At 42.4% G+C, this 72,089-nt stretch overlaps 1 protein-coding gene across 1 annotated transcript; it reads left to right on the top strand.

The window, feature by feature from the left end:
• The first annotated feature begins 28,094 nt into the window (after positions 1 to 28,094).
• Positions 28,095 to 61,472, top strand: LOC115171201 (protein shisa-9B). Its single transcript, XM_029727788.1, has 4 exons — positions 28,095 to 29,003; positions 30,708 to 30,823; positions 51,453 to 51,611; positions 59,456 to 61,472. Exons 1-4 carry the CDS (start codon positions 28,483 to 28,485, stop codon positions 59,872 to 59,874), a joined length of 1,215 nt encoding a protein of 404 aa, XP_029583648.1. The 5' UTR covers positions 28,095 to 28,482; the 3' UTR covers positions 59,875 to 61,472.
• Positions 61,473 to 72,089: the final 10,617 nt, after the last annotated feature.

Here is a 72,089-nt window from a genome sequence, read left to right as displayed (position 1 = left end):
ACTGTGATTTGATTGAGACCTCTATAGTCAATGCACGGGCGTAAACCTCCATCCTTCTTCTTCACAAAAAAGAAACTCGAGGAGGCGGGTAAAGTGGAGGACCGAATGTATCCCTGATGCAGGGATTCGAAGACATATGCTTCCATAGCCTCCATCTCTGCATGTGAGAGGGGATACACGTGACTCCTGGGAAGTGCAGCGCCTACCAGGAGATCTATCGCACAATCGCCCCGTTGATGAGGTGGTAATTGAGTCGCCTTCTTTTTACAGAAGGCGAAAGCTAAATCGGCATATTCAGGGGGAATGCGCACGGTTGAAACCTGGTCTGGACTCTCCACCGTAGTAGCACCAACAGAAACCCCTAAACACTTACCTGAGCACTCTCGCGACCACCCCATGAGAGCCCTCTGTGGCCAAGAAACAGTGGGGTTGTGACAGACTAACCAGGGTAGGCCCAGCACCACGGGAAACACAGGAGAATCAATAATGAAGAGATTAATTCTCTCCGTATGACCCCCTGCGTCACTATGTCCAAAGGAGCGGTGACCTCCCTAATCAACCCTGACCATAATGGTCGACTATCTAAGGCGTGAACGGGGAAAGGTACATCCACGGGAATGATGGGGATCCCTAAACTATGTGCAAATGATCTGTCAATAAAATTCCCAGGCGCGCCTGAATCGACAAGCGCCTTATGCTGGGAATGCGGGGAAAACTCGGGAAAAGTGACAAACAAAAACATGTGTGCAACAGAGGGCTCTGAGTGAGAATGGTGCCTTCTCACCTGGGGTGACGTCAAAGTGCCCTGCCTGCTGCCTCGAACCCTAGAGGAACCAACACGGCACCGACCAGCAGTGTGACCTCTGCGGCCACAAATGGTACACGTGAGAGCCCCTCCTCTGGTCTCCCTGTGCGCAGTACCTCCTAACTCCATAGGCACCGGAGCGGTGGTGCTGGGAAAAGGAATCGACAGAGCCCTCTCTGGATGTCCGCGTGTCATCTAGCTGAATGGACATGTCCACCAGCTGGTCGAAGGTAAGCATGGTATCCCTGCAGGCCAACTCCCGACGGACATCCTCGCGCAGGCTGCAATGGTAATGGTCGATGAGAGCCCTGTCGTTCCATCCCGCTCTAGAAGCCAATGTCCGAAATTCCAGTGAGAACTCGTGGGCGCTCCTCGTCTCCTGCCTTAGGTGGAACAAACGTTCACACGCTGCTCTACCTTCGGGAGGGTGGTCGAAAACTGCCCTGAAGTCATCCAACGCCGCATCTCCCTCTCCCCATGCGGCGTTGGTCCACTCCAGAGCTTTCCCTGAGAGGCACAAGACGAGGTCAGCCACTCTTTCCTTTCCCGAGGGAGCTGGATAGACAGTGCTCAGGTAGAGGTCCAGCTGTAGCAGGAAGCCCTGGCACCGTGCCACCGTTCCATCATACTCTCCGGGAAGGGCGAGACGCATCCCACCGGAACCGGATACAGGAGGGACGGTTAGTGAGGACTCCTGTTGTACTGGAGGAGGTACTGGAAGACCTCCTTGTCTCTCCCAGTGATCCATCATCTGAACTATGCGGTCCATAGCAATGCCGAGATGATGAATCAAAGCCGTGTGCTCCTGGACACGCTCCTCGACTCCGCTACTATAAGTACCTGCCCCTGCTGACTCCATAGGTGGTGTGGTATTCTGTCAGGTATGCGTAAGTGGCTGCAAGGGAGTCAGGTGCAGGAGAGCAGGTATTTGGTAGCACACGGAGCCTTTTATTCAGGCGAACCAAAAGCACACGGCACTATGAACACGAAATACAAAACAGGTAAACATAACCCAGCGCAACCAGACTAACGTGCGCATACATCAACATAGATAAACAATACCACACAAAGACATGGGGGAAACAGAGGGTTAAATACACAACACATAATGAGGGACAATGAGAACCAGGTGTGTGGAAAAAGGAGACAAAACAAATGGAAAATGAAAAATGGATCTGCGGTGGCTAGAAGGCCGGTGACGTCGACCGCCGAACACCGCCCGAACAAGGAGAGGCATCGACTTCGGCAGAAGTTGTGACACTCACCATGAAGAGAATGACATTTATATCCATAATTATGCATTTCTGTGTAGTACTGATCAAAGACGCATGATGAAATTAATTTAGTGCAATTCTGTTACCGGGTGTAAAAACTTAGCATCTGCACAGTTCTCCCAGTAAATATGTTTTTGTAAAATGTTTGGAGTAAATTCTTAAAGCTGCTATTTTTTTGGGCGACCCGACCAAATTCACATAGAAATTAGAGTTATAGATCTGTCATTCTCATTGAAAGCAAGTCTATGAAGCGGTAGATGTGTTCTCTCTCCATTATTTCTATGCTTTCCGTTCTTAAGTTTGTTTTTGTGTATTTTACTTTCGGTTTTATACACCAGCTTCAAAAAGCAATAAACAGCAATAATCAATATTTTGGTTATGTAAAATATATTTCACAGCGTTTTAGATGGTACAATGATTCTCTACACTATACCTGCTTGTTTTGTCACAGGAACTATTAGACTATTTCTGCATAGTGCATCTTTAAAAGTAGTTATTGTGCATAGTGTTGTATGGTTTGTTAAACTTTGAAATCAATGGTTTTTGTTTGGCAAACATTTTAAGTGAGAAATCTGAGTCTCAGCGCAATTCCGTCACCGTGGAATTGCCCATTCACAACAAACTCCCAGTGTGACCTATTTCACACTGTCTTTGAACCTGTATGCATAATGGGTTCTCTCCCTGAGTGTGTGATGGTGTGCTTCTACAGGATTCTACCTCAAGTAACATCCACACAGGGAATATCCTGATATATTTATTAGTTCTGGACTAGTCAATAGTGAGCCCCATCAGGTGGACTCCTTGCAGACCACGAATCACATTTCATTTCCTTTTTCAATTACCCAGCAGGCAGCAGTCAGGCAGGCAGGTCAGCCCTGGTGAGTGGAGGGCCAGTTCTGATGATGTGGTTTCCAGCTCAATCACAGCCTGTTTGGAGGAGGGGAGGGAGCTCAGGCTGCCCGCATGCCAGATTAACACACCGTAATGGCTGCCCTAATGTTATCTGTGGTTATGCTGGGGGAATGGAAAGCAAACAAAATAACTATCCTTGGTAACAGAGTAGAGGAAGAGAGAGAGAGAGAGAGAGAGAGAGAGAGAGAGAGAGAGAGAGAGAGAGAGAGAGAGAGAGAGAGAGAGAGAAAGAGAGAGACAGAGGTGAGATAATGTGACACATGGAAGTCCCTCTTCCTGATTCATATGGGGAGCACCTGAAAACGTCTGAATTGTCATCACTTCAAATGTATTGTGCTTGCTAATCACCCATTGCTGTACAACAAGTACTGGGAAAGCATTCACACCAAGCGAGGTTAGGTATTACTAACATACAGCATTTATAACATGCATTGTTATTGTTAATTGGTGCATTGTCTTAGGGTGTTAGTTTGTATAGTACCCTACCCACTATCAGCCATGGTTAGTCTCTCCATCCTTCAAAACATGTAGCAGTCAAGGCCATTGTCCTTCTGCCCTCGGTAAAATGTTTTTGTCAGGTTCCACCCTCACAAGGGGCGATCGAAAAGAACATGGCATAATCAAACAATGAGCAGAATGATAATTCTGACTGAGAGATGAAGGTAAAGGTCAAAGCCAAAGCCCGGGTGGGAACTATACCATGCTGGGGTCAGTCCGCTTACAGCATCATTTCACTCATGGAATATTTATTGAGGCAGATGCTTAAATCCAAAAACTTGTGTATGCTCCCTGCATCTGTGTTTGCTCTGTGTGCCATTCTCAATCCTCAAGGTAATGCAAATAGATATTAACACACAACACAGGCATTGTTGGAATTCACATGTTGTACAAAGCGCTGGTAGGCTGTGAGGAGGAATGGCTAGGTGATGTTACTGAAGTCCTGGAAGTGCATCCTAAGCTCTTTGAAATCACATAATATTGTTTGTTTTATCTTGAAACACCAGATGGTATAGCAACGGTGCACAGGGGAATTGAGGAACAAATGCAATTTGCAGATTTATTTCCCTTCACAAAATCCCCCACCTTTGAATGAGACGGGCACATGCATGGTGCACTCACCATAGAAATGATTCATTTAAAAACAACATTTGAATACATGTCACTAGTTCCACAGCTTTGCCAGGTTAACCATAAAAAGCCTTCAAGATTGTGTGTACTGCAATATAAAAACGCAATCAAAATCAGGGAGATGGCATCAGACATGGATGGAAGGAACCCACTGGGCACGTCTAGTTTTTATTTGTATTTTTTTATTTACATTTGAAACAGTTGTCAACTAATGTAAATTCAATGAGAAATCAACTAATAATGTCACCATGTCATTGGATTTAGGTTAAAAGTTGGGTGAAAAAAATATGAAATGGTCTTACTTTGATTACTTTTTGCAAATCCAATCAGTTTTTCACATTGATTGAACGTCATCACATTGATTTCTTTGGTTGAAATGACGTGGAAACAATGTTAGGTCAACCAGTTTTTGTCCAAATTAGGTGGAACTGAAAAGATCTTTCACTGTAAATGGGAAAACGTAGCCATGGGAAGACAGTGTAGGCTACGGTATGTATTTTTTATTCTACATTGGTAAAGCTGGTTTCATATATCAAATTTTACAATCCGTTTTTGTGGAATTTATCTGCTGTCACATTTTGTATTGTTTCTCATGAGTTCTATGCTGTTGTTATACTCTCTTCTCTACACCAGAAGGCTCTTACCTGACGTGTCCAACCTAACAACTCTCTGTGCTTTACTTCCTCTACGCTGTCTTAAATACCTCCCCTTTGAGTGTTTCTGGGAAAAAATACTCAAATTGCTTTGTTACGCTTGATGGCAACAAGTACAGTGGGCGGCTTCCGCCTCATACTCTGCATGCATATTAGAGGCCATTCTATAAGGATGCTCTGATTCAGGCATGAGTAATAGCAGAGCTCAGTGCCCACTGGGAATAAACTGGTTGAATCAACGTTGTTTCATCGTAATTTGTCAACGTATTCAGGAGCGTTAGGTAACCTATTGCGTTGGGCCAGTAACCGATAGGTTGCTGGTTCAAATCCTGGAGCTGACTAGGTGAAAAATTGGTCGATGTGCCCTTGAGCAAGGCACTTAACCCTAATTGCTCCTGCCTGTTGGTCTGGATAAGAGCGTCTGCTAAATGACTAAACTGTAAGTGCAAACTGTAGTGTGATGTGGAAATTTCAACCACAGGGTAATGTGATCATTATAACCAATTTTCAGCATAGACAAACCTTGTATAAAATATGTTGAATTTGTACCTTTGAAACAACGTCAGATCTTCAACGTTTCATCCACTATCAGGAAAAAAAAAACATTCTAGGCATCACCTCCTACTGGAGAGTTGATTTCTCTACGGCCATTCATTTAGTCTCCCATCCAGGGTTTTAACCAAGCCCAGCTTAGCTTAGATATTTGTCACTGACTACTACCAATGTGCTATCGTGAGAATGATTATTGAGCGATCTCTTATATTCACTGTTGCTATCGAAGTCATTCCAAAGGGTAGATTTAACAGAGCAAATTAAATGTAACCATACTTTATAGTCAAATATAATCAATGATACTATTTAGGCATACACTCTTTGAAAAAAGGGTTCTAAAAGGGTTCTTTGGCTGTCCCCATAGGAAAACACTTTTGGCTTCCAGGGGGCTACATTTTGGGGGGTTCTTGAATTGGAATTATATTGAATTTTGCTTATCATGCTATACCAAAATAAATATACATTTCAAATGCAGAGACTCTGAGACCATGTTGAAGTGACAGGTTGGCGCTGTATCAGCGCAATGGACAGTACCCTACACACTAAAGCAAGGCCTTTTTGGTAATGAATATAGGCTACAAGATAGATAGGGTAATTCACCTATTACAAACAACCTATGTGAATGCAGTCGTACACACTGTTGTCTTACCAAAAAAAAATGCAAACTAAATGCTGAAAGTAGTAGCCTAGTTATTCATGCCTGCAAACAAAAATACTGACTAGCATTTTGGCTTAGAATAGCGACACAACTGCAAATGCGAAAGAATGAATGCGAACAGAAGAAAACAACGATACAAAGTGGCTTAAATATCAGATCGCTAAAGGCATGCCACAATCTATTTTTAGGCAAGTTACATTAGCAGTAAACAAACGCAGTAAACAAAAGATGAATGGACATCCAAATAACCAAAACAGCCATGCAAAGCTGTCTTGCCAAACAAATAGGCCTATATGTAACGCCCTGGCCATAGAGAGGGGTTTTTTGTTTATTTTGGTTAGGCCAGGGTGTTACATTGGGTGGGCGTTCTATGTTCCTTTTTCTATGTTTTGGTATTTCTTTGTTTTGGGCCGTGTGTGTGTGGCTCCCAATCAGGCACAGCTGAAGCTCGTTGCTGCTGATTGGGAGTCACACATAAGGAGCATGTTTTTCCTCTGGGTTTTGTGGGTAATTGTTTCTGTTTGAGTATTTTCCTAACAGGACTGGTTGCTGTCGTTTTGTTCATTTTGTAGTGTTCTCTTGTTTATTTGAATTAAAATTCTAATGATGAGCACATCCTCTGCTGCACCTTGGTTCCCTCTTACAGACAGCCGTGACAGAATTACCCACCAAAAACGGACCAAGCAGCAGAGGAAGAAAAGGCACCAGGAGAAGGACTCATGGACTTTGGAGAGGATCGTTCAGGATTCCTGGAGATGGGAGGAATTACTGGACGAAGGTGAACCATGGGCTCAAGCTGGGGAGTATCGCCGCCCGCAGTGGGAGATCGAGGCGGCGAGAGCTGAGAGGCGCTGGTACGAGGCAAGGGAGCTCAACGGACACGGGAGGCAGCCCCACAATTTTTTTTTTTGGGGGGGGCACACGGGGAGATTGGCAGAGTCAGGTGGTAGACCTAAGCCAACTCCCCGTGCTTACCGGAAGCAGCGTGGTACTGGTAAGACACCGTGTTATGCTGTGGAGCGCACGGTGTCCCCAGTGCGCGTTCAAAGCCCGGTGCGCTACATACCAGCCCCCCGCAAGTGCCATGCGAGTGCAGGCATCGAGCCAGGGCGGATGGTGCCAGCTCAGCGTGTCTGGTCTCCAGTGTGCCTCCTCGGTCCAGGTTATCCTGCGCCGGCGTTGCGCACTGTGTCTCCAGAGCGCTGGGAGGGTCCAGTTCGCCCAATGCCTGCTCTCCGCCTGTGCCGGGCCAAAGTGGGCATTCAGCCTGGAGTGTGGGTAAAGAGTGTCCGTACCAGAACTCCAGTGCTCCCCCACAGCCCGGTTTATCCATCCTGGTCCATCCTGTGCCACCTCCCAGGACTAGGCCTCCAGTGGGTCTCCCCATCCTGGTCCGTCCTGTGCCACCTCCCAGGACTAGGCCTCCAGTGGGTCTCACCTGTCCAGAGCAGTCAGAGTTGCCCGCCAGTCAACAGTCGCCAGAGCTGCCCGCCAGTCAACAGTCGCCAGAGCTGCCCGCCAGTCAACAGTCGTCAGAGCTTCCCGCCAGTCAACAGTCGTCAGAGCTTCCCGCCAGTCAACAGTCGTCAGAGCTGCCCGCCAGTCAACAGTCGCCAGAGAGGTCAGACTGCGCTGAACTGCCGGAGTGGCCAGACTGCGCTGAACTGCCGGAGTGGCCAGACTGCGCTGAACTGCTGGAGTGGCCAGACTGCGCTGAACTGCCGGAGTGGCCAGACTGCGCTGAACTGCCGGAGTGGCCAGACTGCGCTGAACTGCCGGAGTGGCCAGACTGCGCTGAACTGCCGGAGTGGCCAGACTGCGCTGAACTGCCGGAGTGGCCAGACTGCGCTGAACTGCCGGAGTGGCCAGACTGCGCTGAACTGCCAGAGTGGCCAGACTGCCCTGAACTGCCAGAGTGGCCAGGGACGCCCGCCAGCCCGGTGAGTCCTGTGCCTACGCCTAGGGCCAGGCCTCTGTCATGTCTCCCCAGCCTGGTGAATCCTGGGTCAGTGCCGTCGGAGCAGCCAGGGTCGCCCGCCAGCCGGGCGCAACCATCGCCGCCCGCCAGCCGGGCGCAGCCAGGGTCGCCCGCCAGCCGGGCGCAACCATCGCCGGCTGCCAGCCGGGCGCAACAAGGGTCGCCCGCCAGCCGGGCGCAACCATCGCCGCCCGCCAGCCGGGCGCAGTCAGCGTCGCCCACCAGACCTTCGGCGCGGCCAGGTGCGCCACCTAAGAGGGCGACGTCAAGGGTGGAGCAGAGGCCACGTCCCGCACCTGAGCCGCCGCCGTAAGAAGGCCCACCCGGACCCTCCCCTTCAGAGTCAGGTTTTGCGGCCGGAGTCCGCACCTTTGGGGGGGGGGTACTGTAACGCCCTGGCCATAGAGGGGTTTTTTTGTTTATTTTGGTTAGGCCAGGGTGTTACATTGGGTGGGCGTTCTATGTTCCTTTTTCTATGTTTTGGTATTTCTTTGTTTTGGGCCGTGTGTGTGGCTCCCAATCAGGCACAGCTGAAGCTCGTTGCTGCTGATTGGGAGTCACACATAAGGAGCATGTTTTTCCTTTGGGTTTTGTGGGTAATTGTTTCTGTTTGAGTATTTTCCTAACAGGACTGGTTGCTGTCGTTTTGTTCATTTTGTAGTGTTCTCTTGTTTATTTGAATTAAAATTCTAATGATGAGCACATCCTCTGCTGCACCTTGGTTCCCTCTTACAGACAGCCGTGACAATATAGGCCCACTTTGAAAACCATGCTGCTCATGAGTACAGCAACAAGTTGTGATATGGCACAATACACTTCCGTGGATCAAATTCGACATAATCAGTTAAGCAGGTCCCGTGTGGCTCAGTTGGTAGAGCATGGTGTTTGCAACACCAGGTTTGTGGGTTCGATTCCCACGGGGGACCAGTACGGAAAAAAATGAAAATGTATGAAATGTATGCATTCACTACCGTAAGTTGCTCTGGATAAGAGCGTCTGCTAAATGACTAAAACGTAAGCAATGTCAGCCTACCATAAACATGTGTCCAATATGTACAGTTCAATTTACAACAACGAAAAACAATAGGCTATAAAGAAAACCATAGTAGATTTTAACTACACTCACCGGTCTGTTTATTAGGTTAATTTGTAGACAAACTGTAATTAAATAAACTTTTGTAATACAGTAAAGTTAACAAATGATACACTGTATACATATACAAAGTATGTGGACACCCCTTCAAATTAGTGGATTCGGCTATTACAGACACACCCGTTGCTGGCAGGTGTATAAAATCGAGCACACAGCCATGCAATCTCCATAGACAAAGACTGGCAGTAGAATGGCCTTACTTTAGAGCTCAGTGACTTTCAACATGGCACCATCATAGGATGCCGAGTGAAGTGGAAACGTCTAGGAGCAACAACGGCTCAGCCGCAAAGTAGTAGGCCACACAAGCTAACAGAACGGGACCGCCGAGAGATGAAGCGCGTAGTGTGTAAAAATCAACTGTCCTCAGTTGCAACACTCACTACCAACTTCCTGCCTCTGGAAGCAACGTCAGCACAATAACTGTTCGTCGGGAGCTTCATGAAATGAGCAGCCGCACACAAACCTAAGATCCCCATGCGCAATGCCAAGCGTCGGCTGGAGTGGTGTAAAGCTTGCCGCCATTGGACACTGGAGCAGTGGAAACGTGTTCTCTGGAGTGATGAATCACGCTTCACCATCTGGTAGTCCGACAGACCAATCTGGGTTTGGCAGATACCAGGAGAATGCTACCTGCCCGAATGCATAGTGCCAACTGAATTTTTGGTGGAGGAGGAATAATTGTCTGGGGCAACAGTTTCCGTTTCAGCATGACAATGCCCCAGTGCAAAAAGCGAGGTCCATACAGAAATGGTTTGTCGAGATCGGTGTGGAAGAACTTTACTGGCCTGCACAGAGTCCTGACTTCAACCCCATCAAATACCTTTGGGATAAATTGGAACGCTGACTACGAGCCAGGCCTAATTGTCCAACATCAGTGCCCGACTCCACTAATGTTCTTGTAGCTGAATGGAAGCAAATCCCCACAGCAATGTCCCAACATCTATTGGAAAGCCTTCCCAGAAGAGTGGAGGCTGTTACAGCAGCAAAGGGGGGACCAAATCCATATTAATGCCCATGATTTTGGAATGAGATGTTTGACTAACAGGTGTCCACATACACTACATGACCAAAAGTACGTTGGATTCACGTCTCTAACTCAACCCCCCCAAAAAATGTGGCTCAGATGAAACTATCCAAGCATTACATATATCCTTTAAGTGTTGATATTTGGTTGCATTGTGAACCAAACATATTTCAATACTTTTGTAATACAGTAAATAGCCTAAAATTAAGGCTATTTACTAACGTAGAAGTATTTATTCAACCTTAAAATGATTAACACATCCTTGGCCACAGCCTACTGTAACTATAAATGTCTTCTTATGTAATCATAGAAAGCGTGCATGTTCAAAATAGCACGCAAAGGCCGCAGGTCTGTGGAGACCCTCACAATTGCTATAATAATCTGAGCAGAATCTCGAACAGCATTGATCACTTGTACTGTATACTTTTAATGTTATCTCAACTGCAATCCAGGCCATTTGGTTGTGCTATCAGTGATAACACATTAAGTTGTTGTATAAATACAAAATATCTGACATTGTATACACATTTGAACTTTGTTGTGCTTTTAAATGGTTGAACGTGCAGTGATAACACATTTAGATGACAACTAAACCAAAAATTAGACATTGTTTTTCCATCTTAATTTGGTTGTGCTTTTAGATGGTTGAAAGTATAGTGATAACACATTGGGAATTCAACAAACGTCTGGCTGTCTTTTTGAGTGGATGAATAAAGGTTGAAATCTCATTGATCAACGTCTCAACCAAATATGATCCAATTTTCCACCTTGAAATGTCGTGGTGTGCCCAGTGGGTGGCCACTAAGATTGATGGAGGAAGAAGCTAACGAGGAAACATTTATATGTTCTATTATGGTGCTTTTGACGAGGGTAAAGATGTGTCTTGGCTTTGTATGTTCATGTGAGGGTGGAGGTTTGTAAATGGATTCTATAGAGTGGAGATTTGTGTTGTGTTTTCTAATATCCTGTATTTTCAAACATTGTACTTGTAATGTTGAAGTTGATGTAGCGACAGGTATTTGCACCGTTCAGTCCATCCAAGGAATTCATTTGTCACAACTTCCTTCTAATTCTGAACCAAACATTTCAGTATACAGTGTTTCTGTAATCCTGCATCTGTTATAGTGTCTTGTTGGAAATTTTCCATTACAATGTGATCTGACTACATTTCCCTGGCTGTTTACTACTGGGCCCCTAGTGCTCCTCTCATTTGAGTTTGGATTAACAGAGAGTGGATGGAGCAAGCAGCATACTGAATTACTCATTCCTTCTTCAGGCTCGATGATGACACCTCCTTTACGTTCTCCCCAGGGAACCCCTTCATCATCCGCCTCTAGAATGTTAAACATGAACCAAAGCCTTTTGTGAATAAAAGGGTGTATGGTAGATCTCTCCATCACATGGAGATAAAGAAATGAGAGGTGGCACAGGGGGAAGACAGACACTGGTGGTGGTTAAAAAGTACCAAATTCTGTGCCATGGAAATAGAAGACTGCACTACTCGCCATTTGCTACATAATTCATTTGTAAATGCTTTTCAGTGTTCAGTATAAGGTTCATTAATGAACCACCTATCGACAGGTGTGGGCCCGTGAAAGATGTGTAATGCACTTGTATCCAGATTGAATCACTAGAGAACAGTGTTATTCCTAACCTTGCAGTCACATGTCCTGTTACTTAACAATCTGTCGTTGTGATGAGGAGACGCCAGCTGTGTCTATGAGGCTCTAATAAAGCTGCAGTTTGTTACTCTAAACAAACTTGAAAAGTATCATCCCTGGGGAGCGGCGGAACTATTTACAGGGAACTTTAAAGATTTGAATAGACAAGAGCAGCAGCCCATATTCCCATGTTAGCCAATTGTAAATAAAAGTAGGCTTTCGGTGCCTTGGACGAACTGACTTCAAACACCAAATGAGTGAGATTTCTCAGGTGGCAGATGGTACTTTCAAACAAGGCTGATCATAATCTTAGATAAAAGCAGCTTCACTAAAAATAAATGATTAAATCCATAACTTTTTTGCAAATTCATTCTTGACAAGACCCCTTCATTATAATTTCTTGGTAATTAAAGACTAAAGAGAGGAGTAATTAGTTGTTAAGGATGCATATATTTACCACACATAGAGAGGAAAAACAGCAGTTCAAGCTGCTCTGAATATGATTACCAAAACCTTAAGGGGAAACTTTTAATGCTATTCAAATACTTTTCTGAGTTTGAAGCAATTAAGTTATCGACACTACACGCCAGGGAGCTCATTTATAACCGTTGCTTAAATTTCCCACTAAATATCTGCGCATGACATTTTTGAAAATGAATAGCCTGTGTTAGAATACACATATTGAGAATGATAAACTTGGCGCACACTACACATACGTATGTTTCCCGTTATAAATCAGACCTGTCATAAAACTGTGCGCATGTGAACAAGCATCAACAGTCCGCCTGGAAAATGTCCTCCATTCACCTTCTATGGTGACAATGACGCTGTATCATTTGGAACTATTGGAATTAGGCCACAGCAGTTTCTAAAAGAAAGAGCAATGGCAAATTTTATCAGATGTTTTTGGAGGTGTTGGCAGAACCTTTTAATCTTTTGCACTAACTTATGCTGTATTTGGCAAAGGACTGTGACAGTTTCTGAAATAAAAAGCAATGGTAAATTCTTGTGGACCTGTCAGCAGAACATTAGAATTCAATGTTTTGCATTGACTTTTCCTCCAACCTAAATATGGTGGACTGCTCGCAAATTCTGAAACATTGTCTAGGCTACTCAAAAAAATGGAAATGACAGTACTTCCTGTGGCTCAGTTGGTAGAGCATGGTGTTTGCAACGCCATGGTAGTGGGTTTGTATTCCTGCGGGGGGCCTGTGCAATAACAAATATGCATGAAATGAAAATGAAATGTATGTATTAACTACTGTAAGTCGCTCTGGATAAGAGCGTCTGCTAAATGACTTAAATGTCAAATGTACTTACAGTAGTAGCTAGCTGCAGCCTACATACTTCAATGTAAAATATCAACTGTCTGTTCACCTGTTAAATCCGACTGTGTATTATAAGTGTTGCTCTATGGGATTGCATACAGCAAAACCTTAAACACATAGCCTATTTACTAGGCTACTATGCCCAATTAAATGAGAGATGCGCATAGAAATGTGTTATGTGGAATATGAACTGATCACGGCCAGAAAAGGTGAGGAATTTATTCTGCAATGGTTATGAAAATAAATAGGAAAAAGATTCTCATTTCTAATTATTTTAGATTCCAAAAATAATACACATAGGCCTAGATGTTCACTCTTCTCAATAATGGAAAATAGCTGCATCTTTATGTGTTGTGTTTTTGTTGTGTTTTTTTTTTATGAATAAGTGTGTCATCAAATCCCCCATTTGCACAAAATACTTACTTCCCTGCTAAGCTTGCAATCAGTGGCAGCTCGTAATTGGCTGAATACCCGGGGCAGGGGGGATCGTCATATTGTCAACAAAGCACAACAGAATAATTATGCCAAGTTTTCAAATTATCGGTTGTTTTTTGGGAAGATATATAAAGTGATCTGTGCATTTGAACAACAGAATAAATACACCCATACACTACATGACCAAAAGTATCTGGACACCTGCTCGTTGAACATCTCATTCCAAAATCATGGGCATTAATATGGAGTTGGTCCCGCCTTTGCTGCTATAACAGCCTCCACTCTTCTGGGAAGGCTTTCCACTAGATGTTGGAACATTGCTGCGGGGACTTGCATCCATTCAGCTACAAGAACATCAGTGAGGTTGGGCACTGATGTTGGGTTGATTAGGCCTGACTCATAGTCAGCATTCCAATTCATCCCAAAGGTGTTCGATAGGGTTGAGGTCAGGGCTCTGTTCAGGCCTGTCAAGTTCTTCCACACTGATCTCGACAAACCATTTCTGTATGGACCTCGCTTTGTGCCTGGGGGCATTGTCTTGATGAAACAGGAAAGGGCCTTCCTCAAACTGTTGCCACAAAGTTGGAAGCACAGAATCGTCTAGAATGTCATTGTATGCTGTAGCGTTAAGATTTCCCTTCACTGGAACTAAGGGGCCTAGCACGAACCATGAGAAACACCCCCAGACCATTATTCCTCCTCCACCAAACTTCACAGTTGGCACTATGCATTGGGGCAGGTAGCGTTCTCCTGGTATCCACCAAACCCAGATTCGTCCGTTGGACTGCCATATGGTGATGAGTGATTCATCACTCCAGAGAACGATGCCGGCAAGCTTTACACCACTCCAGCCGACACTTGGCATTGCACATGGTGATCTTAGGCTTGTGTGTGGCTGCTCGGCCATGGAAACCCATTTCATGAAGCTCCCGACGAACAGTACTTGTGCTGACGTTGCTTCCAGAGGCAGTTTTGAGCTCGGTAGACGATTTGTATGTGCTATGTGCTACAGCACTTGGCAGCCCCATTCTGTAAGCTTGTGTGACCAACCACTTCGCGGCGGAGCCGTTGTTGCTCCTAGACGTTTCCACTTCATAATAACAGCGCTTACAGTTGACTGGGGCAGCTCTAGAAGGGCATACGTTTGACAAACTGACTTGTTGGAAAGTCTGCATCCTATGACAATGCCACGTTGAAAGTCATTGAGTTCTTCAGTACGGGTCAATCTACTGCCAATGTTTGTCTATGGAGATTGCATGGCGGTGTGATCGATTTTATACACCTGTCAGAAACTGGTCTCTCTGAAATGGCCAAATCCACTATTTTGAAGGGTTGTCCACATACTTTGTATATACTGTATACTGTATTTCACTTTTGCATGTAAACAGAATCACCACGACTGCCCATGCTGCCAATGTTTTCTATATTTAAAACAAGCAGAGAGCAGCTAGCCAGCTTAACAGTGCATCGATGACACTCACAAGCACAGGGAAAACGCATCAAATAAAATCAAATGTTATGTCACATGCGCTGAATACAATAGGTGTAGACTTTACCGTGAAATACTTACATATGAGCCCTTTCCCAACAATGCAGATTTAAAAGTAAGAAAAATGACACAAACAAAATAACAATAATAATAACAAGGCTATGTACAAGGAGTACTGGTACTGGTACCGAGTCAATGTGCAGGGATACAAGTTAGTTGAGGTAATATGTCCATGTAGGTAGGGGTAAAAGTGTCAGGATAGTTAATAAACAGAGTACCAGCAGCATATGTGAAGAGTGTGAAACAGTGTGAAAGTGTGTGTATGTGTGAGTGTGTGTGTGGTGTCAATATGCATGTATGTGTGTGTGTTTTGTGTGTGTGTGTGAGCATATGTAGTGTGTGTATGTGTGTGTTGGAGTGTCAGTGAGTGTGCATAGAGCAAGTGCAAAAGAGTCAGTACAAATAAGGGTGTCAACGCAAATAGTCCAGGAAGCCATTTGATAAACGAACTGTTCAGCAGTCTTATGGCGTGCGGGTAGAAGCTGTTCAGAAGCCTTTTGGTCCCAGACTTGGCGTTCCGGTACTGCTTGCCATGCGATAGCAGAGAGAACAGTTTATGACTTGGAAGGCTCAAAAAAAAAAAAAAAAAAATTCGGAATAATTTACTAAATGTTAGCTTATTCCACAAAGAAATACTAAAATGGCCCGGACAATTTTATTGGCACCTTCTAGAAGTAGTTAGTGTCACGTGTGCTCCCTTTCCGGCCTCTAGGTCACCAGGCTGCTCATTTACGGCACACACCTGTCACCAGCGTTACGCGCATTTGCGCAATATGACAGTCACCTGGGCTCCATCACCTCCTTGATTACCTGCCCTTTATTTATTTATTTCACCTTTATTTAACCAGGTAGGCCAGTTGAGAACAAGTTCTCATTTACAACTGCAACCTGGCCAAGATAAAGCAAATCAGTGCGACAAAAACAACAACACAGAGTTACACATGGGATAAACAAACGTACAGTCAATAACACAATAGAAAATCTGTATACAGTGTGTGCAAATGAAGTAAGGAGGTAAGGCAATAAATAGGCCATAGTGGCGAAGTAATTACAATTTAGCAATTAACACTGGAGTGATAGATGTGCAGATGGGAATGTGCAAGTAGAAATACTGGTGTGCAAAAGAGCAGAAAAAAACAAAAAAATAAATATGGGGATGAGGTAGGTAGTTGGTTGGATGGGCTATTTACAGATGGGCTGTGTCCAGCTGCAGCGATTGGTAAGCAGCTCTGACAGCTGATGCTTGAAGTTAGTGAGGAAGATATAAGTCTCCAACGTCAGTAGTTTTTGCAAATCATTCCAGTCATTGGCAGCAGAGAACTGGAAGGAAAGGCGGCCAAAAGAAGTGTTGGCTTTGGGGATGACCAGTGAAATATACCTGCTGGAGTGCGTGCTACAGGTGGGTGTTGCTATGGTGACCAGTGAGCTGAGATAAGGTGGAACATTACCTAGCATAGACTTATAGACAACCTGGAGCAAGTGGGTTTGGGGTCGAATATGTAGCGAGGACCAGCCAACGAGAGCATACGGGTCGCAATGGTGGGTAGTAAGTTTATATGTCACTCCCTTTGGTTTCTTCCCCAGTCGTCATTGTTTCTGTTCCTGTGTCATGTCTGTGCATTGTCTGTGTTTCTTATTTTGTATTATGTTGTGTTTATTTATTAAAACACTCACTCCCTGAACTTGCTTCCTTACAGAATTACGACTCAACAAAGGGAAGCATCAGGGAGGTTTAAAAAAAGAAAATGGTGTTGGGGGTGATGTAGGGTCCGGGTGTTGGAGCGGAGCTACTTGGTAGGCCTCAGCCGGTTTGTAGGCTCCCATGCCTCAGCGGGTTAGATAAGCTCCCATGCCTAAGCTGGATGAACAGGTTCCCGTGCCTCAGCCGAGGCAACCGGGGAGGTCTCAGCCGGCTCATCAGGCTCTTACTCCTCAGCCGGTTCATCAGGTTCCTGCACCTCAGCAGAGGCAACTGGTCCGCTCAGGATCCCCGGGATCGTCCCTGTGGATGGCGCCCTGCGGCTGGAGTCGAACGCACCGGGGAAGCCCTACTGTCACATATACTCTCTCTCCGGCACTCTAGGTCGTTATGCTCCCGCGCCTTACCCGGATCGACAGGTTCCCGCGCCTTAGCAGAGGTGACCGGTCCACTACTGATCCCCGGGATCGTCATCTTGGTCGGCGTCCTGCGGCTGGAGCCGCGCGTCGGAGAGGGGGTACTGTCACGTGTGCTCCCTCTCCGGCCTCTAGGTCACCAGGCTGCTCGTTTATGGCGCACCCCTGTCACCAGCATTACACGCATTTGCACATAATGACACTCACCTGGGCTCCATCATCTCCTTGATTACCTGCCCTTTATATGTCAGTCCCTTTGGTTTCGTCATTGTTTCTCTTCCTGTGTCATGTCTGTGCCTTGTCCGTGTTTCTTATTTTGTATTATGTTGTGCTTATTTATTAGAAAACTCACTCCCTGAACTTGCTTCCTGACTGTCAACGCACATCGTTACAGTTAGAAATAATTTGATTTTGAGCAGGTGATTCTCCTTTACTTTGGAATTGAACTCACCTGTGGTGAGTTGAAGGTGCCTGCAATATAAAAATGTATAATTCAACCAGTTGGAATAGAGAAAATAACTCATTCTCCTGTTTTGTGTCACTGCAATGAGCATGGAGAAAATAAACAAAACAAGAGAATTATCTGAGGAGGTCAGACACAAGATTGTAGCCAAGCAAAGACAATCTCAAGGCTACAAGTCCATCACCAGAGACCTTAATGTTCTTGTTTCCACCGTACGTAATGTTATCAAGAAGTTTAAGGCCCACACCACTGTAGCCAAACTCTCTGGACGCAAGAGAAAACTTGATGGAAGATTGCAGAGAAGAATTGTTTGATTGGTGGAGAAAGAACCTCGATCAACTGCCACACAGATTCAAGCTGACCTTCGGACACAAGGTACGATGGTTTCAACTTGCAGCATCCGTTGCCAACTCAATGAAAGGGGGTAAAATGGTGACCCAGGAGGACCCCACTTCTGAAAGAGAGACATAAGAAAGTCTGATGGCAATTTGCCAAAACACACCTGAACATGCCAAAATCCTTCTGGGAGAATGTCCTCTGGACATTGAAGACCAAATTAGAGCTTTTTGGTAAAGCATACCATCTCTATCTTTATAGAAAACAAAATGAAGACTTCAAAGAAAATAAAACCTTCCCTACAGTCAGTCATTGAGGAGGTTCAGTGATGTTTTGGGGTTGCTTTGCTGCCTCTGGCACTGGGTGCCTTGAACGTGTGCATTGCATCATGAAATCAGGAGCGCAATGTCGGACCCAGTGTCAGAAAGCCAGGTCTCCGTCGAAGGTCATGGGTCTTTCAGCAGGACAATGACCCAAAAAACACTTAAAAAAGCACTCAGGAATGGTTCAAGACAAAACACTGGACTGTTCTGAAGTGGCCAGCAATGAGTACAGATCTAACTTCCATTGAAAACTTGTGGAGAGATCTGAAAACAGCAGTTAGGAGAAGGCACCCTTCAAATATGGAAGGACTGGAGCAGTTTGCACAGGAGGAGAGGGCCAAACTGCTAGTACAGAGGTGCACAAAGCTCATTGATGGCTATAGGAAGCGCTTGATTGCAGTTATTTGACCAAAGGCTGTGCTACCAAACATTAAGTCTAGGGTGTCAATCATTTTCTTAATGCCATTTCTGATTTAAATGGATATATTCTAAATCAAAACAAAGGTTTTTTAATAATAACAGTGAAATAAAGAATTATGGAGACCAAATACTTTGGTCAATTTCAACTTATAGGGAAAATTGTGTTACTTGAAAAAAGTGCAAGGGTGCCAATATTTCTGGCCACAACTGTAGTGTCCACTAACTAGCATCTAATGGCAGGGGAAACAAAAAACAGCATTGTGAATTTGGCACAGCCACAGAGACATGTTTTTTTGTCCTACCAGATCCACAAGAAGGTTCTAGATAGTGTGTCCTTCAACTGTTGATGGATGTGGATGTCCGGTTCAAGTCCCAGGCTCCCAATGACTGTCATGATTATTTATTTACAAGTTTATTGCAATTTGCTCTTTAGCACCATCTGTTCAGTATCTGATAGAACAGACCCAGAACCTGGGCATTCATTTCAACGACCCAAGACGGTGCATTTATTTAGTGCTATGAAAACCATGTCATGAAATCCTCCAATCTCATTGCTGCAGTCCCCCCCAATAGCAAGGAATGTATACTGTAGTTGGCAATGCAGTCCAAGCGCTGGCGGAAGGCCAAACGCCCGAAGCTGCTGTCTGATAGTGGAGCAGTAGGTAACTGAGCAGCTTGTTTTGAACAATGTACAGAAATTAACAACACTTCTATGGACATTTTAAACATAATCCTTGAATTATATAATATATATTTTGTTGAAAATTATATGTAAAACTTTTTTTGACCAATCTCAAGTGGGGCACTGCCCCTAATACCCTAATGGACAAGCCACCACTGTTTGCAATACAATAAGTTAACCACTAGAAAATGTGTGCACACATGGTCTAAAGTTTGCGTGGAGCTAAGGACATTCTCACTCTAAGTTCAGTTTTTATAAATGCCAACTTTTGCGGGGAAAGTGGCGCACGCATGGTTTGGGGTATATTTTGTACGTACGCAATGTTTATAAACGAGGCCCCCCTGATCACTCATAGTTCAGGTTGAGCCCTTGTTGTTCAATTAGTTGCAAAACATAATGGATTTGTAACATGCTGCATAAGAAAGATTCATTTAACCTGAAATTTGGAATGTAGTACTTTGAAACATTATTAGAAACAACAACTAGCAATAGGAAATGGTCTAATCTTCTTAAAAGCCTGTTATTTTTATAAGCCATTATGAAAATGTTTTATTAAATGCTTTTTCAATTATTATTTTATGTTTAAATTTGCTTGTCATTAATTACATTGACTACTGTTACTACATTAGCTCAAGACTGTAAAAGAGATGGTTCAGTGAACACATGAGATGAGCATGAGAGCTGAAGCATTGTGGTAGCTCCTCAAGCCCAACAGTATTGTGGTAAGACCAGGATATGAACCCAGATTGTCACATTTGCAACTGATCTTTTATAAATGTCCTTTTTATTACAAATGGGAAGTTAGAGTACATTGACGATTGAACTCACAATAAGTAGTAGGTTTGGTGTTACAGCCATACATCAGCCATTTCTTCAAGTTTAAGAAAAATGCAGTGGTGAAACGTGACTATAGGACAGGAACTAGGCCTTCAGAGGAACCAAAAATCTTCCAATACCTTGTATCAAACTCAAAAATCAAGAAAATAACAGAAAACATAGCATCACTGAATGCGCCCCACATTTTATCTTCTGTAGTCGGACCATTCTAGTTCTAGTGAAAAAAAGCTATGCTTTTTGATGACATTATGAATTAATCAAACAGGCCTGGCTATGCTTCGGGCTGCCGCGCACACAGAGACAGAACCAGCATTAGCATGAAATTGTGTGACCAGCAAAACAAAGAACACACTGTTTAAACAACCCATGAATCACATTAACACCAATGGCAACAACAACAGTGTCACCTGAAAAGTGACAGGCTAATGGTTCTGAAAGGACAGCAACCGTAATACCTGTGCACTCCATGGCGCTGAAGGAGAGAAAGTTTTGGTCAAACACATAGACCGGGCTGATAGACAGGCGACAGCAGTCACACACAGCATCAAATAATGTTAAAGATAAGCAGCCCATTCACTCTTGTAGGCCAAAATGAAATGAACAAATCAGCTGTTACTTCCCATTGCAAATATATTTTATAATGTTCATTCCACTAAACTGTGATCTAACGTTTAAATGCAATAATGTTTCAGTCATTACTTTCAAAGGGATAGCTAACTGCAACAAAAAACAGTGCCACTCACCAGATGATGATCATTTGTAAACTAAATTTGAAAGAAGTTTGAAAGTTAATCTTGAAAAGGGTGATGCTAACAAATTAGCAACAGCATCCACCTTGAAGTTGATAACAGCTGCTGCAGCCGCCATCACCATTGTTACACTACTACAACACAAGCTAACTAACATTGTCACACTACAACACAAGCTAGCTAACGGTACTGGCTCAGGAAATCTACCGCTTGCGCCACTGATTATTTTATCTTGTGCTGTCAGTGTTGAACGGCAGAGGACTTCTTTCCAGCTTCTGAAGGCCTAGTCAATGGCTGGCTGAGCTAGCTAGATTTTTCTACCCAAAGACCACCAAAGAAAATCCTGATTGGATATCTTTTTCTCTTCAGTATTAACCCTTCTCTTTCCAACACAAACTGAAGAAATGAAATCAGAAGTTCATTGCAATTGTAAAGATGAAATACAAATACAAAAAATATATATTTTTTATAAATCCTTAGACCTTTGAAGGCCTAGAAGGCCCTCACGGTTCCCCGCTGGAAAAATGTAGTAATGGTCAGAGCCTGGAGAAAAACTCTTGCTAAGGTAATGAGAGTGGAAGATAATAATTGTTCTCTATTATTCACCTGGTTTCTATGGCAATATATGTACCCAATGATCCCCCATAGTGACTCTCAAGTACCACTTGAAGTGTCTCATTGACTCGGCCGTTGCCCATGACAGCCCTCAATCCAACCTGAATTATAAAGTGCTATAGTAGCCTACTGTTATCTTGAGAAGTCATGTCACAGCTCCACAGCAGTAGTTTACAAATCAATTACAAAGTCCAAATAATGAAACCTTCCTAAAATATCCTTTAGTGTCCAACTGCTATGACGACGATACACCCAAAAAGCCCTGGTAATGATAGTTACACCCAAAAGCCCTAGTAATGATAGTTACCCAAAGCCCTGGTAATGATAGTTACACCCAAAAGCCCTAGATTCTGATAATTACACAATGACAGTGTAACTATCAGAATCCTATCAGAATCCATACTTTTTCTTATTGGAAATCAAAAGTGATCCTATTGGATCCTATAGGATTCTTGCAATGCTATAGGTAGACTTAAGTTATTTGATTTGATTCTTGTTCAGGCAACTTCTTGTCTTTGATTTAGACATTACAATACAACATACAATACTACATACAATATTATAATAACACAACATTTTGAATGCACAGTATCTATACAGTGCTTATACGCAAATAAAAACTAGAAGGAAATTACATTTCTAGGTACAGTAACACAAAGATAAGAGCATTTCTGTAATTGAATATATAATAGTCAGCTATGCACACAAAAAACAGACTGTTCCCTTACCTTCTTTATGTTGGGATAAGTGGAGGAAAAGAAAAACCTGAAGATAATGAGACCCCCAACTCCTTCCTCCCAGGGTTGTGCCACTCATCTCCCTACCAGCCTCCCTCCCCTCCGTCCCTCCCTCTCTCCCCCCCCCCCAGAGCTGTCCCCCCACCCTCCCTCCATCCCTAGAAGGCGCTCTCTCTCCAGCTTCCCTATCTCCCTCCTGGATGTAACTACCATTTCCAATCTAGTGACCTCTTGCCACACCTCATCCAGATATTGTGAAAAATGTAAATGTGATGACCTGTGCCACATTAAGATTACATCAAATTGTTAATCAAGTTCTATGCTGTTTGGCTGTAATCCCACATAGTACACCATTTTGACACAAATGTAAAGAACCTTGCAGACAATTTCAATAGGTTTCACAGCTATTGTTGTTACTTGTTGGCACAATAACTTGAACGTGTGATGCAGATGCACTAGATGCAAATGATTACTCAAGGTTTGAGGATAAATCCTCTAGAATGTAATGTAAATATCTATACAATTGCGATCGACAAAATCAATAGAAATCCTATAGGAGAAAAAAACATAGAATTCTTATAGGATCATAATCTTACAGAAAAGTCCTATCAGTGTGCTGGAGTCTGGTGTAGCGGTCTAAGCTCCCGACTCCAGACCACATGCCCTCTCGGTGACAGGGGTTGGAGCCAAGGCTCGTTCGACTGTTTGTGCCCTTAAGCACTTTCTGTACCCTTATCTATGTCTCCATACCTCTACTTACATCTGTCCTGTAAAAAAAAAAATAACTCTGATCTCCTAAAAAAAAATATATTAAAAAAAAAAACCATTTGACTTACAGTATAGGATTCCCCCCCTAAAGAAATCTTATCAGATTTTGGAACTAGTCCTATAGGATGCCTATAGGATTCTAAAATAAAATTATATCGGTTAGCGGCACACTTTTGTGAATGCATTTGATTTGAATGACTGTACATTTTGGCAGGGGTGGAAAAAGTACCAAATTGTTATACTTGAGTAAAAGTAAAGATACCTTAATAGAAAATGACTCAAGTAAAAGTGAAAGTCACCCAGTAAAATAGTACTTGAGTAAAAGTCTAAAAGTATTTGGTTTTAAGTATACTTAAGAATCAAAAGTAAATGTAATTGCTCAAATATACTTAAGTATCAAAAGTCAAATTAAAAGTATAAATAATTTAAAATTCCTTATATTAACCCTTGTGTAGTCTTAACATTCTGTATACTCCCCTTGTCCTAAGGGTAAAAAATCACCCACCTTCACTAAACCCCTAAAATAAAGAAGCTTAATTGAATTTTAAACCCCAAATCTATATGGCATTAAGAAACAACCTGTCATTCTGTCACGTCCTGACCAGTAAAAGGGGTTATTTGTTATTGTAGTTTGGTCAGGGCGTGGCAGGGGGTGTTTGTTTTGTGTGTTTCGGGTTTTTGATTTATGTTCTATATTTTCTATTTCTATGTTTATTCTAGTTTTCTATTTCTATGTTGTGTTTTTCAATTACCTCCAATTAGAGCTAGGCTGGTTGTCGTTGTCTCTAATTGGAGGCCATATTTAAGTGTGTTCATTTTTCACTTGTGTTTGTGGGTGGTTGTTTCCGGTATAGTCTGTGCACCTTACTGGACTGTTTTTGTCGTTTGTTTTGTTTAAGTGTTTTTCTTTAATAAAATAAAGAAGATGATCAATATACCCGCTGCATTTTGGTCCACTCCTTACGACGCCTGTTACACATTCATCACAAACTTTGTGAATATCTGGGCTTTCCCTCTTCACAATGCAGAAAGACTGTATTTAATCAGTGGACACCACACATTTTTATTACAACACACCTGTCATAATTGTTTTCTTTACTAAAGTAGAGGTTTATTATTATTATTATTGCTAAAGGTACTAGGTGTAAACATAATTTTTTTAGCAAGAGATAGCACTTGTGTAGCCTAAGAAAGTAGCAGAAATGTGCAAAAAGTAGTTTTGAATGCATTTTATTGAAGGGAAACAATAACAGTCTTGAACTTTTTCGGCAACAAAATTAAACTACAAAATACTAGTCTTCTCCAATTTTTTTAACCATTGCCCCCACCGACAAGGTGTATAAACAACAACAATAAATAAGAATAAAATAAGATAATAGATACAAAACAAAAACGTGAAGAACATAAATCAATCAACTCTAATTAGCACATGTAGGACAGTATGCAAGTGTGTGTGCAAGGACTTTGCAGATGTATTTCTCACATGTGCAGCACATAGTATTTGTTTTACAGTCCTTCTTTGGGGTCAGAATTGGCATCTCTTCCTCTTGCCTGCCCCAGCTGCAGCCTCAAGTGGATCAGGACAAGATTCAGCCCCCTGAACAGCTTTCACAAGCGCTGCAGAGGCTGCTGTGCGGGGGAGACACTCCCTTCTTTGAATGTGTGGGGTTACAAGTGCCTTTCCCAGCTGCTCCAGGAACACCCTCCTATTGTTCCGCCTATCAGGCATCCAGGTAGGGTTGATCTTGTTCCATATAACAAAGGCATTGTATGAGGACACATCAATGATGTTATGGAAGATGACCAGGCCAGCGGGCAGTCATCCTCCTGCAGATGTAAGTTCCAATCACCTTGTCCAGGTTGTCCACACCTCCTTTGTTGTGGTTGTAGTCCAGGATGATGGCTGGCTTCCTGTCTTCACGATCAATGATCTCAGCCGTTTTGGGCAGTGTGTTCAGGAGGACCACATTCTTGTTCCTCTTTAGGAGGTAAGAAACTAGAGTGGTGGTGGGGGTGAAGGCAAACTTTGATGAGAAGGCCTCTCTCCCCCTTGTTGCGAGGAGTGCAGGGGGGAGCTCAGGCTTGTTCTTTCTAACTGTGCCATTCATGGTGATCGTCCTCTTCAGGAGCTGCTGGCTGAGTTCATAAGAGGTGAAGAAATTGTCACATGTGACATTGTGCCCCCTCAGTCCATCTGTCACATCAAGCACAACCCTCATCCCCTGGTTCTTCTCCGGGCCTCCACTGGTCGGCTTCCCTGTGTTGACTTGCATCTTCCAAGCGTAGCTGGATTGTGCATCACAGGCCACCCATATCTTGATGCCATACTTTGCTGGCTTGCTGATCATATACTGCAAAAGGACAGCGACCTTTTGACAAAAGAGATCACTATCAGTAATTAGTATCAGTGTCACAGAAAACAATCACATAAATCAATGATATTACAGCAATACATAATAACATTTACAGTGAAAATCACTTACATTACAGGTATGAGAATAAAAATGTACCTCTGAATAGAACCAGTTTCTCATCCACTGTTACGTCAGGCCCAGGGTTGTAGAGGTATGGCAGATGTTCCACCCACTTCTCCCAGACCTCTCTTATGGCCGCCAGTTTGTCTCTCACACGTCTTGCAGGTCTTGACTCACGGTTATCAAATCGTAGCATTCTTGAGAAAGTGTGAAAGACTTTCAGTGGCATCGTGGCACTCATGCCCTTCCACTCTCTGCATCCCAGAGAACATCCTTATGACATTTTGTGCTGCCATCCTGCCCAGGTTGTCATTTGCTGTTCTTTGACAAAAATGCCTCTCTTTCAGCTGAAGATGATGCATCATGCTCTGGGTTGTATTCTTCCCCGTCTTCTTCAGATACCTCCTCCTCTTCTAAATCATTGTTCTCTTGTTGCTCCTGGACATCTGAAAAATCAGATATACGACCTGTTGGGCACTGAAACGTACACTCATGGCTTCAGCGGAGAGAACTGGGGGGACTGTCATCTGCAGCACCTTTATCGACCCTCTGACTGCACTCCCATTACTAAACAATGCTTTCAAGAAATGCTTATTTTGTCTGAAATGTTGTTTATTTTGTCTGAAATTGTTTTTACTTTGTCTGTGAACTTCAGTCATGTGTGGGGTCATGGAGGGGAGATGCTGCACATGCACAAGTAAGTTTTAGTTTTATCTGAGTTCAATCAGTAGCACACATAATCTCAATTTCTCATTGTGTGTGTGTGTGTGTGTGTGTGTGTGTGTGTGTGTGTGTGTGTGTGTGTGTGTGTGTGTGTGTGTGTGTGTGTGTGTGTGTGTGTGTGTGTGTGTGTGTGTGTGTGTGTGTGTGTGTGTGTGTGTGTGTCTTTGTGGTTTTTGTGGCGTGTAAATGATTTTAGAACTGCCTGGTCAAAAATGACCCTAAGACAATCTTTGTACCCTGGTGGTGTACAGCTTTCATGGAAATATTGACAAAGGAGATGTTTCACTTTTTCTAATGTTGGGGTCACTCTAGGAAAAGTCATCAAATTTCCAGTTGAAAAATAAATATTTTCTGGGGTTTTCTCTGCTGTTATACCTAGTGGCGGGCCATTTTTTACCCTTAGGAAGGGTTAAGCAAACCAGACTGTACCATTTTCTATTTTCTTTTCATTTACGGAGAGCCAGGGGCACACTCCAACACTCAGATATCATTTACAAATGAAGCATGTGTTTAGTGAGTCCTCCAGATTAGAGGCAGTTCTCTTAATAAGTGTGAATTTGACCATTTTCCTGTCCTACTAAGCATGCAAAATGTAACAAATACTTTTGGGTGTCAGGGAAAATGTATGAAGTAAAAAGTGCATTATTTTCTTTAGGAATGAAGTGAAGTAAAAGTAAAAGTTGTCAAAAAATATAAATAGTAAAGTAAAGTACAGATACCAGCAAAAACGACTTAAGTATTTCAAGTATTTTTACTTACACCACTGGATTTTGAAATGCTGAATGTACTGTATCTCCCCTGATTGTACCACACACAAAATAGCATGATCATGCAATTATTTATATAGGACTTTTACTGTGTGTTGAAACCTCTGAAGCACTTTAATGTTGTGAACATCTCCCTAGTCGAAAACGCCTATTGGATTCCAATAAAATAAAAACTATTGGAACTAGTCCAAATGGACCCCCATAGGATTCTATAGGAATAAAATCCTATAGGATAGGTTCTAAAATCTGATAGGATTTACTTTGGGATTGTAATAGGATTTTTCAATTGGAATCCTGTAGGATTTTTTGACTAGGGAGTTGTTCTCAATAATCAAGTCTTACAGAAATAATGATATGTACCACACCCTTTTGTGTGTGGTACAATCAAGGGATATACATTCAGAATTCCAAAATGAACAGGTATACAAATCAAATGCGTTAGTCAGACGAATTGTACTGATTATGCATATTTTATCACCTCAAATGACAATACAGTTACAGCAATGCAATGACAAAGGTCCAAACAATACTAATCACACCTTGTTTGCTTGGGCTATAGGCTCTTTTCATAGTTGTGACCTATTGAACAATACAAAATGATACAAATAAGGTGGCCACAAATATATTGGCAACAAATAGCAGTCAAATACAACATGCATGAAATCCCATTTGACTTGACAGACAACAGCAACATTGCAACTCTATCATTTAAATGCACCCTGCGACTTTATAGGCATATAAATAAATACATATTCGGACAGTATTGTATTGTTTGAATAAAGTAGATATTTTTCTGTAGCCTGCAGTAGGCTACTATGAAAAAATGAAATCTGAGCATGAGCATGTTGTTCTGTATATTAACAACAGATTGCATACATCAGATCTCTCTCTTTCTGCCTGTCTCTCTCCCACCTACCACAAGTGTCTCCACCTCCTTTTTCTTCCCCACTCTTCCACTCCCTGGTAATCGGTTCGGTAATATTCCTACTGCCTGGAATGAACTACCAATAAGGGCTCCGACTGTCAACGGAGGATGTCTGTGGCGCAGCGCAGAGAAATTGTCTAAACCTATTCAAGATACCTGTAGCAACTGTAAAAGTGTTGTTGTCGCATCAGTGTAAAGATCTCAGCAGTTTTTTTTGTTATAAGCAATTGGAACAGATATAACATCTACACACATCCCATACAACATCACCGTGCGCTGATGGACAATTACGCGCAGAGGTTGCGGTGCGTAATCATGATAATCATTGTGGATGGCTGTGTTTCATGTTCTTGGATTATGCGTACAAGCTTGTTATGATACCTGGTCATCGCCTTTCCTTCGTCTACAGTGGAGAAGAAAAGTAACAAAGGGACGCACATGATGAGAAGCGCGGGGTTGTTGCTTGGCTACTTTTTGGTGAAAGTTCTTGTATGCGACGCGGAGGGGGAGCCAGGGCAGAAGCTGGACGGCTTTATTATGGTACAAACGGGTACCAACGAGTCAAAATTGAACGGAGAGAATAGCGTTTCGGAGAGTCCGCATACAGAGGACAGGTGCCGGGGTTATTACGATGTGATGGGCCAGTGGGATCCGCCGTTTGTGTGCCAGACGGGCAGTTACCTGTACTGCTGCGGGACCTGTGGCTTCAGATTCTGCTGTGAGTTTACAAGCTCGCGGCTGGACCAGACCACCTGCAAAAACTATGACACCCCGCCGTGGATGATGACAGGCAGACCCCCGCCTAAGAAAAAAGACCCCACTCACGACCCCACAAAGGATAAGACAAACTTAATTGTGTATATAATATGTGGAGTTGTTGCCATAATGGCCCTCGTTGGGATTTTCACAAAACTTGGACTTGAAAAGGCGCACCGTCCACACAGAGAAAACATGTCAAGGTGTGTGTACAGTAAACAACATCAGCAGTCCCTGTGCGCAGTGCAGTAACAACTTTGGATAGCCTAAATGAATGCAGGAATTTAACTTTTATTTGAGTGTCATAAGTTTCTTTAAAATATTTAGATGCATTAAAGATGGTGTTTTGTTAAAATAGGTGATAACCCACTGGACACAGACGTCTGTTTAACAAAAATCAAAAAAACATTTTGGGTTAAAAGTTGGGTGAAATAAATACAAAGTTTCCTTACCTTGATGACTTCTTTCAAATCCAGTCAGTTTTCCCACATCACATAGATTTGTTGGTTGAAATCAAATCAAATTGCATTGGTCACATACACATGGAAACAACATTGATTCAAGATCCAATCAGTTTTTGCCAGGTGGGAAGTGTTAAAATATAGAATAAATATACATGCTCAGTCAGTTCTACTGACCACAATTTGATTGGCAATCATAGGCAATACCTATGCAGCCTACTACATTTTATTTGTGAGTGACTGTGAATACCTGTCCAATTGCGCTGATGTCTTGAGATTCCATCAAAATGCCATACATTTCATTCTGAATGATTGAGAACTCCATACTGAATAATAATGTGCTCACTATGTCCTGGTAAAACCAGATGCGTTGTAGGTAGTAGTGTGTGATGAGCCATGCTCACTATGTCCTGGTAAAACCAGATGCGTTGTAGGTAGTAGTGTGTGATGAGCCATGCTCACTATGTCCTGGTAAAACCAGATGCGTTGTAGGTAGTAGTGTGTGATGAGCCATGCTCACTATGTCCTGGTAAAACCAGATGCGTTGTAGGTAGTAGTGTGTGATGAGCCATGCTCACTATGTCCTGGTAAAACCAGATGTGTTGTAGGTAGTAGTGTGTGATGAGCCATGCTCACTATGTCCTGGTAAAACCAGATGCGTTGTAGGTAGTAGTGTGTGATGAGCCATGCTCACTATGTCCTGGTAAAACCAGATTCGTTTTAGGTAGTAGTGTGTGATGAGCCATGCTCTCATCTCCCTTGATGTCATCTACCAACATGGTGCCATTAAAAGACACTTTTTTACTCCATTACACCTGCAATTGTTTTTAATTATCTCACTGCCCTAGATTTCAGCATTTTAATTAGCTTCATTGTTCTTTTTTGGGGGGAAGCGAACTTAAGGTTCACTTCCCCCAAAAACTGGTTGATTCAATGTTGTTTCCATGTCATTTCAACAAAAAGATTCAATGGGATGACTTTAATTTCACGTTGAACTTACGTTAGTTGATAACTCAACCAAATGTAAATCAAAATTAGACGTTGAACTGACGTCTGTGCTCAGTGGGCTGCCTTTGTCTCAACATGCCTTGTGATCCCTATTGTGATTTGTCATATTTCTCAACTATATTATCAATGCACAAAGGAAGGTGATCCCACTAATCCAATATAGCATAAATGATACTGTGCATATCAATGAAAACCCTTTGAGCATATGATAATTGGTCATTGGTAGTTCATCTACAAGCATGAGAGTAATTGATTTGATTTAATCTACATTATTCAAACATTAAGACCTGTAAGGATCTCCGATAAATATCAGATAAATATTGAGGTTTACAGTGTTTGAGCCGCTGTAATTTTGCTAGATTTCGTAGCTATTTTGATTTCCTTGTCATGCTTTATTATTGAGTGAACCAGCTGACTGAGGTGTTTGTGTTTTGTCAGGGCTCTAGCCCAGGTGATGCGCCAGCCTGGTCCAGGAGAACACTCAGAAGACATTGGAGTGCATGGACAGCACTATGACAACATGCAAGCCAACCGGGTACCTGCTAACAGTCTCCGTAAGTAGGCCTCTTCCATCCAACGTCTCATTTCATAGAGACTAGCCACTATAACAATAGTTTGATACACATTGGAAAGTACAACCAATGGTAAGATGCATGTTGTATTACTTGGAGCTCTGCAATGCATTGGGTATGGTCATGATTGAGATACAGAGATGGTATAAACAGGATGCCATCTGCAGAAGCCTGGGGGTCTGACTGCTGTGATCAGACTAATCATGCACTATCTTTACCTCTGTACACACATACACACAATGTTTCAAACAGCCACCACCAGTAAACCTTATCACGCAAGAGAACGTTGACATTTTTATTTTCATCAATTCTATGCTGGAGTCCTATTGAAGTGCCCAACAGTCTCCGATTGGTCTTTGTGGTTGTAGTGAGCAGCTGTGAAATTCAAAGGCTTATTCACCACCACCCTTTGCCTTCCTGGCTCGCCTGATTTAGCTGCTCCATATAAGAGAGTTGTGAAAGAAGTCCATTTTGGAGAGTGCTGTGAGCTGCTGAAGCAATTACTCACAGCCTCAGTAATCATTTAACACACTGGGATAATTATCATCATCAACCGCTGCTGACTAATAGTAGTATAAGGCTTTCGCTGCTCTCCATCTCTTACAACTGGCTCTTTCTTTCTCATCCCTCTTTTTTTAGTCTCTCTCAAACAGGCAGGCACACATCTATACACAGACCCGCAAGAATTCACTCACTCACTCACTTGTTCACTCACTCACTCGCTCACACACTCACTCGCGCTCACTCACTCGCGCTCACTCACTCCGCGCTCACTCACTCGCGCTCACTCACTCGCTCACTCACTCGCTCACTCACACTCATGGATGATGCAGGATGTATTATTTTATTACGGAATGCATGTCTCAGGCTGCCAGTTGCAATCACACAGGCTTTAGTCACTAATGGCAATGGACAGACTTTTCCCCATTTGCTTGTTTGGAAGTGATTGTAATGCATTCCGTCTGTTGTTGGAGAGAAGTAAAATGACATGTTTACTTGTGGTAGTGCATTTTTCATGCTGAAAAGGAGTGTCAATGTATGACATGAAAAACAAGCTGTTTGTTTGTGTGAGATGGACAAATTGGACTTGGAGAGAATGATAATGGGAATACTAGTTTTATGTTGACGGCATAAGCATATGGCAACAGTGTGTTTTTTTTGTTTTTGTCAAAAACTGAAGTGGATGAGGCAGCTCTGGGTCAAGAGCCTCCACTTTGATTCTTGAGTGTAGCTGAATGTAGCTTCCACCGATAATTGAAGCTTATAGCTTGTATTCACATAAAGTGCTGGCATATTTCTCTCCCATCCCTTGGGTAGGAATTACCAAAGGGATTGGAGACCCAGTTCTGCAATCAGGTGGGCTGCATGGACACACATTGGCATTGTCTCTCCTCACAGTATTGGGAAGGATCCATACGTTTTCACACAATAGCACTGTGGATTGGAGAGGGTAGATGAGTGGAGAGGTGGGTTCTGGGTAATCTCTTCCTTTGTCAGTGGCCCTCCCACCTCCTCCTAGCACAACACTATCTCTCTTAGTCCATCACAACTAGTTGAAGCAACAAGGACCTCTTCAATCTCCACTGTGTTGGCTCACAAAAGGGATGTGTAATTTAGTGTGACAGAGCTTTTAAGGTGTCCTTAGAAGGCCAGGGATTGGGTGAAAGCAGTGTGTGATTCCACTAGAATTCAACACACTGTTTTTTATTGGTTTGGCATAATGTGGGCATTATGGAATCAGAAGGAGCAGTTGGTCACTATTAAGGTGTGCGCTGTATTGGAATAGAGGTAGTGTTGTTTAGTTAGGCTAACTGGAACCCTTATTCAATAAAGTGGTATGATAGCACAGGGTTCTTAGAGCAGCTATTCACACTCATTCCCACACAGACTGTTCTCTTGTAAAAAGTCTCACAGGCAGAGCAGTGTCTTGCTGTTTCATGAGAATATGTGATGGGTTATTGTATCAGTGTGAACAGCCTCACCCAGTGAGCTCCCTATTGAAGATGTGGAGAGGCACAGGGAGGTGTGTGAGGGGAGACACACAGGTGTCGTGCTGTTAAATAGCTGACTCCATCTCCATGCAGGGTGAGGGGTAATAACCCAGAGAGTGGGGTGTGTGACTGTGCTGGGAGCAGGGCCATTTCATAGAGCATTGGGACTAAAAAAAACCTTTACATTACTGAGGTTCTCCAGTCTGAGTGATTAAAGTCGTGAGTGCTGAATCTAACTGGTGGCAGGCACATACTCTCAGGCAGCAACACAGTGTGTGATTGTTTTGAATTAGGTAACCCACTGGGTACAGCTTAGTAGACAGACATCAAGTCAGGAAATTGACAGGGCTTTTTATGGTAGCATGGTACCTCAGCAAGAATAGTAAGAAACCTCAGCCACTAGACTAGAGAGCATAATCAGGGTTGCTATAGTGGTGTAAAAATACAATCAGAACAAGGGAAATAATTTAATTCAAATAGATTTTCAAATTTGCCTCATACAGCATCAATACAATCGGAATGGAATGAAACCCTTTGGGCTGAAGCGCCTGAAGAGTGTTATTCTGGTGAATGAATCTCATTATCACACATGTAAAGCAAGCACACTACGCTAGCAGAAGCTCTCACTTAGACAGGCTATTCCACTGGATGTGAATTATGCAGGGTATTTAATCTAGTCTGAGGCTTATGTCCATATATGTGACACCCCATGGCATACATTGACTGTCAAAGAGGACTGTGTGTGAACTGTGTCTTGTGAGAGAGTAGCGCTCTGAAGAGGTGGCAGCACAAGTAATTAGGTTAATGTGAGGCTGCATGTGTTTGAGTAACATTTCCTCCTGGGTTTTCAATCTGATGTTATATTACACTGGACACTTGCTGCATTGAGGGTTCAGTTGAAAGAGACTCATTAGCATGGCGAAAGGCTTACTTGTGTAAATATCAAGGTATCATTAAAAATAATAGTTTTTTTTCTTGGCCTTTTTATCTGCATGTGGTGCTTTTTTGTAATTGTACAATATGATTTTAAGCAACCCACTGGGCAAAAAATGGGTTGATTCAACGTTGTTCCCAAGCCATTTCAACCCCAAAATTCAAATGTGATGACATTGAATCAATGTGGAAAACTGATTGGATTTGCAAAAAGTCATCAACGTAAGGGAATTTAGTCTTTTTTTCACTTAACTTTTAACCTAAATCCAATGACAGGAGGACATTTTTGGTTGATTTCACGTTGAATTCAAGTTAGTCGATAACTCAACCAAATGTAAATCAAAATAAGACGTTGCACTGATGTCTGTGCCCAGTGGGAAAGCTTTCTCCCATTGTTATGGCCGTAGACTTCAAGTTCATTCAAGTAATGAGGCCTTTGTTTCAAATACCAATTTTGAAACCTTCATTAACCCTCATCAGACCTTTAATTGATTATGAAAGAACTGTGTTATAATTAGATCATGGCTATTCATTTTTTTGAAGTGCTTTGACATTCACAATACAAAGTCCACTCTTTTATACAAGAAGAGTCAGTGGTTTCCGGTGATTCAGATCATGCATGCTATACAGTGCCTTCAGAAAGTATTCATGCCCCTTGACATATTCCACATTTTGTTGTGTTACAGCCTAAATTCAAAATTGATTAAATAGATTTTTTTCTCACCCATACAATACCACATAATGACAAACTGAAAACATGTTTTTAGAATTTTTTGCAAATGTATTTAAAATGAAATACTGAAATATCAATTTACATACAGTTGAAGTCGGAAGTTTACATAACCTTAGGTTGGAGTCATTAAAACTCGTTTTTCAACCACTCCACAAATTCCTTGTTAAAAAACTATAGTTTTGGCAAGTCAGTTAGGACATGTACTTTGTGCATGACTGTAACGACTGTCATCGCAATGAGACCAAGGTGCAGCGGAGGATGTGTATTCATATATAAGATTTTAATAAACCGAAAATAGAACACTATACAAATAAACAAAAAAACGACAGCCGACAGTTCTGTCAGGTACTCACAACGAAACAGAAAGCAATCACCCACAAACCCCAAAGGAAAAACAGGCTGCCTATGTATGACTCCCAATCAGCAACAACGAACTACAGCTGTTCCTGATTGAGAGCCACACACGGCCAAACCAAAGAAACAAACCAACATAGAAAAATAAACATAGAACGCCCACCCATGTAACACCCTGGCCTAACCAAAATAGAGAACTAAAAACCCCTCTCTATGGCCAGGGCGTTACAATGACACAAGTAATTTTTCCAACAATCGTTTACAGACAGATTTTTATCACTTAATAACAAACTGTATCACAATTCCAGTGGGTCAGAAGTTTACATATACTAAGTTGACTGTGCCTTTAAACAGCTTGGAAAATTCCAGAAAATGAAGTCATGGCTTTAGAAGCTTCTGATAGGCTAATCGACATCATTTGAGTCAATTGGATGTGTACCTGTGGATGTATTTCAAGGCCTACCTTCAAACTCAGTGCCTCTTTGCTTGACATCATGGGAAAATCAAAATAAATCAGCCAAGACCTCAGAAAAAAATTGTAGACCTCCACAAGTCTGGTTCATCCTTGGGAGCAATCTCCAAATGCCTGAAGGTACTACATTCATCTGCACAAACAATAGTACACAAGTATAAACACCATGGGACCATGCAGCCGTCATACCACTCAGGAAGGAGACGGGTTCTGTCTCCTAGAGATGAATGTACTTTGGTGTCAAAAGTACAAATCAATCCCAGAACAACAGCAAAGGACCTTGTGAAGATGCTGGAGGAAACAGGTACACAAGTATCTATATCCACAGTAAAATGAGTCCTATATCATCATAACCTGAAAGGCTGCTCAGCAAGGAAGAGTCCACTGCTCCAAAAACGCCATAAAAAAGCCAGACTATGGTTTGCAACTGCACATGGGTACAAAGATTGTACTTTCTGGAGAAATGTCCTCTGGTCTGATGGAACAAAAATTGAACTGTTTGGCCATAATGACCATCTTTATGTTTGGAGGAAAAAGGGGGAGGCTTGCAAGCCGAAGAACACCATCCCAACCGTGAAGCACGGGGGTGGTAGCATCATGTTGTGGGGGTGCTTTGCTGCAGGAGTGACTGGCGCGCTTCACAAAATAGATGGCATCATGAGGAGGGAAAATTGTGTGGATATATTGAAGCAACATCTCAAGACATCAGTCAGGAAGTTAAAGCTTGGTCGCAAATGGGTCTTCCAAATGGACAATGACCTCAAGCATACATCCAAATTTGTGGCAAAATGGCTTAAGGGCAACAAAGTCAAGGTCTTGGAGTGGCCATCACAAAGCTTCACAAAGATTTGTGGGCAGAACTGAAAAAGCATGTGTGAGCAAGGAGGCCTACAAATCTGATTCAGTTACACCAGCTCTGTCAGGAGGAATGGTTAAAAATTCCCCCAACTTATTGTGGGAAGCTTGTGTAAGGCTAAACAAGTTCAAGGCAATGCTACCAAATACTAATTGAGTGTATGTAAACTTCTGACCCATTGGGAATGTGATCAAAGAAATAAAATCTGAAATATATCATTCTCTCTACTATTATCCTTACATTTCTTATTTCTTACATTCTTAAAATAAAGTGGTGATCCTAACTGACCTAAGACAAGGAATTTTTACTTGGATTAAATGTCAGGAATTGTGAAAACTGAGTTTAAATGTATTTGTCTAAGGTGTATGTAAACTTCCAATTCACACCCCTGAGACAATACGTGTTAGAATTACCTTTGGCAGCGATTTCAGCTGTCAGTCTTTCTGGGTCAGTCTCTAAGAACTTTGCACACCAGGATTGTACAATATTTGCACATTATTCTTTTTAAAATTCTTCAAGCTCTGTCGAGTTGGTTGTTGATCATGGCTAGACTGCAATTTTCAAGTCTTGCCATAGACTTTCAAGCCGATAAAAGTCAAAACTGTAACTAGGCCACTCAGGAACAGTCAATGTCATATTGGTAAGTAACTCCAGTGTATATTTGGCCTTATGTTTTAGGTTCTTGTCCTGCTGAAAGGTGAATTTGTCTCCCAGTGTCTTTTGGAAAGCAGACTGAACCAGGTTTTCCTCTAGGACTTTGCCTGTGCTTAGTTCTATTCAATTTATTTATTTTTATCCCCAAAACTCCCTTGTCTTTACCGATTACAAGTGTTACGTGCCTCCTTAGAGGAGGGAGGTGCAGGAATCAGGAGCAGAAGAGCAAGGAAGTCCTAGTGGCACAATCGTTTATTAAGGAGTCCCAACTCAACAACAATATGGGGGGAAATGCCCAAACGAAATCTCCACACACAGGGAAGAAAACGCAACACACGGAGGAGAAACCTCTACTCCTAAACACATACCAAAACAGTACAACTACCGTGGGAAAAGAAAACCCAGTGGTGCAGACACGCACCCCTAACAGAGTAACCACAGCAAACAATCCCGCACAAAGACTAGCAGGCAGCGGAGGTAAATAAACCCACCGAAATCTTACTAATAAGACACAGGTGTGAACAAAACAGACAGACACAAACGAAAAGGAAAAATGGATCGGTGGCTAATAGTAGGCCGGCGACGATGACCGCCGAGCACCGCCTGAACAGGGAGAGGAGCCACCTTCGGTGGAAGTCGTGACAACAAGCATACCCATAACATAATGCAGCCTTCACCATGCTTGAAATATGAAGAGTGGTACTCAGTGATGTGTTGAATTTTCCCCAAGCATAACACTTTGTATTCAGGACATAAAGTAAACATTTTTGCCACATTTTTTGCAGTTTTACTGTAGCGCCTTAATGCAAACAGGATGCATGTTTTGGAATATTTGTATTCTGTACAGGAACTGAAATGTTGTTGATCCATTCTCAGTTTTCTCCTATCACAGCCATTAAACTCTGTTACTGTTTTAAAGTCACACTTGGCCTCATAGTGAAATCCCTGAGCGGTTTCTTTCCTCTTCGTCAACTGAGTTTGGAAGGGGCACCTGTATCTTTGTAGTGACTGGGTGTATTGATATACCATACAAAGTGTAATTAATATATCAAATAAAATATTAATATAATCAGTTTTAAATTCAGGCTGTAACACAACAAAACGTGGAAAAAGTCAAGGGGTATGAACACTTTCTGAAGGCACTGTATATGGCTCAGGTGGTTTCCATTCTGATGCCCTGATGTCACATGATGGAACTAATACATATGGTGCCAATATGCATGACATCTCCATGGAATCAAAGGTATGATGAAATTCCCCTGAGGAAAACTATACATATAGACATTTGAAGCACCCAAAAATATCATAACAATTATGCTTTGAGGGAAATACTAATAATGAATGAACATTCCTAATAGGCAGCATAGTTCTTATTCTACATCAACTATAGAATAAGCATTTTGTTTGGTTACCGCTTCCACTTTCTCCTCTTACATCTAAACCCACCAAAGTAGATTACGGAAATGTGTGTACAAGGTAGTATCTTTCAGAAATCGGCTTCCTGGTTGTTACAGGCATATAGTACCCTGAACATCAAGCCTACTGTACCTCAAGGTATGCCTACGAGATGAGTTTTCTCCTTCAGCTGAAATTATTATAATTCACTTTAATGAATTCAGGTGTTCTTGGTGCTGCCATGACAGGCGAATAATGAGTCATTCTTTAAACAGAGACCCCTTTTTTTCCTTCCATGCCCCCTCCTGGAATAATGATCCGTTCATTACCAGCCAGCCGACATGTTGACAGGTAGGTGGTGGAAATCAGGGGTTCAGGAGCAGCTAGCGATGGGATGGGAGCTTCAGCACTGTGGCCTATAGCTGCCTCACTGATGGGTCATAGTATAGCTATTAGTAAGCTACATTTAAACCTACAGCAAAATGTAATCTGAAAAAGATTAACATGAATCCCTCCCTGTACAGTACAGTCGTGGCCAAAAGTTTTGAGAATGACACAAATATTAATTTTCACAAAGTCTGCTGCCTCAGTTTGTATGATGGTAATTTGCATATACTCCAGAATGTTATGAAGAGTGATCATGTCACGGCTGTTAGAATGAGCGGACCAAAATGCAGCGTCTGTTTCGTTCCACATATTTATTTGATCGTGAAACTAAATGCAAATAACATAGTAAACTTAATGACAAAACAACAAACTGTGACGCAGGAGGAACAAACACACTCACAAAATATAATCACCCACAAACACCAGTGACAAACATCAACTTAAATATGGCCTCCAATTAAAGACAATGACAACCAGCTTCCTCTAATTGGAGGTCATGCCAAACAAAACTAATCTAGAAATACAAAAACTAGAAACTAAACATAGAAATACAAAAACAGACAAACACCCCCTGTCATGCCCTGACCTACTCTACCATAGAAAATAACAACTACTATGGTCAGGACGTGACAGATCAGATGAATTGCAATTAATTGCAAAGTCCTTCTTTTCCATGCAAATAAACTGAATCCCCCAAAAACATTTCCACTGCATTTCAGCCCTGCCACAAAAGGACCAGCTGACATCATGTCAGTGATTATTTCGTTAACACTGGTGTGAGTGTTGACGAGGACAAGGCTGGAGATCACTCTGTCATGTTGATTGAGTTCGAATAACAGACTGAAAGCTTCAAAAGGATGGTGGTGCTTGGAATCATTGTTCTTCCTCTGTCAACCATGGTTACCTGCAAGGAAACACGTGCCATCATCATTGCTTTGCACAAAAAGGGCTTCACAGGCAAGGATAATGCTGCCAGTAAGATTGCACCTAAATCAACCATTTATCAGATCATCAAGAACTTCAAGGAGAGCTGTTCAATTGTTGTGAAGAAGGCTTCAGGGCGCCCAAGAAAGTCCAGCAAGCGCCAGGACCGTCTCCTAAAGTTGATTCAGCTGCGGGATCGGGGCACCACCAGTACAGAGCTTGCTCAGGAATGGCAGCAGGCAGGTGTGAGTGCATCAGTGAGGCGAAGACTTTTGGAGGATGGCCTGGTGTCAAGAAGGGCAGCAAAGAAGCCATTTCTCTCCTGGAAAAACATCAGGGACAGACTGATATTCTGCAAAGGGTAAAGGGATTGGACTGCTGAGGACTGGGGTAAAGTCATTTTCTCTGATATATCCCCTTTCCGATTGTTTGGGGCATCTGGAAAAAAGCTTGTCCAGAGAAGACAAGGTGAGCGCTACCATCAGTCTTGTGTCATGCCAACAGTAAAGCATCCTGAGACCATTCATGTGTGGGGTTGCTTCTCAGCCAAGGGAGTGGGCTCACTCACAATTTTACCTAAGAACACAGCCATGAATAAAGAATGGTACCAACACATCCTCCGAAAGCAACTTCTCCCAACCATCCAGGAACAGTTTGGTGACGAACAATGCCTTTTCCAGCATGATGGAGCACCTTGTCATAAGGCAAAAGTGATAACTAAGTGGCTCGGGGAACAAAACATCAATATTTTGGGTCCATGGCCAGGAAACTCCCCAGACCTTAATCCCATTAAGAACTTGTGGTCAATCCTCAAGAGGCAGGTGGACAAACAAAAACCCACAAATTCTGACAAACTCCAAGCATTGATTTTGCAAGAATGGGCTGCCATCAGTCAGGATGTGGCCCAGAAGTTAATTGACAGCATGCCAGGGCGGATTGCAGAGGTCTTGAAAAAGAAGGGTCAACACTGCAAATATTGACTCTTTGCATCAACTTCATGTAATTGTCAATAAAAGCCTTTGACACTTATGAAATGCTTGTAATTATACTTCAGTATTCCATAGTAACATCACATTTTTGTGTAGTTCAATAACATGGGGGTTACTGCAGATACCTTAGACCACTTGTTCTGAATATCCTCACACCACTCAGGATACTCTACTTCCTTGCTGGCTGGTGATTGGGCCTGTTGGGGGTTCTAACACATCCGATGTAATGTAATATTAATATTAATGTCCACTGAGAATGGTCACAGCTTCAAAGGGGGCTTTCTTCACTTACTCTTTAAAGAGGGTTCTTTGGCCATCTTTTCTTTGTTGGTAAATGCTGGCAAGCCCCTCTTAAGTGTTAAGTTTACTCCCAGCTAAATGATGAATGTCTACATTTATAAACAGATTTAAATGTAGATGAAGCACAGCCCATGTTAGATCATGAGCATTATTAGTGCATCATTGGCATCATAGTATCCATGATCTACAATACCATAGGAAACACATCCCTCTGAAAAATATATTGCTGTTTTTGACCATACAATGTGTCATAGTGTTTGTGAAAATCACTGTCCTTCCATAACTCTTTTGTAACTATTACTAGGTCAGCAAAGACAGAGGTAGTTCATGTCAACAGACAACCAGACGTTTCTTGTAACAAATGGATGCTTTGGGAAAGAAATGGTCATTGTCAGAATAGAAACCCAAACAATCACAACCATGCATCTTACAACCTCAAAACCACCAGACTTTATTAGTCCAGGAGATCATGAGATCAGGAGCAGCATTTTGAGTTCAGGAGCAGCACTTTGAGTTCAGGAGCAGCACCTTGAGTTCAGGAGCAGCACTTTGAGTTCAGGAGTAGCACCTTGAGTTCAGGAGCAGCACCTTGAGTTCAGGAGCAGCACCTTGAGTTCAGGAGTAGCACCTTGAGTTCAGGAGCAGCATAGTAATACCCAGTCAACTTTCAGTCATTGTAGTACACTAGCATTGAATCTCTACTGGGTCTGGTAGTTCTCTCTTTGTAGATAATGCCTCAGTTGTACAACAACATACCTCCCATGTTATTTACATTTTCATGCCAGTTTTGCATCTGGTTGCAACAAAATGGGTTGTGCTCTGTTTTTGCCCACAGGAAAATCTCTGTCGTTTTGATGTATTTGAGGACATCAAGGAATGGCTTTCATATACACGCACGCACACGCATGCACGCACGCACGCACGCACACACACACACACACACACACACACAACACACACACACAACACACACACACACACACAACACACACACAAAGACACAAGGATCTAATTTTGTCAACTGGACATGAGAGGTAAATAACAGCAGCACTAGCTATGTGACTGAGCCCTCTTCAGTTTGGTTGGTAAGCATTCAGGAGATGAATCCCCTTGTTCAGCTGCAGTAGTATGTGAGATTCAGGAAAACAGGGCAGCACAGATGGATTTGTAACATTAGATCAACTAGCTACAATGGACATATATTACAATAGAACAACAATGCCTGTTAGCATACAAAGCATACAAAGTGTCCTTTCTCCCAATCAACAGAAAAAGCCTTCAGAAACACTTTACAAAATCCTGTACCCTGTATACAGAATATAGTCTGCTATATCCCTGAGATTATAGCCTTGAGAATACATTGTCGGGAGACAACGCATTGTGCTTCCTTCCCATATCTTATGTGTTGAGGACTGCAGTTATTTTGACTGCACAACAGCTCCACTAAAATGGTTATTTTCTCCCTGGCGTTTTGCTTCTGTCTCTTTGACTCACTTCTGGGCAGGGGGTAGAGTGGTGTGTCTATAGGGCACAGTCCTGCGCCTGTTCCCCTCCTCGTCCCCTAGCCATGTGTACCCATGCCAGGGCTGCCTCCCTAGGATGGATACTGCCTCTATGGCAGGGGTTGTGGGTGCCTGGTTGGCACTGAGTGAATTGGTCCAGAGGGAGTTCTCACACGTGTCAGGCGTCACAGATGACCCAATCCTCTCAGACAGACAGGGCTTTGTTCTAGTTCCCTCTCCTCTCCTCTAGTTGCCTCTCCTCTGGGTGGGTGGCTGGTGGCTAGGCTAGGCTAGGCTACACTCAACTTCTGTCCTGTGTGCTGCTGGGGCCATCTTGGCCACACTCACTGTCCTGCCAGCCGAAGAGAAGAAAGTTCTCCCTTGCTGCCAACACTCACGGCCGGACGGTCTGGCAGGCCCTTTCCCCACAAGACAGTGTCACAGGAAACTGTATTTAAATGGGTTACTACTACCTTCAATGATGAATGGAAAACAGTTACAAAACATCACCTTTATTTCCAGTTACATGCCTGTTTTTTAACAGGGCATTTTGTATCTCCTCTTCCTTTTTATATCTGCCTTGTTGAATGGTATTAGACAAAAGAATGCTGTGATCATTTTGAGACACTTTAGTTAAGCATCCGCCTAAGGGCCAAACCTCCTTTAAAAGTACTGGTGCTGCATACCAAAACTGTAGTTCTATATCTTTGTTGGTACCTGACATGAATGATAACACCTTGTCAAGCTCGCAGGCTGAGAAGAGAAGCTTGATACAACAAGGTTGAAAAGTGAGATGAGGGTTTACTCCAACTAATGGAATACAAATTAAGTTCTCTCTTGTCTAAACTTATTGATTTAATGTACCATAAGTAGCACATGGCAATATGCAAGCACTTGGATGAGCAGATAGTGATTTGCTTTTGCATTGCTATGGGCATATTATTTATTTTGTAGAAGTCACATTTGTGTCTGTACTATAGGCGAATGAAACGCCCGCTTCCATGCACGGACAACTTTGACCCAACTGGTGGCATGGAGATTACCACTATCACAAACAGTGCACACAAACCCACCATCATGCAGGGTTTTAAGTAGTTCACCCAGACCACAGCACATACATCTTAATGCACAAAATAATGAATATGTTTTATCTATATTTAATGTACCTTTTGCAAATTGTTATTCTGTACTTGTATTTTTACCTAACTGTTTACTGAATTATCCATTCATAAAGCACATACAACGGTGTCACATACAAGTTTGACAAAATAACTGTGTTGTCCATCCAATATACTCTTAGCATAGGGGAACGTCAATTTCATTCAGTAATACAAAAAAACAAAGCTTATACATTAGATTTACATAGTGCTGGCATATAAATTCATTAAATGTTAATTTCATGCGGGCTTTTTGTGAGCGCAGCAGAGCCTGTTCTCCCTCAGCAGATAAATAATGGGAGTATGAACTGTTGCTCATGTGGGTGTTGCCAACTGGTTAATGTATGAACTATGGAGACAGGCCATTGTAAGTTGGAGACTCCATTACTTTGTTGGCGTAGTCAAACTTGCCTCTGGAGAGAAACCTGTTCACCTAGTTTGCCAATCAAGCCATAAACATCAACATTTACAAAGTGAAGTGTCGCCCTCAATAACACTCCGAGTCTGGAAGCGTAGGCTACATTTCAGGGGTGAGCTGATGAATGCGTATGAATTTAAAGTAATGAAAGCAGGTAGAGTACAGAGAAGGAGTGAACAATGCTCTGAGAGAGGAGAAGAGAGGAGGCGTTATTGATTCTTCTGCTTTTATCTCACAGTGAGCTCTACCTGTCAGATTGGATTACACAGACAATGGCTTTCCTCTGTCTGTAGGAATTCAGATACATACTGTTTTTATGCTATCATCTGCACCCAGGTCGGTTATGTTCCATCCCTGCATATGCCTATTTTATGTAAATTACAATTGAGGAAATTCAACCAATAAAATGACCTGTCAAGTCATGATTTACCCTGGTGAGTCAAATGTTTTTCTCATCAATCTTCAAGGCCTGACTATTAATCTCTCAGCTTGTCCAACCTTTATGAGTATAAAGAAGAAAAGCCAGGGGCTAGACACACATTTACATGGAATATAGACTTCTTCCATCAGGGCAAATAAGAGTGACTGACTGACTTTCTTCTTGCACGCTGTCTAATACCCTGTAAATCCGTCTAGCAGAGGTAGGCTCAATGTTAAATGTCACAATGACTATTCTAGACAAATTCATTTGTGAAAATCAACATCAAATACTGACAAACTGTGCAAAGTATTGAAATCACATTCCTTGCAGTATATTGGAAGTATACATATACTGTATTAGGTTATTTTCTGTACATGCTAATTGAATCTGAAATATTTCAATGCAACAAAGCAATGCCAAAACATCTGATGAAACTACAAGCGTGCATCAAATATTATGAAGTATTGCTAATAAATTATACTGTATATGTTATTGGAGGTCTTAGGACTAAACCTTCTGCAGACTTTCACTCCCCAATTGGAAATAACCTGTGAATGAGAGTGCCCTTCCCATTGTACCATCCATCCCTTTGGGGCATCCAGCTCCCAAAATACGCTCTTGCATTTTTTATGAGTTCTTGGAAGGTATCTGTGTCTGTAGTGTTGATTCACTTACTCCTGCAACAACCTTTGAGTCTTTAACCTTACAAAAGTTTTCACAAATGGACCACTTTTTACCAGTGGCAGACAGATGGAAAGTGAATTAAAGTGGGACTCCAGTAATTTAGAAGAACCGGTGTGTAAAGAGGACCAATGTCTGGCAGATGAAATGGGATTTTATCCATTGTACACAGACAATGGATGGACAGATGAAATGGGATTTTATCCATTGTACACAGACAATGGATGGACAGATGAAATGGGATTTTATCCATTGTACACAGACAATGGATGGACAGATGAAATGGGATTTTATCCATTGTACACAGACAATGGATGGACAGATGAAATGGGATTTTATCCATTGTACACAGACAATGGATGGACAGATGAAATGGGATTTTATCCATTGTACACAGACAATGTCTGGCAGATGAAATGGGATTTTATCCATTGTACACAGACAATGGATGGACAGATGAAATGGGATTTTATCCATTGTACACAGACAATGGATGGACAGATGAAATGGGATTTTATCCATTGTACACAGACAATGTCTGGCAGATGAAATGGGATTTTATCCATTGTACACAGACAATGGATGGACAGATGAAATGGGATTTTATCCATTGTACACAGACAATGGATGGACAGATGAAATGGGATTTTATCCATTGTACACAGACAATGGATGGACAGATGAAATGGGATTTTATCCATTGTACACAGACAATGGATGGACAGATGAAATGGGATTTTATCCATTGTACACAGACAATGGATGGACAGATGAAATGGGATTTTATCCATTGTACACAGACAATGGATGGACAGATGAAATGGGATTGTATCCATTGTACACAGACAATGGATGGACAGATGAAATGGGATTTTATCCATTGTACACAGACAATGGATGGACAGATGAAATGGGATTTTATCCATTGTACACAGACAATGGATGGACAGATGAAATGGGATTTTATCCATTGTACACAGACAATGGATGGACAGATGAAATGGGATTGTATCCATTGTACACAGACAATGTCTGGCAGATGAAATGGGATTTTATCCATTGTACACAGACAATGGATGGACAGATGAAATGGGATTTTATCCATTGTACACAGACAATGGATGGACAGATGAAATGGGATTTTATCCATTGTACACAGACAATGGATGGACAGATGAAATGGGATTTTATCCATTGTACACAGACAATGGATGGACAGATGAAATGGGATTTTATCCATTGTACACAGACAATGTCTGGCAGATGAAATGGGATTTTATCCATTGTACACAGACAATGGATGGACAGATGAAATGGGATTTTATCCATTGTACACAGACAATGGATGGACAGATGAAATGGGATTTTATCCATTGTACACAGACAATGGATGGACAGATGAAATGGGATTTTATCCATTGTACACAGACAATGGATGGACAGATGAAATGGGATTTTATCCATTGTACACAGACAATGGATGGACAGATGAAATGGGATTTTATCCATTGTACACAGACAATGGATGGACAGATGAAATGGGATTTTATCCATTGTACACAGACAATGGATGGACAGATGAAATGGGATTTTATCCATTGTACACAGACAATGGATGGACAGATGAAATGGGATTTTATCCATTGTACACAGACAATGGATGGACAGATGTATTACTCCTTAAATTAGCAGCTGAATGCCAAAGTAACAGCTTGTGCTTCAGATTTCCAGATTTCCAGAGGTGGGGTAATTTCAGAGAACAATGATTCTTGAAAACCACTCATTGTTTTCAGCTAGTCACAAAGCCATACCTGACCCGCTATTAGCAGGTGTAGTGAAAGAGTTGTAAAGCTTCCCTGTATGTGTCTTTTAATGAGACAACACTGATAATTTCGTGGTCCTTTACAAAGTAATTAGCACAGCACGAAAAAATCTATTTGACCGGTGGGAAATTAGCTTCCAATTAGCCTATTTCACTATTATTATATTTTTTATTATCATGGAGAGGCTGCACCATGGCATAGTGGACTCTGAACAACTAAAAGTTGATACTTGTTAAAAAAGTTGTACCATCTTTTATTTTTCAGTGGCAGAGGAGAGTACAGTAGTCCTTTTGAAGTTGTGCTGACAGTTGTTTCATGTTTGGTTCACGCCTCCTGTCCCTGGCCTTATTCTCCCACTGCCCTCCTCCCACTTTTGTAACTCTTGCTACACTATCCTCTTTCATATTAATTGGACTTGCTAAGGAAAATAAACACCTTCCCTATTCTCCATTCAAAATCATTTTCTCCTCTCTTTAAAGTATATTGTAGTTCTGTGCAGTGGTCTCTTCCTCTTTAAACCCTCGTCTTTTCCCACAGAAAACACTGGAACGTTTCAACAATCATCATTCATTCATGCCGGGGTCCCTCCAGACCTCTGTTGAAAGCTCTACTCCCCTGTTGTTCCTGAACAGTCTCCTGTTGGAGCGTATCTATTGGGACCACTGTGCAGCAGGGGGAATATGTTTCCAGGTGGCAGTGCAGTATTTCATAAGAATTTACAAAGTTTCTGATTATCGTAGTCAGTAGCCCTCAGGGAACCTTTAGGTCCAAATCTGGTGGGCAAGTTGCTAGGGTAGTTTCTATTAACTTTTCCCGTTCTTCATATTTATTCCCCTGTGGATAAGCATGAAATCTAACACAAAGGATCAACTTCATAATTTATTTTTAGTAAAACAAAAGTTGATTTTGAACTGCAATTCTTTTGCTGTTGATGCTGTATTTTTCTGGGGATACATTGATTTCAAGCCATCCATTCCTACATTTTGGTTCTGAACTTCTGAAAGATCATGCAACTTTTCTTATCATGAAACATATTTTTCTTTCCTCTCCAACCAAAATTGATTAATGCACCTGCTTTTGGCTAAAGCACTCTTGGCCCGGCTGTCAGACTAGTCAGACTAGACGTCTTTGCTTACATCACTGCTGCCTTCAGCCTTTCGGACCTGTAGATCCAACGATGATTGTGTTCATCATCTGGAGAAAAGAAACCTTCCAGTGGCTGCTGCTGAGTCATGAGCCAGGAAGCATGCGTAACTAAAGCTGGCATATTCATTAAGTAACTGTCTGGGAAAAATAGACTAGAATCCAATCAAATCGCCTGCCAGCCGGGAAGACGAGGAGAACAAAAGCTCTGGTGACATTTCAGCGATAGCTGACATCTCTTCCCTGACGAATGGTCATTGCTACCAAGACCCTGTTTCAAATCAGAACATCTATTTCAGTCCACTTGGCATCAGTCTTTTCACAGACAGACAGAACCATTTTAGCCAAGATTTTATTTTCTTTTTATCAATTTTTTTCACGGCTCATTGTCCACTGTCCAAAGCTGATGATAGTGTTCAGCTAAATGTGTAAATGCAAATGTATTTAGTATATTAGTTGTGGAGCTAATTAGACTGGAATATTGTGTACTAGTTGCAGCACTGACAAACAGGGTTCCATGTCCACTGACCTCCTTATCGACTAACTAACATGAAACCGAGCAAAAGAGGCTCTTTGCTTTTCACACTGTGGTGTGTGTGCCTGATTAGATGTTGCATGGCAACAATAAAATGAGGAATTATAATGCAACAGATCTTACAGATTAGACATTCTATTTGATTTAACCTGTATTTTATCATTACAAACATGACAAACATTGATGTTGACTACTTAGTGATCGTCATGTCTGTATTCTCCCCTCATACCATCAGTGCAGCAGAGAGATGTATGTGCACAGTAGCATATAGTTAAAACAAGATGTGAGTCCTATTATGCAAACTGCTTGGTAAGATTTGGGGCATGAGTAATCACCTTTTATCCTCCCTTTGGCAATCTACTGAAGAGTAAACTTGCCAGAGAAATCTGCTCTCAGAAAATGTTGACTTGCAAAAGGAGTCGTTAAGTTGTTAATTGGCCTCAGTGTGCCTCCGCAAATATGCCATTAATCACGGCCAGTTATTATGTGTAACATACAAGTTGACAGCCTGTTTTTATTATCATGACTGGGGAAAGGAGGGTGGTCACATTGTAGATATGATTGAATTCTGGAATTCTTGTTAAGTATGATATAGTGTGATACTATTACACAGCATTTATCATAGGCACTACTGTATGTTGTTATTGTGGAACCTAGAGCATTGATACTAACTGAGTTCTGCGCCTGCGCATGAATGCACTGTGCTTGAACTTGAGTTTGAACGATAAAGTCATGTCCACGTTATCTCTGTTTCAAGTATAATGTATTACTGTTTGTGTCGTAGTAAGAACACAACAATTATATATTAAAAAAAGCATTCACACTGGAGTAAATGTTGCCAGTTCTTCTACTATCTGTGAGATGAGTAATGAACTGGAGGTTCTCATCTCTATTTTCCAAAGCAGACGTTTATAGTTCTTCATTTATCTCAGTCTCAAAGGTACAGTCAAGGTAACTCCTTTTCATTTACTCTTTTTAATGAATACTTGTTCACTATAAATAATAATTGAATGACCTTTGTCTTTTGATTAATCATAATAATAATAAACAGTTACTTAATATTGCTTTTATATTACTCAGTTACTTATTGATGGTGCTGTGAAAATCCAAACGATTGTAGACAAATTAATATCTAATGTAGGACAGGGCCCATAAGAAGTCAGATCATTATTTTCCCTTTTTCTAACAGATGTTATTTACAAGTTGTAGTAGCCTTCAAATTAATCCAGACCTTCAAGCAGTGCTGGACCATTCTATTTTACTTGATGAATATGTGGTCATACATAGGAAGCTATTGTTACTAACAGCATTTCGTGCCATAGGTTCAATCCGCTGCTCAACAGATTGCTTGTACTTTGAAAACGAATTAGTGTTCTCAACATGCCCAAGCAGCAGTTTATGGTCACTTACAATGTCTACTACAATGACTCTACTCTCAAGGTCCTGGTATTGTTCCTCACAGTGGGCTGTGGACATCAGTAATGGAAGAGACTTATGTTTACATGTGCAACATGAATACGGATACAACAACAACATGGGCTGAATGGATGTACAGTATTACCTTGACCAATCAGTAACTGCTACAGCCAAACTGGGGGAATGCATTTTATAGAATTCTGCTATTACACACAATATCAGTATTAAGCTATTAGTTAACTTTACTTTATTGATTTTCTACTGTAGATAACTACTGTAGTATTGCTGGAGTTATTAAAGTGGAATTCACCGTCCCCCAAACTGCCACCTGTGCGTGGGTGCTGTCTGCTGTCTCCTGACCTCCTTTGGGTCCTGCGGGTCCAGTTGAAAATTATGCCCACAACATCTGGTTGCTCTGCCATGCCAGCAGGCAGGGGGCCAGTCAATTTGCCATGGTTCCATGCACTCCTCAATTAAGCAGATGTCTGCATGGTGGATGCTGGATTAGTACCATCTTATAAAGAGCAGTCATCACACTCTCTCTCTCCAGCTGAGTCCCCAGGGAGGGCCAACCAGCACGGGGTGCAATGTTACCAAGGATCTGAAGCAATTACCTCTGTCCATTCTTATCCATCTGTCAAATTGATTTCTATCAGGCCTATTGAGAGACATATCAGCTGGGGGCTGAGCTACGCTGCTGTTGGTTTTGGCTGAGGCTTGTTTGGAGGAAACCAAAGAGATTCGATTGGGAGAGGATTAGCGCAGTGAGCTGGCTAGAGGAGCCATCTAGCTTGGAGCGATGGACGGTTAATGATTTGTATCCCGGGGCTAACATGAAGAGACTATAACAATTGTGTTGGCAGGTCAATGAGATAGACCCCACGTAGGCTGCTTACACTATCAGGTCTCGACTTCTACAGCTTTCCTGGGAGACACCAGCTCTTACATCTCACCACTGACAGGAAGGAAGAATCACTGATTTCAAAAATACTGCTGATAGCCCTTTCATGCAGCCAAATTACCTAGTGGCCTCATGGGTGGAATGTTATTAATATTTTTCATAATTTCAAAATCTATAAAAAAAATAAAAGAACTTAAACATATCTACTTTGAAACCTCACTCACATGGCTATGAGCTTAAACAAATAAATCACCTGTACCATGTCAGATATAGTTGAAATGTATTACATTTTGAGTTTGCATTCCAATATTACACTTTATATACATCACATAAGACCATTTGACATAGAAACACCGGATTTTCGGTGACTTAAGACTACCAAGAAACACTGTGTGACCCTGATTTAGCCCACTGCAGTAAAAGGTAAAAAATATTGCCTCACTTAAGTGGGAAAACAATACAACAGTGCACAATCGAATTTGCTAACTTCCAAATACATTGTAGCATTTATATGGGCCCATAATCTCAATCACTCAGATGGAACATCAATATTTAATGACATTTTTTACTTTTTCTTCCAGACTGACACCTCTCTCTCTGCCATCTTTCTCTTTCTCTCCCTACAGAGGCTAACCAGATGAACAGTGTGGGTCCAGGATCATCACTAATGCCAGGCTTAGTGTCTCCTCCCCACCCCTACCCTTCCCTGGGACAGATCACTAGCCCCTATGAGCAACAGCAACCTGGGAAAGAGCTCAATAAGTACGCCTCCCTCAAGGCTGTCGGTAAGAGACACAGTTATTGCTCATTCTAAGATATGCGGATATGGGAATACAGGAATAAGCGCTGAGCTGCTTCTCTGATTAACTTCACAATCAAAATAGCTAATCAGATTTCATCAGCTAATCAAAAGGGGTAATATATAATTTAATTATAATTTCAAATCTAATGAAATGCATATATTTCCCAGTACAATATAAGTACCAGTCAAAAGTTTGGAGACACCTACTGATTTCAGGATTTTTCTTTATTTTTACTATTTTCTATATTGTAGAAGAGTGAAAACATCAAAACTAGAAAGTAACACATATGGAATCATGTAGTAACCCAAAAAGTTTTCAACAAATAAAAATATATTTTATAGATTCTTCAAAGTAGCCACCCTTTGCCTTGATGACAGCTTTTCACACTCTTGGCATTCTCTCAACCAACTTCATGAGGTGGTCACCTGGAATGCATTTCAATTAACAGGTGTGCCTTTGTTTAACGTTCATTTGTGGAATTTATTTCCTTCTTAATGTGTTCGAGCCAATCAGTTGTGTTGTGACAAGGTAGGGGTGGTATACAGATGATAGCCCTATTGGTAAAATACCATATTATGGCAAGAACAGCTCAAGTAAGCAAAGAGAAACGACAGTCCATCATTACTTTAAGACATGAAGGTAAGTCAATCTGAAAAATGTCAAGAACTTTGAAAGTTTCTTCAAGTGCAGTCGAAAAAACAATCAAGCGGTATGATGAAACTGGCTCTCATGTGGACTGCCACAGGAAAGGAAGACCCAGTTACCTCTGTTGCAGAGCATACGTTCATTAGAGTTAACTGCACCTCAGATTGCAGCCCAAATAAATGCTTCACAGAGTTCAAGTAACAGACACGTCTCAACATCAACTGTTCAGAGGAGACTGTGAATCAGGCCTTCATGGTCGAATTGCTGCAAAGGAACCACTACTAAAGGACACCAATAAGAAGAAGAGACTTGCTTGGGCCAAGAAGCACGAGCAATGGACATTAGACCAGTGGAAATCTGTCCTTTGGTCTGATGAGTCCAAAAATGAGATTTTTGGTTCCAACTGCCATGTCTTTGTGAGATGCAGAGTAGGTGATGATCTCCGCCTGTGTGGTTCCCACCGTGAAGCATGGAGGAGGAGGTGTGATGGTGTGGGGTGCTTTGCTGGTGACACTGTCGGTGATTTATTAAAAACTCAAGGCACACTTAACCAGCATGGCTACCACAGAATTTGGCAGCAATACGCCATCCCATCTGATTTGCGCTTAGTGGGACTATCATTAGTTTTTCAACAGGACAATGACCCAAAACAGACCTCCAGGCGGTGTAAGGGCTATTTGACCAAGGAGAGTGATGGAGTGCTGCATCAGATGACCTGGCCTCCACAATCATCGGACCTCAACCCAATTTAGACGGTTTGGGATGACTTGGACCGCAGAGTGAAGGAAAAACAAGCTGTCATCAAGGCAAAGGGTGGCTACTTTGAAGAATCTAGAATATAAAATATATTTTGATTTGTTTAACAATTTTCAAATCAAATCAAATTTTATTTGTCAGATGCGCCGAATACAACAGGTGTAGACCTTACAGTGAAATGCTTAAAAACAAACAAAATAGCACGGTTGGTTAAGAGCCAATAAAAAGGCAGCCATCCTCTCCTGTGCCATTCTTATTTTTTTGGTTACTACATGATTCCATATGTGTTATTTCATAGTTTTGATGTCTTCACTATTATTCTACAATGTAGAAAATAGCAAATATAAAGAAAAACCCTTGAATGAATAGGTGTGTCCAAACTTTTAACTGTTACTGCCCATGCCATGCAATATCAATATCAATCATTCCTACCTATAGCATGTGAGAAAGCGAAACCATTCCACTGAAATGGATGGGAATGGTATAGTATTTATTTGGCCATCTGTTAAATTGAAGGCATCTCTTCTCATAAAAGACGACGTGAGGATTGGAATATCAGCCGAGATCGCAAATTAGCATACGCCTCTGAAGTGTCGAACTTCCATGTAATCACACTCAAATGACATGATTAAATGTGGGCTAATTAACCCAATGGAGATCTGGAATGATGAGCAAAAACACCAAGCAGCTAGTGTAGATATGTTCTGCTGCCTGTGTAATTATCAGTTAGCCTGCTCTCCGTCTCCATCCTAGTAGGCTGTAAGGTTACTTACTGAGAGATACTCTGTTTATGTGACACTTCCCGTTTAAAGAAAAACCTCAAAGAAAGAGAGGCTCTCAACAAAAATATTTACACTGTGTAAACGGTTTATTTCAGATTAGACAGGATAACAGATGTAGAATTTGTCCTTTCAGAAAGGGAGGGAAATGCCTAGCTTTTAGGAAAATTACTGTAATTGATTTGTCTTTCAAATTTCATGTCTCAAGGATATCCATTGTTTTGCCTTTGTTGCTCTTCGGCGCAAATGAAAACCGTAAAAAAAAAAGTTCTATATCACCTATAGTTTTGCTGCTGCACATCATATATGAAGAAAATGTGAAATGTTGGACAGTCACTGTTACAGTACCTAAATCAACTAGTGAAGATCTACATTGAGAGACAGCTCTTATTGACCACAGAACCAATATTAGGATCAAGCAACCATGTCTCTTCAATTATCCTTCAACATTATATTGGAAAATTGATTTTCTATAACATTTTGAGAGGGCAAGTATAATAAATTAAACATCACAGCTTGACCCATTATTTACTGCAATGTGTCTTATGCCTTACCTCTAAATTCCCTGAGTGCTAAATCCAAGGTTTGGGAAATGATAAACCAAAATCTAGCAATCAATTATTCTCTCCCGCTGTCCCGCCAGTGATTTTGTAAGCTCACAGAACTGGATTTCTCACAGACGTTTACAATCTGAACTGGTTAATTTATAAAGGAGCGGGAGCCCCATCGGGGAGTGGTCTGAAGACATTTTGGATCTGCCTGCCGCTCTTCTGGCTGTAAACACTAGGCTAATTATTTCTCATGCCATTCTCCAAAAAGCTGTAATTATAATTGAGTTGAACATGACAATTCTGCAAGCGACCTTCTCTTTGATGCATTCATTTTGGATACAAGTCTACATGAAGATCTCTGCAATTTCAGTATTGTGTGTATGCCATAGACAGTGAATTAGATTGGGATTCGAATTTATGTATGGCTGTCATGTGCCAGGGAATATTGTTGATTTCCTCGTCATGTAGTTATGTCAGAGACTTTCCCTGTTATCTTTGCCTCTCCATTTGAAGCAAAATGTCATGGTGCTGAACTAATGCCTCTGAAATGTAGAAAAAGGGAATGATTAATCAGGCTCACAGGAAAGCAATGTCTAAGCATGTTGACTTTATCTCTAAGTTTTTTTTTTTACACTGATTGATGCTCAAACAGTCAGTCGCTTTCTCCATAGACCAATAGGAGAAACAGGAAAGTGAGCTAGCAGAGCTGATAAACACTCCGATTAATAAACCAGAGAGACAGGCATCAGAAACCAGCTCTGCTTCTGATGGGGAATTAAAAGAAGTGAAGGAGACATATTTGATAGCGTTTATCACCCTAATTAAACAGGGGTCTCTTTATGGATTCTGCCCGATTCAACTAAAGGAACTTCAAAGCCCCTCGCCATAAATGGGGCTGGGTGAGATGGCAGCTGTCAGAGTTGCAGAGGCACAATCCCACAGAGGATGATGTGGCGGCGGGCATGTGGAACATTCACCAGATTCTCTCTGTGACATCATAGACAATCAGATGAAACTTCTCTGACTGCTGCTAATCTAGTGAAGAGGCGTCAAGCTGCAGGTGGATCATTACGGGATATAAAGACTGGGGGGAAACGTACGCTACCGTTCAAAAGTTTGCGGTCACTAAGAAATGTCCTTGTTTTTGAACGAAAAGTACATTTTTTGTCCATTAAAATAACATCAGATTGATCAGAAATAGAGTGTAGACATTGTTAATGTTGTAAATTACTATTGTAGCTGGAAGCGGGCAGATCTTTTATGGAATATCTACATAGGCGTACAGAGGCCCATTATCAGCAACCATCACTCCTGTGTTCCAATGGCACATTGTGTTAGCTAATCCAAGTTTATTATTTTAAAAGGCTAATTGATCATTAAATAGTACCCGCAAAACACCAGTCTCAACGTCAGCAGTGAAGAGGCGATGCTGGCCTTATAGACAGAGTTGCAAAGAAAAAGCCATATCTCAGACTGGTCTATAAAAATAAAAGATTAAGATGGGCAAAAGAACATAGACACTGGACAGAGGAACTCTGTCTATAAGGCCAGCATCCAGGAGTCGCCTCTTCACTGTTGACGTTGAGACTGGGGTTTTGCGGGTACTATTTAATGAAGCTACTAGTTGAGAACTTGTGAGGCGTCTGTTTCTCAAACTAGACACTCGAATGTACTTGTCCTCTTGTTCAGTTGTGCCCCGGGGCCTCCCACTCCTCTTTCTATTCTGGTTAGAGCCAGTTTGCGCTGTTCTGTGAAGGGAGTAGTACACAGCGTTGTACGAGATCATCAGTTTCTTGGCAATATCTCGCATGGAATAGCCTTCATTTCTCAGAAGAAGAATAGACTGACAAGTTTCAGAAGAAAGTTATTTGTTTCTAGCCATTTTGAGCCTGTGATCGAACCCACAAATGCTGATGTTCCAGATACTCAACTAGTCTAAAGAAGGCCCGTTTTATTGCTTCTTTAATCAGCACACTCAAGGACTTTCACATTCTTGTTCTGAAGGAATTGCCGCATTGCTTTGGCTGTATGCTTGGGGTCATTGTTCTGTTGGAACGTAAATCTTCGCCCCAGTCTAAGGTCATTTGCACTTGAAGCAGATTCTCATTAAGGATTTGCCTGCATTGTAACGGTCGTCGTAGTGAATGGACCGAGGCGCAGCGGGTACGTGAATGCTCATGTTTATTTACCAAAACAAGAAAACAAACAGACGGCAAACAGTCTTGCAGGCGGCACACAGTTATGCAAAGAACAACCTCCCACAATTCCCATGACAAACACATTCCTAATTATAGGACCTTCAATCAGAGGCAACGATAGACAGCTGCCTCCAATTGAAGGCCCCAATCACAATTACCTAAACACAGATCTAAACACCCTAGAACAAACATAGAAATATACAAACATAGAACAATGACCAAAACCCCTGGAATACATAAATCAAACACCCCTCTACATACACACACACCCCGAACCATATAAAACAAATACCCCCTGCCACGTCCTGAGCAAACTATAATAACAAATAACCCCTTTACTGGTCAGGACGTGACATGCATTTGATTCCATTCATGGTTTTCTCTAGACATAGCCCTTTGCATTCAGGCCAAAGAGTACATTTTTTGCATTATGCTCTAGTCTTTCATGTGCCTTTTTGCCAACTCCAGGTGTGCTGTCATGTGCCTTTTTCTCAGGAGTGGTTTCCATCTGGCCACTATTCCATAAAGCCCAGATTGGTAATATGCTGTAGAGACTGTTGTCCTTCTGGCAGGTTCTCCCATCTCAGCCAAGGAACTCTGTAGTTCTGTCAGTCATTGGGTTTTTGGTCACCTTCCTGACCAACGTCCTTCTTGCCAGGTTGATCAGTTTGGTCGGATGGTCATGTCTAGGTAGTTCCATATTTTTTACATTTCCCAATGATGGAGACCACTGTGCTCTTGGAAACTTTCAACACTAACAAAAAATGTATACCCTTCCTCAAATACAGTATATGCCTCATCACAATTCAATCTCGATCTACAGACAGTTCCTTAGACTTCATGGTATAGTTTCTGCTCTGACATGTACTGTCAACTGTAGGACCTTATATAAACAGGTGTGTTTCTTTCTAAATCATATCCAAACAATTTAACTCTAGGCAAAGTTGCAAAGAAAAAGCCATATCTCAGACTGGCCAATAAAATAAAAGATTAAGATGGGCAAAAGAACACAGACACTGGACAGAGGAACTCTCAGCATCCCGGTGTCGCCTCTTCACTGTTGACGTTGAGACTGATGTTTTGTGGGTACTATTTAATGAAGCTGCCAGTTGAGGATTTGTGAGGCGTCTGTTTCTCAAACTAGACATTCTAATGTACTTGTCCTCTTGCTCAGTTGTGCACCAGGGCCTCCCACTCCTCTTTCTATTGTAGTTAGAGCCAGTTTGCTCTGTTCTGTGAAGGGAGTAGTACACCGCGTTGTACGAGATCTTTAGTTTATTGGAAATTCCTCGCATGGAATAGCCTTCATTTCTCAGAATAAGAATAGACTGACGAGTTTCAGAAGAAAGTTCTTTGTTTCTGGCCATTTTGAGCATTGTAATCGAACCCACAAATGCTGATGCTCCAGATACTCAACTAGTCTAAAGAAGACTAGTTTTATTACTTCTTTAATCAGTACAACAGTTTTTAGCTATGCTAACATAATTGCAAAAGGGTTTTCTAATGATCAATTTGCCTTTTAAAATGATAAACTTGGATTAGCTAACACAACGTGACATTGGAACACAGGAGTGATGGTTGCTGATAATGTGCCTTTGTACGCCTATGCAGATATTCCATAAACATTCTGCCGTTTCCAGCTACAATAGTCATTTAAAACATTAACCATGTCTACACTGTATTTCTGATCAATTTTATGTTATTTAAATGGACAAAAATGTGCTTTTCTTTCAAAAACGAGGACATTTCTGAGTGACCGCAAACTTTTGAACGGTAGTGTATCTATTGAGAGCTGCCCGGTGACTAGGGGATGGGAGGGAGAACAGAGGAATGAGTGCCGGTGGGGAAACTTATTCAACTGTTTGGGTTGAGTCTATGTAAACCAATGTGGTCCCCTCCCTCCTCTCTGGTTCTCTGATGTGTATTAAGCTGTGGGCCATTGATGTGTACGCTATGAAAGCATATTGTTCAGAGGGAGCTCTGTACTGCTGCTCCCTTGTTTGAGACAAGTCTCACTCTAATGTGGCGGTGTCCGATCCAGAACATTGAGGCTGAGGCCGTCTGCCTCTGCCTCCGCACACCGGGGTATCATAACAGATTAAAGGTCAACGGCAGAACATTTAATTGGAAAGTGTGAAATGTCACACAGGGAAATGACTAACGCTGTAGAGTATGGTGTTGCTCCACAGTTAGTGAGGGGATAATGTTTTCAGAACAGGTCTGCACCAGACTGGACATGTCAAATGACACCATGTAACAATGTCAGTGGCTGTTATGGGCAAATTATGTCCGATAGTTAAAGGATATATTATACACAAAGCATCAAATATACTATAGAAATCAAGTAAACATTCCAGAATGCTCAGGGACATATTCATTTGCATATTACAATACAACTGTGCACACAGCCAGCTTTGAAAAGAGCAAACTCTCCAACCAATCTGGAGGGGGTTGTTTACTATTAGCTAAAGCCTGCATGTTTCCAGGTGATAATGGCGATGTTGGGAAAATCATTTACAAATATATTCAAATGGCATGATGATATACAGGACATATCAACAACATTCAACACGGCTCAGGCAAAATGTATTATTCACCTCGGTATCCTTTAAAAAACCTTTAGCTACCATTTTCTCAACTGTTCCTCACCCCACATGACAATATGTCATCTACCCCAGTTTGGGATTAATATGGCATTAATATCGCATTTACATAAATATAGATTTGGAAACAGTCCAAAATCCTCAAATACTTCAATATCTCAACTAATCTAAATAAATCTCACCAAAGCAAAGACCGGAACATTTGCTATTGCCTGTGCATGACATTAACAAAATGGCTGTGATTCCAATATTTTTTCATTTATCTCTTGTGTATGTGTGTATGTCTGTTTCCAGCGGAGAAGGTTAATGACAACTTCTACACCAACCGGCGGCACATGGTAGAGATGGCAGCCAAGGGCAGTCTCCCTATGCACCCGATGCATCGCATAGAGCAGGAGCCCAGCAACCCCTACAGCCCTCCCTTACAGCCTTCCCTAAAGCAGAACGGACACAAGTCCAAAAGCACCAAGGGCCACAGCAGCCACAGCAGCAGCTCCCATACCCTGGCCTATGGCTCCAACACCATCGCCAACCCGGGGATGCAGAAGAACTGGGACGGCTCAGAGACGGTGGGCCGCCGGCAGAGCCACGGCACTAAGAAACACTGCACCATAGAGCAGGTGAACGAGATGCACAGCACCTCGCGCAGCCAGCACTACATGCCTCCGCAGCCCTACTTTGTCAGCAACAGCAAGACAGAAGTGACTGTCTGATCTGAGAGCCCACCCCATTACCACTATAACCCCAGCTGCAAGAATGAGAGAGAGAGAGAGAGAGAGAGAGAGAGAGAGAGAGAGAGAGAGAGAGAGAGAGAGAGAGAGAGAGAGTTGGTCAGAAGGTTGCTGTAGAGACTGAAGTAGGACAGCGGTCCTGGATTGAGTGCCCCTCTTTAGGGGTGCTGTGTGTCTACTAATGCGTGTGGCTGACTGTGCATGTGACAGGCATGTGTGGGACTCCTGCCAGTGGGGGGAGAGTGACCACAACAACATACTCCAAACCTCCAAGTTTTTGGTCATCACTGTATTGATGATTATATTGCAACTAATACAAACAAATCATATACTGCAAGTCAGACTAACATCAATGAGCAGAGCATAGCAATGATTGACCTCTGATGGACAGGTTAGCCAGGATGAGTCTGGAGCCATGCAGCGGTGGAAGAGACTGGAACTGTACAAAAGCCCAGTGGCAATAGACTTTTCCTATTGTCAGTATTAACTGAGATCTCAAAGGGCCTGAAAATGTGTATCATCTCATGTAGTTTCCACTGAATCCACCTCGGATAAGCCAGTAGGTTTGATCTAGACGCAGTGGAGCAGAGGAGTGGAGCAGCCATTAGTAAAGGGATACATTGTTCTCCTCAACATTGATTGACATTTTCTCAGATGTTGTGTAGTGTATATACTGTGGGGGGACGTGTTGGTAATGCTCATGCTCGGAACCTCGGGCTCATGATTGCATCTATAGGGAAACAGTGACAATTTCAGATATGGACTGTATATTCTCCTTCAGAGCCTACAGAGCATGAGGTGGATGAGACTGCACCAAACCAGTTCTGTAGCCACAACGTTATACACACCCTACTCTGCTCTCTGGTGTTAGGGCTGTGCCTTTCTCTGAGAAAACTATGAAATACTGTTCAAATCAAAGAGCTCGTCTTATAAACCATTGCATAAGGTGTGGAATTTACTTAAATGTCTTCATCTTGCAAACAGGTCCACAACTGTCAGTTGTAAACGGTGAGTTACATCTATCATTTAACATTTTTTATTTCTGTTTTCCTTCGACAATGCATTGTATGTGTGTGTGTGTGTGTGTGTGTTTACCTTGGTACCTTAGAACAATGATAGAGAAAACACAGAAGGAATTGTGTCCTTTCCATACATGTAACATCACTGCCAATAAATGAGTGAATATATTGCCTATATATTTATGATAATTCCCAAATTGATTAGTATGGGATTCATGTTGTGCAGGGGTGCCTGTTTCTCACCCACCTCCATCAATACTACCAAATCTTTACATGGCCTAGAGCCAGGCCCCCAGCTCAGACTGTTGTGGCAGTAGAAATCTACTGAGGGCTCCTTTACGGCTACCCAGATAGTTGTTATAGGGTTGTGGATGTTTCTGAAACAGCCATGAAAGGTACAGCCTGGGTAAATAGAGTGGATGGATTTCATTTAGTATGAGCTCAAGCCCTGGATCAAGACAGAGAAGGTCCTCTGAAATCACCATGAGTTGATGTCATTGCATGCACAAATCAAACTTTAACTATCTGTAAAAGAGAAATTGCAATACGTTATGCACTAATTATTGATAAAAAATATTATTTTTAATATTAATAAGTAACATATATTACTTATTATTATTTAAAAATAAAATCTACATTTTCATCAACTTTATAAGAAATACACATAAAAGTACAATGTGTTCTTTTTGAATATCTGGAGTAGCCTACTAAAACATCTGAGAGTACCCATGTACAAACACACAGGTCAAGATGTGCCTGTCTTTTCCATTGGGCTAGTTGTGCGTCATCAGATGAAAAATAGTACATTTTTCTCCCAACACTCCATTCTTGGGAGCCCACACGAGCAGCACAGTGCATTAGCATGCCACACTTACCAAAAAAAGCTTTTTAAATAAAGGGCTTCTGATGCAATTTGCCATGTGTTGCGTTTGTCACTGCCCACTGATTCAAGAGCAGCCCACACTTTGTCCGTGTGTCTTAATCATGTCTCTCAACTATCCATGGCTTTCCGCTGTCCATTAGTCTGTCTACCAGTGACAAAGTGGCTCTAATGGCTGGAGGAGTGACAGCCAGCAGCTTGTCGTTCATTCTCTTACTCACCACATGAGATCTGGTAAGAATAGCCGTGAGTCACATTCTCTACTTTTAGAACTTTGGAAAGCATTAGAGGTAGACAAAAAGTATTTTTAATTTGTAGTTGGTACAGTATGAAAAAACACAAGTCGACATTTTTGGATTAGACTAAGGGAACAATCATCAATACTGATTTGCTAAGGCCTACTATACAATAAGTGCTTGTATTTTTAACCACATTTGAACCAGATAGGTATTGTATAGTCAGGCACACAACTATATGTTTTGAGTGTGTTATCACATTGTCAGTGAAACGTAATGCACCAATACTATAGATTGCTGCTATATGCTAACAACCAAGGCACCATCTCACATTTCTCATAATGAATATGTTCAATTCTTTATTTTGCTATTGCATGACGTAACTCACAGTCACACAAACTGCAACACGTTGTATTGTTGTTTCATCACACAAGCCACTTGTATGTAGAATTTTCTAGACTAGACTAGTCATATATGCAGTTTTTGGCATATATGCAACGCATATCAGTTCAACATTTGCACCAATAAGACTTCAGAATACCAATGATGTGATGCAACAAAAGCTATATGTATTTGTGTATTACATTTGTCTATACAAAACAATGTCTGACAATGAAAATGATAAGGAAAAGTACTGCAAATTTGCATTGACTGCAAAAGGGCTGATTCTTTAGGTCATAAATATAGAGACATATTTAGTATGGCTGTACAGTACATAGTTAAGGTGATGTTTTGGTAAGGCCATAGAATAAGTCTGTGCCTTGTGTCCAAATTAAATGTGCACCTGATATAATTGTCCAAATACTGACTGGTCTATGAACAGATTGATGCATAATATTATACTGTATAGCATGATATGAAATCACTGTTCCACTTCAGAGGACCTTCTCAATAACAATATCATATCCAACAAGAGTTCATTTTTTAACTAGAATCAGCAGAAAATGTATCTGGTTTCTCAGTGGTAAAACATGTGCAGAAGTCCACAGCTCCATTGATTGTAGATAGAGTGCATCCACAGTGCATTGAATTAGCTATTTTGTCATAATTTTAGTCATGGAGGGAACCTACAGTAACACTTATATGTGTAGTAATGAAGTATAACTCCCTCACTAAAATAGCTTCCACTGATATAATAGCATAAAACATGTACATGACGTGTAGATTAACATTCCAGTTGACTGGTCATCATGCTACATAATGGCATACTGTAAAGTAATAACACATGGCCATTGATTCTAAATCATGTCCTATGAAATGATTTAACTATTTACATCCAAACTTTGCTAATTTCTCAATCTAAATAAAAACATTATTTACCATTGAACTAAATTGTGCCCCTGGCTGAGGCTGAATTGCATTCATGATGCAGCTAGTGGTCTTGGTTCCAACCTTTAGGAGTGGGAAGACGATGGTGCTCTTTGTCAGTGGATCATGTTATTCGTGAAGCACAACTGATTTTGTATTCTAACAAAATGAAATATTACTTGTCATATATGTATGTGCAAGGTGGGAAGAGGAAACTCCATTGTATTGTACACATCTAAAATCATATTTACAATAAATCTGTTTCTTCTCAAGATTTTTGTGGTGAGGTACAGTATATCCATGGTTGCATTATTTGAATGTTGCATTTCTCTTGATCTTACTATGATTAGGCTTTAGCTTAGAGGGCTAACACTTGTGTCACGCGACGCAAAGTAGAACCAGGTTAGAACCCAATCGGTCATTTATCCAGTTAACGTTTCTAGAGAACATACAGGAAGCTGCACAGGTCATCGTAAACTTGAAGAAATTGCTTTGAACAGCATCCACTTGCTGTCATTCAGTGTAGACTGATTGTGTTCCCATGCATTCAACTTTGCTAATAAAACCCCAGTGGTCCTACGCCACGCCTTGTTCCCTGTAATGAAAGTTAACCTGGCTGTCTAGCGTGATCATTTAGCAGCCCTGTTGGCTCATCTATCAACAGGAGAATAGCCCTGCCTTTCTCTTCATGTTGAGATGGCTCTTCATTAAAGCCCAATCTGTCCCTGGACGTTTTAATTAACACACAACTCTGCTGACCTTTCTATGGAGATTGTTCTCCTTCGACACCATCCATCAGCAGCAAGGCTATGGTGTCAGCTCCACATTAAATGTTTGCTCAAACAGAAGGTCTTTACAGGTACTTTAGAGGTACTATTGGGACACTCAGCTTCATTCTTGTCAATCTTCAAATTGGCCATTGAGTGGGGTAAGTTTAGATTTTTTTCTTCTACCGATTTTAACCCAGTTTATCTAGCTAATCAGATTAAATTTGACTTTTTAAAATAAAGTTATTTTGAGTAAAGTTTTGATTTTGAAAAAAATTCTAAGACAGTGAGCAACATGTTGAGACATTTAAATGATGATTTTCAAGTTCAAGTTGCACAAACTTAACTCCCCTGATTGAGTCATTACCATTGGCTAAAACTGTAGGAGCCTCTTAAATTCTCCACCATCCAGCCAGTCGTATAGGAGATTAGCCAATATTGACGTGCTGACTGCGACCTTATTACAGATGGAGATGGCAGCTGTTGAAGTGCCTATGTCACTCTCATGTGAAGTAGTCAGTACGAGCTAATCTCCTGCTTCAGCTTGGATAAATATAGAACTGGAATCGTTCCTGTGGCTCCCAGCAGACAATGAGCCTGTGGATGTCACGATGTAGTTGTTTAAATGGTTGGATCCGAGTGTGACTGACTAGCGCAAGAGAACTTCAGTCTTGAGTAGTCGGCACCTGGACAGCAATTAGTCAAATTAGTCAAAGAAAATCTTTCCATGTCTTATCTTTAACGGGATGCCATTGTGCAGGACAGGACTCCCAGTAACTATTAGCAGTTGGTGGCAGTGGCTAGGTAAACAAACCCATAGCGTGGATTCGTTTGCAGTCCCTCCTTGTCCGTAGACTGCTTTCAAAGTAAGGAAACAAATATGAAATATGGCTGAAATATCCCTTTAACACCCATATGTTGGAAGAGGCTCGCTGAGACTAGCAAGTGGTTGCACAGTCATTCTAATGCTATGAGTGGTTGTGTTCCGAGACCATCTGGAATACCTTGTTTTGCTATCTGTGCTTATGAAACAAGGACATCTGCTCAAGAACCATTATCTGGTCTCAGCAAGACCACAGATGCTGCCAACAGAGACCCGACTCAGACTAATCCAGACTGCTCATCTGATTAATCATGTCGCTATGAAACTTCACTGTTCACAGAACTACTTTGGCATCTGTGACTCATGTCCATACATACATGCTCAATTTTAGAGTTTGGCACATTTGTTTGTCATCCCTTTTAGTTTAAATGTCTGCTGCTGACAAACGTCACTCTAAGGTCAAGTGTAATTCGCTGAGAGGTTTTAAGGGTCATAAAGGGTAATGAGGCTGTGTCATTGATACTTATTAGGTGAAACTGATTTATCAATGAACTACATTCAAAGAACTGACCTCGCTCAAAAGCTAAGCAAATGAAAAATAACTGGATGTCTCTCTTTCCTCAAATATGGTTTTCAATATGTAAAGGATATTTTCGTCCTAAAGCCATGCTATTTTCGTTTCATTTTGCAGAACACTTGAGTATTAACCTAGAAACCCAGTAAGACATTGTATATCAACAGTGTGACAGCCTGTTATCATTTTTAAACAAACCCTCTTTAATGACAATGACAATGACAATGACAATGACGCGACACCAGACAACCTTCCAACTGCCACTGTCTCACCTGCTGTGGGCTTGGCCTAATTACTACAGTTAATGTTCTAGTAATTAAGGCCACACTGAAGCAGGTGTTACTGTATTATAATGTACCGCTTCAGTTGTGATGCTGACACCCAGGCTTCCCATAAGGAGCATTGTATTTCACATCTTCTAGCCTCAGAGTGAAGATACTGGGGAAAAAATGATTGAATCAATGTTATGTCCACGTCATTTCAAACAAAAAAGTAAATGTGATAACACTGAATCAACATGGAAAACTAATTGGATTTGAAAAAAGTCATGAACATAAGGGAATTTAGTCTTTTTTTTCATTCAACGTTTAATCTGTATCCAATGACATGGTGATTTTATGGTTGTTGATTTCACGTTGAATTCACAACCAAATGTAAATCAAAACTAGAAGTTGAACTGACGTCTGTGCCCAGTGGGTAGGTTATAGGTTCACTGACCAAAACTGAGGTTCCAACTTTGGATTTAAAATATCTTCTGCTATATAAAATTCCAACAACAACCACAGCACAGACATCTTATTACCTTATCTTGCTACCTGTCCCAGACCTGCTGTTTTCAACTCTCTAGAGACAGCAGGAGCGGTAGAGATACTCTCAATGATCGGCTATGAAAAGCCAACTGACATTTACTCTTGAGGTGCTGACTTGTTGCACCCTCGACAACTGTGATTATTATTATTTGACCATGCTGGTCATTTATGAACATTTGAACATCTTGGCCATGTTCTGTTATAATCTCCACCCGGCACAGCCAGAAGAGGACTGGCCACCCCTCATAGCCTGGTTCCTCTCTAGCTTTCTTCCTAGGTTTTGGCCTTTCTAGGGAGTTTTTCCTAGCCACCGTGCTTCTACACCTGCATTGCTTGCTGTTTGGGGTTTTAGGCTGGGTTTCTGTACAGCACTTTGAGATATCAGCTGATGTAAAAAGGGCTATATAAATACATTTGATTTGATTTGATCTTGGTAAAGTATTCAACTTTTTCTGCTAGAACTATCTGCTCCAAAGAATACAAATATGTCGTTCTGGAAAAAGGAAGTGCATCTCTGTGGTTGTTTGTTCATTGATCTCAGGTTCTGCAGGTGCAGGATAACCTTCATGACATCTCACGTCAGAAGTGGAAGAAAGACTGACGTGTTTCATTTGACTGCAGAGAGAGAGAGAGCTAGAGAGAGAGAAAGAACATAGATGAAAGGTATGTGTTTCCAAGAAAAACTATTCTTGAAATAATATAGTGACCCAGCACAAACGTGTGTGTGTGTGTGTGTGTGTGTGTGTGTGTGTGTGTGTGTGTGTGTGTGTGTGTGTGTATGCTTGAATGTACTGTATGTAGGCCAAAGCATCATTCCAGATCCGAACGTCCAGTCTAATAAAAGGACAACCTTTCAGTGAGAGGAAGTGGGCCACTCACTATTTTGGACAGAAAACTGTTCAAACAAAAGCACCTAAGTGTTGATGGATTCAACAGAAAGTTCATTTAAATAGGCCAATGTAATTCATAACAGCTAACGGTCTAAGGTTTGCACTCCCAGTAGGCTGTCAAAGACAAGCAATTTACTCCACTTGCCAACATTTAACATAATTTCCTTTGTATGGCAAAAGGTACAAATAGAACTTCGCCAGCCCGCAGAGGGAAAGTCCAAGTGGATGCTACACTGCAACTCATTCTCCATCATGAGTCATTTTAAGATTACAGACTTCAAAGTCAAATCCCTGTATGCTCTTAGAAAGATGGCGCTGGAGAGGATAGCTGCCGTTTTATTTGCTCTAAACCAACCGTGTTATTTTGTCAGTTTTTTTTCGCATTGTTTGTAACTTATTTTGTACATAATGTTGCTGCTACCATCTCTTATGACCGAAAAGAGCTTCTGGACATCAGAACAGCGATCACTCACCTTGAATTGGACAAATAATTTTTCTTTAGTGAGTTGGACGGGAAGGATATACCTCCAAACACACGAACAGGCCCTCATCCCCGTCATTTGCTGGAGAAAGAAACTGAGATTTCGCAGAAAGAGTTCGGGGTGCCTTGTGAGGATCAGGCGACGAGTGGCTAATCTCTCTGTGTCATCCGTACTGTTAGCTAACGTTCAATCGCTGGAAAATAAATGGGACAAACTGGAAGCACGTATATCCTATCAGCTGGACATTAAAAACTGTAAAATCTTATGTTTCACAGAGTCGTGGCTGAACGACGACGTTAATAACATACAGCTGGCGGGTTATACACTATATCGGCAGGATAGAACAGCAGCCTCTGGTAAGACACGGGGCATGGCCTATGTATATTTGTAAACAACAGCTGGTGCACGATATCTAAGGAAGTCTCAAGGTTTTGCTCGCCAGAGAGTATCTCATGATAAGCTATAGACCACACTATCTACCTAGAGAGTTTTCATCTGTATTTTTCGCAGCTGTCTATATACCACCACAGACCACTAAAACCGCACTCAAGGAGCTGTATACCGCCATAAGCAAACAGGAAAACGCTCATCCAGAGTCAGCTCTCCTAGTGGCCGGGGACTTTAATGCAGGGAAACTTGAATCAGTTTTACCTAATTTCTGTCAGCATGTTAAATGTGCAACCAAAGGGGAAAAAAAACTCTAGACCACCTGTACTCCACACACAGAGACACGAACGAATCTCTCCCTCGCTCTCCATTTGGCAAATCTGACCATAATTCTATCGCCCTGATTCCTGCTTACAAGATAAAATGAAAGCAGGAAGCATCAGTGACTCGGTCTATAAAAAAGTGGTCAGATGAAGCAGATGCTAAACTACAGGACTGTTTTGCTTGCACAGACTGGAATATGTTCCGGGATTCTTCCGATGGCATTGAGGAGTACACCACATCAGTCACTGGCTTCATCAATAAGTGCATCGATGACGTTGTCCCTACAGTGACTGTACGTACATACCCCAACCAGAAGCCATGGATTACAGGCAACATTCACACTGAGCTAAAGCGTAGAGCTTGCCGCTTTCCGACGCTTGTCCGATGTGGCAGGACTTGCAAACTATTACAGACTACAAAGGGAAGCACAGCTGAGAGCTGACCAGTGACACGAGCCTAACAGACGAGCTAAACTTCTATGCTCGCTTCGTGGCAAGTAACACTGAAACATAGATGAGCGCATCAGCTGTTCAGCTGTGTGATCACGCTCTCCACAGCCGATGTGAGTAAAACCTTTAAATAGGTCAACATTCACAAGGCCACAGGGCCAGACGGATTACCAGGACGTGCACTCCAAGCATGCGCTGATCAACTGGCAAGTGTCTAGACTGACAATGTCACGTCCTGACCAGCAGATGGGGCTGTTGTAGTAGTTTTGGGGTCAGGACGTGGCAGTCTTGTGTGTGTGTGAATGTTCTGTGTTGGTCTTGTGACTCCTGATCAGGAACAGCTGGGGATCGTTGTTCCTGATTGGGAGTCATATATGTAGGAGTATGTTTGTCACTTGGTTTTGTGGGTAGTTGTTCTTGCACTGCGTTTTTGTATGCCTGTGAGACTGTTCCTGTCATGAGTATCATTTAGTGTATTGTTTTTCCAGTGGATGCCTTACTCCTCTTTTTTTTTAATTAAAAGAAAATGAGTATCCACAACTCTGCTGCATTTTGGTCCTCTCTACAACACCACGACATAATCTACCCACCAAACTTGGACCAAGCAGCAGAGGAACGAGGAGGAAGGATGGACATGGACAGAAATAAGGTTGAGCGTTTCCAGGGCTATGGAGGAGTTTAGGAAACTCGAGAGGCAGCCCCAATAATTTTTTTGGGGGGGGGGGGCACAAGGGCAGTTTTACGGGGCAAGAATGGAGCCCCAGGCCAGCTCTCCGCACTAGCCCGAAGGTGCGTGTCTCCAGGCTGGCATGTCCAGTACCAGCCCCACGCACAAGGCGTCTAGTGCGTCAGCCCAGCCTCGCAAGTCAACAGTCACCAGAGCTGCCCGCCAGTCGAAGGTCACCAGAGCTGCCCGCCAGTCGAAGGTCACCAGAGCTGCCCGCCAGTCGAAGGTCACCAGAGCTGCCCGCCAGTCAAAGGTCACCAGAGCTGCCCGCCAGTCGAAGGTCACCAGAGCTGCCCGCCAGTCGAAAGTCACCAGAGCTGTCCGCCAGTCGAAAGTCGCCAGAGCTGTCCGCCAGTCAGGAGCCGCCAGAGCCGCCCGCTAGTCAGGAGCCGCCAGAGCCGCCCGCTAGTCAGGAGATGCCAGAGTGGCCCGTCTGCCCGGAGCTGCCAGAGTGGCCCGTCTGCCCGGAACTGCCAGAGTGGCCAGACTGCCCGGAGCTGCCAGAGTGGCCAGACTGCCCGGAGCTGCCAGAGTGGCCAGACTGCCCGGAGGTGCCAGAGTGGCCAGACTGCCCGGAGCTGCCAGAGTGACCAGACTGCCCGGAGCTGCCAGACTGCCCGGAGCTGCCAGAGTGGCCAGACTGCCCGGAGCTGCCAGAGTGGCCAGACTGCCCGGAGCTGCCAGAGTGGCCAGACTGCCCGGAGCTGCCAGAGTGGCCCTCCTGTCCTCCGGCCCAGCCTGAGGGGCCCTCCTGTCCTCCGGCCCAGCCCGAGGGGCCCTCCTGTCCTCCGGCCCAGCCCGAGGGGCCCTCCTGTCCTCCGGCCCAGCCCGAGGGGCCCTCCTGTCCTCTGGCCCAGCCCGAGGGGCCCTCCTGTCCTCCGGTCCAGCCCGAGTGGCCCGTCTGCCTGGTGCAGCTATCGGCGCCACCGAAGTGGGCGACGCCAAGGGTGGAGCAAGGTCCACGTCCTGCACCTGAGCCACCTCCAGGATAGGTGGGTTGGGGAGGGAGGGTGTAGCACAGTGCCGTCGTTGACGGCAGCCACCCTCCCTTCCCTCCCTTATTGTTTAGGGTTTATTGTTTATGGGTTTTGTTGGGGATTTTGTTTGTTGGTGTTTCATGTTGTTAGGTGCATTCCGGGGTCTGCACCTTGAGGGGCGGGGGGGTACTGTCACGTCCTGACCAGCAGATGGAGCTGTTGTAGTAGTTTTGGGGTCAGGACGTGGCAGTCTTGTGTGTGTGTGAATGTTCTGTGTTGGTCTTGTGACTCCTGATCAGGAACAGCTGGGGATCGTTGTTCCTGATTGGGAGTCATATATGTAGGAGTATGTTTGTCACTTGGTTTTGTGGGTAGTTGTTCTTGCACTGCGTTTTTGTATGCCTGTGAGACTGTTGCTGTCGTGAGTATCATTTAGTGTATTGTTTTTCCAGTGGATGCCTTACTCCTCTTTTTTTAATTAAAAGAAAATGAGTATCCACAACAATGCTGCATTTTGGTCCTCTCTACAACACCACGACATAATCTGTGACAGACAATTTCAATCTCTCCCTGTCTGAGTCTGTAATACCAACATGTTTCAAGCAGATCACCATAGTCACTGTGCCCAAGAACAGTAAGGTAACCTGCCTAAATGACTACCAACCCGTAGCACTCATGTCTGTAGCCATAAAAATGCTTTGAGAGGCTGGTCATGGCTCACATCATCACCATTATCCCAGAAACCCTAGACCCACTCCAATTTCCATACCGCCCCAACAGATCCACAGATGATGCAATCTCTATTCCACTCCACACTGCCCTTTCACACCTGGACAAAAGGAACACCTATGTGAGAATGCTATTCATTGACTACAGCTCAGCGTTCAACACCATTGTGCCCTCAAAGCTCATCAATGAGCCAAGGACCCTGGGACTAAAAACCTCCCTCTGCAACTGGATCCTGGACTTCCTGACGGGCCGCCCCCAGGTGGTAAGGGTAGGTAACAACTTATCCACCGCGCTGATCCTCAACACGGGGGCCCCTCAGTGGTATGTTCTCAGTCCCCTCCTGTACTCCCTGTTTACTCATGACTGCACAGCAAGGCACAACTCCAAGACCATCATTAAGTTTGCCGATGACACAACAGTGGTTGGCCTGATCACCGACAACGATGAGACAGCATATAGGGAGGAGGTCAAAGACCTGACTGTTTGGTGCAAGGACAACAACCTCTCCCTCAACGTGATCAAGACAAAGGAGATGATTGTGGACTACAGGAAAAGGAGGACCGAGCACACCCCCATTTTCATCGACGGGGCTGTAGTGGAGCAGATTGAGAGTTTCAAGTTCCTTGGCGTCCACATCACCAACAAATTAACATTGTTCAAGCACACAAAGACAGTCGTGAAGAGGGCACGACAATACCTATTCCCCCTCAGGAGACTGAAAAGATTTGGCATGGGACCTCAGATCCTCCCAAGTTTTTACAGCTGCACCATCGAGAGCATCCTGACGGGTAGCCTGGTATGGCAACTGCTCAGCCT

This window comes from Salmo trutta, chromosome 32, assembly GCF_901001165.1.
Source record: "Salmo trutta chromosome 32, fSalTru1.1, whole genome shotgun sequence".
NCBI classification, from domain to species: domain Eukaryota; kingdom Metazoa; phylum Chordata; class Actinopteri; order Salmoniformes; family Salmonidae; genus Salmo; species Salmo trutta.
Note: the sequence above shows the minus strand (reverse complement) of the source record. Positions and strands in the feature narration are given on the sequence as shown.

Coding starts and splice junctions, on each gene's coding strand:
- LOC115171201 (XM_029727788.1), top strand. CDS start 28,483: ATGATGAGAAGCGCGGGGTTGTTGCTTGGCTACTTTTTGGTGAAAGTT. Junction 29,004..30,707: donor CACAGAGAAAACATGTCAAG/GTGTGTGTACAG, acceptor GTGTTTTGTCAG/GGCTCTAGCCCAGGTGATGC. Junction 30,824..51,452: donor GGTACCTGCTAACAGTCTCC/GTAAGTAGGCCT, acceptor CTCTCCCTACAG/AGGCTAACCAGATGAACAGT.